General features: G+C 44.2%; 2 protein-coding genes across 3 annotated transcripts; both read right to left on the reverse strand.

Annotated features, from left to right (window-relative positions):
• Positions 1-452: 452 nt before the first annotated feature.
• C2CD2 (C2 calcium dependent domain containing 2) lies at positions 453-33,094 on the reverse strand. 2 transcript variants are annotated; one of them, XM_083855084.1, is made up of 14 exons: positions 32,716-33,094; positions 30,729-30,827; positions 22,184-22,303; positions 21,752-21,853; positions 18,609-18,731; positions 17,899-17,989; positions 14,173-14,281; positions 12,137-12,198; positions 10,387-10,520; positions 9,957-10,128; positions 9,039-9,152; positions 6,763-6,890; positions 5,683-5,995; positions 453-1,196 (listed from the first exon to the last, which is right to left on the reverse strand). In XM_083855084.1, the coding sequence occupies exons 1-14, from the start codon at positions 33,004-33,006 to the stop codon at positions 970-972; spliced, it is 2,085 nt and encodes a 694-aa protein (XP_083711210.1). In that variant the 5' UTR covers positions 33,007-33,094; the 3' UTR covers positions 453-969. The 2 variants fall into 2 exon arrangements, with proteins under 2 accessions (XP_083711210.1, XP_083711209.1); XM_083855083.1 differs by having other exon boundaries at positions 454-1,196; positions 17,899-18,019; positions 32,716-33,093.
• A 10,715-nt stretch (positions 33,095-43,809) lies between these two features.
• On the reverse strand, positions 43,810-51,988 carry ZBTB21 (zinc finger and BTB domain containing 21). The gene has a single exon (XM_083883543.1). It carries the CDS (start codon positions 51,978-51,980, stop codon positions 48,804-48,806), a length of 3,177 nt encoding a protein of 1,058 aa, XP_083739669.1. The 5' UTR covers positions 51,981-51,988; the 3' UTR covers positions 43,810-48,803.
• Positions 51,989-71,651: the final 19,663 nt, after the last annotated feature.

Below are 71,651 nucleotides of genomic sequence, written 5' to 3' on the forward strand. Positions count from 1 at the left end.
AAGAGGTTCAGTCACATAAACTGGGTGTGATGTTTCAGTTCTGAGCTCCCCATTCGTGTAAATCGGGTGGTCACGTTTGGGTTCTTCCTACAGGATCAGGCTGGAAGTCACAGTGGGGTCATCTGGTGTCAGCTCCCTGCTCCAGCAGGGTCATCCCAGAGCACAGGGCACTGGATTGTGTCCAAACAGTTCTGCAATATCCCCAGAGAGGAGATTTCACAGCTTCTCTGGGCAGTCTGTCCCAGTGTGTGGTCACTGCCCAGGGCACAAGTTGTGCCTCCTGTGCAGGGGAATTGCTGGGCTCAGTCCCTGCCTGTGGCTCTGGGACCATTGCTGGGCCTGGAGCAGAGCCTGGGGCTGCTCTGCCCTCCCTGACACAGGGACAGACAGGGACACCCAGGGACAGACAGGACAGACAGAGACACCCAGGGACAGACATGGACACCCAGGGACACTGATGTCCCTCTCCCTGGGGCTCCTCTCCAGGCTGAGCAGCCCCAGCTCCCTCAGCCTTTCCTGGGCACGGAGATGCTCCAGGCCCTTCCTCAGCTCCAGGAGCTCCTGTCCCTGCTGTGCTGAGGATCCAGAGCTGGACGCAGCACCAAGAGGTGCCTCCAGGGCTGGGCATAGGAGCATTACCTGCTGGAAATGCTCTTCCCAGGACATCAGGTGCCTTCCTGGTCTCCACCTGCACCATACTCCCCATCCTCCCTCCTCTGCCACAGGAAACCACCCACTCCTCCAAAAGCTCTCAGGACACATTGAGCACTGCTCGTATTTGGAGGAGTGACTTCCTCATCAGAGAGAAAAAGCATTTTGGGGAAAAAAAAATAAACCAGAAAGACCACTGTTAATAGTGAACACCCTTTTATGGAAAGTCATCAGCCGTATTTGTATTCTCTAGTGCTGCTCTGTAAACAAGTGCTCAGCTGGTGAGCAGGTCTCCATCCCACTGGAGAGGGTTTGGGTTTATAGGTAGGGCTCTCCTGAAGCACCGTTCAGTTTGGTCTTGCTCTTGTTCCTGGAAAGGAGCTTCTTGCTCAGAATCCTTGAGAGTGTCCCCCCCTTCTTGCGGCCCTCCTCTGCCAGGGGCTGCTGCAGGAACACCAGGTCGTTGTGGGACTGGCTCATGCCTGGGTCCTTCTGGTGATGCTGCCGGCGGAAAAACAGCTTCGCACTTTTCTTCAAAATCCCACCTGTGGGAGGAAGAAGGTGCAGGACACTTTAAGACAGAACAGGCTGCTGTCCTCTTGAAACTCAGCTTTAACTGCAGCACGGGTAAGAAAAGCTGATCCTCTGATTTGAGTCTCCTGCCTTACACTTAGTTCCAAAAGCTCTCCTGGAGGCCACACTAGTGGTCACACACACATGCACAGTGTGGGTTGTACCCTGGGCTCTCACATGTCAAAGAGGCACATCCAATCTTTCCAACCAGTAGAGAGGATTTTACAAAAAGAACGAAAGAGAGGAAATATTGTTACTCTTTGTTGTCTCAAAGGAGGTGAAGATCAGCCTGTGAGGCACCACAGTGAAGCAAATTTTAATTTGAGGTGCAGGACAACAGTACCTGGCAGTAACCGTGTGTGCAGTGGTTCTGTACAAGCCAGGCAGCAGGTGTTCTATACAAATTCAGCAGCACCACCCAGAGTAACACTCACAAAGCATTTGCTATTCTAAAACCCTTTGAGGAATAGCAATGCACTTCAAGCAGATTAAAAATAACATTACATCTGCTTCCAACAGGTTCAGAAGTCTGCCCAAATCCCTCCTGCGGTAAATTAAGTTGCTTTATTTTGCCGTGTTCCTTCCCTTGACCCCATGTCAAACCCAGCATGCAGCCAAGGCAATTGCAGCTGTCATCTCACCAGGGACTCATGCTGCCAACAGCAGCTCTCTATCTCTACTCCTCTTTTTGCAAGCTTGGGTTGTTTTTGCAGCCATTCTGCCAAATTCCACCCTCCCTCTCCATGAGTGCCCAGTGTGCAGCTGGCAGGGATACTGCTCCAGGCTACCAGCAACACTCAGCCTGCTTGGGACATCAGCTCTGTGTTAAAACAGCATCAGTTTTGTGTGGAATTGGCTGGGCTGTTGTCCCAAATGGCAGGAGCCTGTTTGAATGGAGGAGGACCCAGGGGACAAGCCAGCACAAGAGCTTCTGGCAGTCAGATTTGGATGTGGGGACAGTCAGTGGCAAAGCTTCCACAACTCCTCCCTGCACCACTATCAGGTTTCCTGATCCTTTCTCAGTTCAGCTATTAATTCCTGTCATGGGCATGGTCTTGATCCTGCCTTTCCTCCCACTGCAAATGGACACAAAAAAGCAATACCCAATGCAGTTCCTTCATGGGACACTGCCACAGCTAGAATTAAATGCTTGTCCTCTGAGGATCTGACAAGGCCTGTGTGTCACTCTGCACACAGTGACAGCTGCAGGACAGGTATTTCATGGCAGCCAGATGCTGCTTTGTACACACCAAAGCAGTCACAAACATGTACTTGGGTTTATTACTGTATATTTTAAGGGTTAAGCACTCAGCACCTTGGAGGATATTCAAGCATGTTTTTTCTGGCAGCTGCTGAGACTCTCCTCACAGGGCACAATGGGATGGGAAGCAGAAATCAGCCAGAAAGCAACCAGAACTCATGGATTTGAATCTTGACTGCTCTCCCATCAGCCTCTGACTGATCTTTTTGGCAAGGCAGCACCACTTCAAGCTGTTGTCAGAGCACAAAAGCAGCAGTGTTCCACCCCAGGACACTGACAGCTGTTGATGTGCAGAGACTGGGGGGATGCAGAGCAGCTCCTGTTTGAGCAGGCAGCTGTTCTGCCCAGCAGCACGAGGACACAAGACTTTATCCCTAAGCAGATTTTTACTCCCATCCATTCTGTCATTCAGACTGATTTTCTACACCAGGAAACAGCACCTCACTAAGAATTCTCCAAAAATTGTGCTGGTGGCCTGGGACAACTCCTTGCAGCTGAAAAAAACATGGGCAGAGCTTCCCTGAGAGCAGCACAAGCAGCAGCCCCCTGACATGAGAGCTCCCTGGTGTTCAGTCTGTGATGCCTGGAAGCTTGGACATGGCCAGCAGTCTGCAGCCAGCTTGGAACGTGCTGCCTGGCAGTGGCTGTGGCTGCTGTGGAGACATGCAGCCCTGGGAGGAGGCAGGGCAGGGCAGGGCAAAAGCCTGGCAGTGCTCATGCTGGTTTATGTGCTGGTTTATGTGCTGTTTGCATGCTTATGCCTCCAGTTCAACAGGATCCATATTCAACAGGATTCAACAGCCCTGCCCCCAGCAGCAGGAGAGGAGCAGAGAGCACTGTAGGATCTCACTGCACTAATTTAAGGTGTTCTGGAAATGCTTGTGGGGGTGGGATCACTTCTGAATCTCATTGGTGCTAATGGAGGAAGATTTCCTTCCACATCTACAGGGATACGAATAGAGATCACTTTCCATTCCTTCCCAACTTCCAAAACAGTTTTCATACAGGTGGTTCTGGAAAAAGCTGCTGATTTTGTAACTACCTGGTAGCTCTGGAAATTAGGCTAGAAAATCTTCATCAAAAAAAAAAATCTATAAAGCAGCAGGTTTTAAAAGGAGTTTTGTCTGTATGTATATCCAGTTATGGGGTCACACATGGTTTGCATGAGCAGGTTTTGATTGATTACCAGATCACTACAGCAAAGGGCATGATGGAGAGGGATTAGGGATGTCCTTCCTTGCTGCCCTCTCTGTGTGACCCTCCTGGACAGCACAACCACCAGAAGGATGATCTGTCACAGCAGACTGGTCTGCTAAGACACCTGAGCACAGGAAGGTAATTTTGGAAGGAGAAAAGGAATGGATGGGGCAAGAAGAAAATGGGTGTCAAACTAATTTTTGCTTCAGTTTTTACAATGAGTGTCTCATTGTAAAGCTATGTTTTCTAAGGGATTAAAAAAAAAAAGAGAGAGAAAAGCAACTTACTGTGTAGGTAATTAATTCTGGCTGGCATAGTAGTCATCTTAAGTTTATAAAAGGGAATGGGTAAGAAAGAGGAAGTCAGAGAGGTAAAAAAAACCAAACAAAAAATATGCAAGAGTAAAAAAAAGTGCTAACTTTAAGACATTAACACACACAAAAGGCTTTTCAAAGCAGAAGGGGTTTTGTTTGGGTTTTTTGCTGTGTTTGGGTTTTTTTGTTGTTGCATTTTCGGTTTCATTTGTGGTGGGTTTTTTTGTTGTTTGTTTTTTTTTTAAAGGGGAAGCATTTGACAAACAGAAGCCTTGAACTATTCACAGCTCACTGAAGGCAGGGGGGTTGAAATGTTTTCGATCTTACTCCATAAAAGCTACTCAGCTGTGACAAAGCAGAGATTCAAGACCTCCACAAAGACATCTGTGTATAATTAAAGGGATTTGAGCCAGTTTTTTCAAGTATTTTTTCAAGATGATACAACTCTCTCAGAGATACTTTGCAGTTTTTAGCAGCCTTGCACTGAATTGTGTGAAAATCTCTAGAAACCACATCTCTTTGCACAGAGAAACCCAAAACCTGACAACAACTCACATACAAACTTGCACTTGCTTGTTTCAGAACAAGTACAGAGTACAGAGGTTTTGCAACTTCTCACACAGCTTCCTAAACTCTTCCAGGCTCCAAAATGAGCCAAATCCCTTGACAATCACCCCAAACACACCCAAGGACTTTCCAGAGCCTGAGCATGTGTGTGACAGGGATTGTTGCTGCACCCTCCTGATCTCTCAAGTGGAGCAGCCCAGCTGTGGGAAGGGCAGAGAACTCTGTGCTCTAAGGGAGGGTCCTGACAAAGAGCTCCAGTGTCTGTCCTGGGAGAGGGGGGGACAATCCAGACAAATAGGGAGGATTTGTAGTGAGCCATTTCCCAGCATCTCTGGGCAAGGAAAGGACAGAAAATAATAAAGCAGAGAGGGATGGATATGAGTGAAAAGCACAGTGGTTTTTGCCACTTTAAGGTGCAACTTGTGTGCCTGCTGTAAGACTTCCTAACAGCCCCAGTGTTCACCACAAACCAGTGCTCAGAGGTTACTGGATTTACCAAGGAAACACAAAGACATTTTCAAACTGCAGCTATTTCAGGGTGTGGAACTACCTATGCAAAATGATCTGATGCCTTATTTACTTATGAAATTAACTTTTATTCTGGGTTTTTTTGTTTTTTTTTTTTTGTTTTTTTTTTTTTTTTTTTTTAGGAAATTATGCTGTAATAAAGGAGTGAAAAGGAGGAATGTGTTCAGCAGGCAGTTTCTGCTTCAGCTGTGGTGCTTCCCTGAACTTTAGTGAGGGGAGGAATGTATTGGAAAGCAACTGTGGATCCCTGCCAACTTCACCTTGGTAATGGGGCTGCCAATAAAGGGCAAGTCCTGGGGTTACAAGGACACAGATTTCCTTGAGGAATTGATAATGTGACTAGTGATTTCTCTCCCAAATAACTGAGTTGGGTGTAATGAGCTGCCAGTTTCTAAGGGTGAGCTGTTTCCTCGTGGAGGGGAGGGCAAGAAAGCCTGAGCTGGCTCAGAGAGAAGCAAATAAAACAGCTTCAACCACCACCACAATCACAAAGAGTTTGAAGGACAAAAAAAAATCAATAAGAAAGGATCAACTACTGCAGCCAATTACACAGTGAAAGAAGTTGCTGAAGTGGAAGTGAAGATCACATACCTTTAGATTTTTTCATGCTCCCAGTTTCTGAAACACTTAATGAGCTCCCAGATACTTCTTCAGAGGTCTGGTCTAAGAGAGTGCTGGTGTCCCACTGCTGGCTGCCATTCTCCAAACCCCAGGCCTTGTGGGTGTTCTGCTGTTGCTCTGTGCCAGGGACTCCTTCTGAAGCATCCAATGGCTCCTTTTTATCAGAGGTGATTTTTCCAGCAGCTTCTTCCACAGTGGGTGGATCTGCTTCCCTGCAGGAGCTGTCCATGGCTGCAGCATAGTCCATCATCAGTGAAGCTTCACTGTCCTGAGATAAAGAGGTCTGCCCAGTGGAAATAAGAGACAACACTGACACAAGTCATCCTGCTGGAGAAAAACAAACCTCCCTGCAAGAGTGATTATAAAACTCTTTCTACTTGTTACTTGTATTGCTCAGGACCATCAGCAAGCCACCTGAAGCTTCCTTAGCTCTACTAAAAGGAGAGGAGCATTTAGCAAAGCTTTTTATCACGTTGCAAAGGCCAAATGAGTGAAAAAATCAAGTAAATAAATGCCTTCTACCTACCCCTGGCCCCACTACAAATAACAAGACTCCCCTCCCTTTATGTGCTGCTGTAATGAAGTGTCAGCATACACAGAGAATCTTTTGGTCCTTCTAAGAAAATTAACATCAAATCATTTCATCTTGTCTCATTGTTTGCCCTCCCTCTGGAACAGAGACCAGTGAACCAGAGGTTTTTCAGAGGGTTTTAACAGCTTTGAAAAAAAGTTTTAAAATCTTCCATACTTTTCTCAGTGCATCTTCCTTACATGGGTGAAGGATTATCCTCTCTTCCCACCTACATTGATTTTCCCAACTCTCTAACACCACTCCTATCCAAGGACACCATGCATTTCAGTCAGGCTGTCAAACCTAACAATCAGAACCCAACACCCTGATTTGCCTTAACTTGAAACAGTCACAGAAAAACAACCTGACACACAAAACTGGACTCTGCAGAGACAGCAGAAGCCAAGTTAACATTGCAGTCTGTGCAGAAAAGGTTTACAGAACCAAGCAGTAACTCTGAGTGCTGTTTTCTGCTCTACCTTGGACACCCCTGATATGATAATGGTGCTTTTCTTTCGAGGAGACTTCAGCTTCTGCTTTGCAGACTCGCTCAGCTGCCGAATGGCAGCTTCTGCCACAGGGTCGGTGCCATTCAGTACCAGCAGCTCTGAAAAGAAAGGATCATTTCAGAAGGGAGAAGGAAAAAACAGGAGAAAACAGAGCTGAGACAGGCAGAGTTTGTCCTTAACTTAAAATTCACAGAAATGGCATAAACACCATAAACTTTGCAATTCACCACCCAGCAATCAGGTCCTGGCTTTCCCCTCTGTCACCCATTTTTGGAGAAAAGGTACCAAAAAGGCACTTACAAACCCTTTCATGAGAACAAAGGAGGTTCTGGAAGCCTGGACAAAACACTATTATTTCAAGGCATTGCTACCCTGTGGTGACAGTGGGGACATAATGAGTTATCACAGCCATGAAGAACCACAGTCCTAACATGGTATGAGGCTGGCACAGGATGCTGCTTCCTCAGGTAGATTTTTTTGTTGTTTTGCTCCTTTTCCAGACCTCTCTGCTCAGCATTTCCTCTGATAGGGTGGGGAAGGCAAAGTACCTGCCTCCAAGTCCTCCAAATCCTGTAAAGTCACTCCCCTTTTCTCCTCCAGCTACTGCACAGGAATATAAAATCTTCTGTATGAAATGCTCTTTAGTGACAAACACAAGCTCATTTTTAAGCATGGCCCTTTCTGGCATCTAGGACACAAATACCCATTAATCAAATTCACCAAGCTGAGGAAAAAACAAGGCTAAGGAAGTCAACAAGACAAAAATCCCCACGTTTAATTGCCTGAGGTGGACTTTTCTGGCAAGAGTTTTAACAAAAATAAAAAGAACAGAGGCAGGAACAGCACCAGTGTTAACTGAACTGAGCAGTGCTTTTGGTTACTGTGACAGTAATGTAATAAAAGATGAGGCCCAGAATTAAGACATGTCTGCACACTCATCCCAAACCCTGACTTTTTCCATCTCCCCAGCCCCTGCATTAATTCTTATTTTTGTCATCACTCAGAACTGTGGCACAGACACAGAATCTTTTCCACACTGTTATTTTGCCATGATGTTTGTAATAACTTTTACCTCAGTTACTGCCAAAGGCTTCTTTGTATTTCTTTCATTTGGCTTTTGTTCTAATGAGTAATTCTTCCTGCAATCCTCTGTAATCACTTCACAGAAATCCCCCTGCACTCCCAAGAAAAACATTGTCCACAACAATATGGAGTAAGCTGTCTCCAGGTGAATTTCCCAGTAAGTGTTTTGTGTCTTTAGTATCATAAACACTTCAGAGAATCAACTCAGAAGTCTTGCACTACCTGAACATTTCCCAAATTGATGCAGTAATGCCACACTGCTTTGTGGTATCAGAGTATTTCTTACCCTAGAGATAGGAAAAGATCCAAGTGCTGTTACAGCTATTCATGGTCACTGCTTCTTCTTGCCCTTCCCCATATTTATAGGTCAAAACAATTTCTGTCTCTCAGAAACTTGTGCCAGGAGCAGCCCAAATCATCTCCAGATTGTCCATTCCCCACCCAAACCTGTACAAAACTAACACCAGGTGCAGCCACACTGGGTCACATCTGTCACTGCTCTTGCCCACAGAGCCACCGAAAGAGTCAGTGGTGATCACACACAGGACTGAAAAATGTGCTGAAGGTTTAGAGCTGCAACTTGAGAAGGAAAAGCCCCCAGAGACAAAATCAGGTTCATACACAATTCAAAGTGAATTTGTAATTATTGTCAATGTCACTCTGAAGGAACTTCAGCTGTATCCAGGTGACTTAGGAAGGTGGACAAATGGGCACAGCAAGCCCAAAAATTGGGCTAGGAAGAGATTTGAGTCTTCCTTACATCAGACCAGCCTCTGCCTTCTCTTCAGACACAGGGGACTTACAGGTACATGTCACAGGGTTTTAATTTAGAGCAGCATCCCTCATGACTTTATGAAAGGAGGAATCTTTCATTCAAAAGTAAGAGAAAAGCCTCACTTTTGGCTTTTCTGCAGTCTCCTCCCCTCTCCAAACCACAGCACATTGTTATTTATTCAAATCCAGTAATTGAAATTGCCAATTAAAACCAGACTTTTGCTGCAAGGCTGCCATAGCCCAAACCACAGTGCTTTGTAACATAAACACCCCAGTGGTGCTGACAGGCAGCAGCCACATGGCTTGGCTGTCATTTGAACAGGATCACGTTAATCCCACATGCAGAACAGAGAAATGCTCTCCTCAGCAGCTACAAACATTTTTATTACCTGTATCTGAAGATGAAAAAGTTTTGCTGACTGGAGCACCATGAGAATGGAGGGCTTCAACAGTGAAATCCTTTTCAGTCACTTTTACTTTAACTGGAGTTTTCACAGGAGAGTCTGAGGACCAAGTTTTTTGGTTATTTGAACTGGTCAAAACACTTTTTATTAAGTTAATAAGAATTAATTCTACCAGATATGCCTGTTCAAATCCCTCCTAAGTGTTTGAGAAAATTGTTTAACAGAAATTCTCAACACATGTTCTGTGGTAAACTTGACCTCAAAAGGCCAGTGAAGTGTGAGAATTTTTTAAAATATTTTTAAACGTTTAAAACACTAAAGAATGTTTTTAAACATTCTACTGTAATACGTTACACAACACCCAGTTAAATAAGAGATGCCCTTAAAAGATTTGCTTTAACAATTTAGAAGAACACAGATCTTTGTGATGCCTCACACCAAGACTGTTCACAGGTTTTACTTCTATAATTTTCCCAAGAAAAGTTGGAAAATCTGCTCCTGGAGGACATGCTGAAAAGTATTTTGTCACCAGGTAACACCATCCTCCATCAGAGATGATAACACAGATCAGGGTCAGAGGGCACAGGATGGTTTGTTATCAGCAAAACCTCTGAGAGTCTGATGCATTTGTCATGTGAAAAACCATTCACCAAAACCCAGCTCTTCTACATTATCACAGCATGGTGAAAATTTACAGCATGAATTAAAAGAAACATGAACTGTTCCTCTTGCAAGAAAACAAATTTTCATGAAAATTAAAACCCTCATTCTGGAGAATACGAACAACAACCCAAATCCAACACATCAGAGAGGTCTGGAAAATGACACTTTCCTGACATCCCATTCCTCAGTGCCTCTCCTGGTGCCCGTGGAGGGAGCACAGGGAGATGTGGAGGTGCTGACCTGAGCTCAGGGGGGATGCTCTCCCTTCCAGGCGAGGTTTGGTTCTCACAGCAGTGACAGTGGTGACCACAGTCCCACAGGGCATCACAGTGCGATCCTTCTCGATCTTGGTGGCCAGCACTGGAGAGGAGACCTGCCTTGCCTTCAGCTCACTGGGCTCTATAAAGGAGAACTAAGGAGAAAGACACAAAAACACCACCTCAGAGGCACAGTCAGGCAAGGAGGACACTATTTCTAGCTGTTTTTTGCTGAGCCAAACTCAAAGAGTTAATTCTTTCAATAAGACACAAATTCCCCGCAATCAGAACAAGCCTCTCTGACTCAGCCACAAGCCCAAGCATGAGATGAGCCCTCCCAAGCATGAGATGAGCACTTCCAAGCATTTCCTGAAGGCAAAGCTCCAGCCCAAAGGCCCCAAGGGCAGTAATACCTCTGCAGTGATGGATCCCAGCCCTGGCTCTGAGCTGCTCTCCCTGGTCCCGCTGCTCAGTGCAAAGCTGTGCTGGCCAGAGGGTTGTTTCCTGAACAGGTCCAGAGGTACAGTCACCTTCCCAGATAAAGGACCTGGAAGAATAAAATCAGCAAGGTCAGCCCAGATCTAAGCTGCAGGATGTGTAAGGGAGAGAATATGGGGAGGGAGGAGAAAAATACAAGCAAAAAGCTGCAATAGTTCTACACCACAGGACAGAGAACTGGCATTTTACAGCTTTTTCTTCCCCATTTTATGACTATTCCTCAACCTGGCCTAATACTGTGCAACAGGAAAGAATGGAACCATGAAATATTACTTATTTACTGTTGTTTCTGGCCATTATTTTTCCCTTTATATGCAGAATGTCTAGGGAAAAAGAGAAACAACTATGAGGTTCTTGGACAATCTCCATAACCAGTTTCTGCATCTTTCATTTCAGAGGACAATCAGGAATCCTGGTTAACTGGTGTATCACAACAAAAATGTATTTTAATCTGAACTTCAGTAAAACTTCAGCATTTCTCTTGTTCCTCCATTGACTTTATCAGCTCCACTAGACCAGAACAAATTATTAGCAAAGGTACTGCATGATTTCAGAGATGGAATTCTAGTTTTCTGTGCAAAGCAAAATGTTTAAAAACAATAAATTCCTACACTTCACTGCCCTTTTGGAGTCAGGTTAGCACAGAACACGTGCTGAGAATTTGTATTAAATTATTTTCTAAAACACTTACAATTTGAACAGGCATGACAGGTATATTAAACTCTTGTCTACACCTGTGTTATACAAGCAGGGATCTACAATATATTCACATAGCTCTCTGCTCATTAATATGATTCTACTTTGAGTCTTCTATTGAAGCTTTTTGGAGAAGGACAGCTCAGCAGGTATGGAGGGGCAGAGGGGGAGGAAGACAATTGTCAGTGCAATCCAGTGGGACCTTTTTCTTCAGGAAACCAGGCTGAAAGTTAAGATGTAGAACATTCCTGGTGTTATCTGAAAGACTGAAGATGCTTAGGTACAGTCAAGACTACATTTTGTCCAAGAAAAACGTAATTTTGCTGACTCTATATAAATATTTAAAAAAGAAATATAGCATCCATATCAGAGAAATATTTTAAAGCTTTTGACTTTCCAATCCCTCCAATAATCATGTTTCATAAGTAAGGTATTGCATAACTTTGTATATCTAGACTATTAAAAAGAATTTTGAAACAACAGAATTGAGCTGTAAAAATGTTTGGGGCCCAATGTTTTACATTTAATCCAATATAATCAGGATTGGAGTGTTTTACACCTGATGGTGATTTTCATACCTGAATTGTCAGGCAATCTCTGGGGCTTGAAAAGGAAGGATTTACAATTAACCCCCAAAACTCCCCTTCAGCCACAGAAAGAACTCAAAAGCTTAACTTGAAAGCAAAAAGGTTGACAGTGGATCTGTTAAGAGTTTAAAAGATGGAAAAATATAGGATAACAACACCTGGAAGACTCAGTATGTTGATAATCTAGAAACTCAAAGATTCTCTGTAGCCTTAACCCAGACCACAAGAGAGGCACCTGGTCAGTGTATTCTCCTTCCACCCAGTGTTACTGATGGATCTCACAATTTCTGTGGCTATCCAGAAATAAAAGGGGACTTCTGTCAACACTCAGCAAAGCTCACACAAAGCTGATCATGCAAAATAACTCCGTCCCAATACTTACTGTCCAACTTTCCATCTTCTGCTATTTGCAGTTGCAATGCTTTTGATTTGGCACTTAGTTCACTGGGAAGGAAACAAAACGACGTTAGGTCTTTGCAGGCCAAGCAGATTTTCCTTCCCATGAAGGTTTTCCCTTTTCCCCAGCTTTTCTCAGCCCTGTCCAAGGCAAACACTGCACCTTGCAGGTGGGTGAGAGTGACTCAAGGGATCACAGTCAGAAAACCATGGCCTGGGTCCCTCCCCTACTTTTGCACAGGTTCGATTTGTTGAATTTCAGAGGCTTTTTTTTCTTCTCCCCAGGAGCTGACAATGCTGCCCTCCAAGCTGAAGATGGTTTTTAGTCTGACTGCTGCACCACAACACCAAAAAGCTTTGTTTCTCCTGGCAGGATCAAATCTGTAAGTCAAGATGCTGGGACAGGCTCAATAAACATCCTCAAAGCAGGAAAGTGTCCTGCAAGAACAGGACAGATGCAAGAAAACAAAAGTAGTTACAGCTTTAAATGAGGAGAGTCAGTATCACTTTTCCAAAACAACCCTCAAGGATGCTGCAAGCCAACAAGAATTAGTTTCTGTGTGACAAAACCCAGGTGAGTTATTCTCAGAATTACATGTGGTACTTCCTAAGATAGACTGGACAATAGATACAAAACCTTTCCTCTGACTGAGACACTGAAGCAAACTGAGCACGTACAGAAGGAACCCTTCAGTAAAACTTGTATTTTATAACCTTCTCAGCAGCCCTTCTACCCAAAAACCTTGAGGGCATGCAAACATGTATTTTATTTTGCTATGTTTCTGTTTCAGCATGGTGTGATCCTGGCTGCAGACACCCCACCTCCACTAGATGCTGTGACATATCATCTATGCAGCAGATTTTAAATTTTCTCCTGCCACTCCCACCCTTCCTGCACCCCAAAACTTGGAAAGGAGCACCTTGATGGCACTGCTGCTGCTTTGCCATGAAGCTAAAGCAGAGCTTGACACAGTGGTCAGTGCAGTGATGTTCAGAGTGGAGGATATTTTTGGCTCAGAAGAAATAAAAGAGCAGAAGTTTGTGTGTGGGAACTTGAAATAAGTTCAAAAACCCCTGCCAAAATCCTCCTCATTTATCTGTAAAAGCCCCCAGGCTTACCTCATGCACTTCTGAAAAGCAGTGTGGAAACCCCAGCACTATTCCTAGTGTCAAGGCCAAATTCCAGTCAAGTTAATCACATCCTGCCTGCCCTCTCTCAGCCTTTTCAGTTGGAAAAGGACATTATTCTTACAAACTTCCTGTCCCAAACTGCTGGGAACTTGCCTGCTCTGCCACACTGAGCACTGTTCCACCAACAGATGGCTGAGGTGAAGCACAGACCCACTGGCTGAAGCACTTGGTGATACTTCAGAAAACAAAGTTCATCAGTGACTCCCCTCTTTGCTAAACTCATGCACCTCAGAAGCCATTTCTGCTCTGCTCTTAGAAAGTGAAAATAAAAGCAGTTTTAGAACTGCTCATTTTTGACCTTATTTACAGCAGATGTGTGAACCACAGAATACTGTGTAGGCTGCCTGAAAGTACCTTTTTTTATCCTACAGGAGAAAGAAAATTTAGTTAAGTTTTACACTCCCTCTTTAATCATGGCCACCATTATTTTAGATGGTCAATTGTTTCTCCACATTTGCTTTTCCCACTTAGAGGAGAGAATGGAGAGATATTAGATTCCCTCAAATGCAGTTTTCACATTAAAGTGACTTCAAAACCTTGCTAATATTTCTTTTCTGGCACTGTAGGAAAGCATGAGGTGATTTATTATGCCTGTGACTGCTGTCATCTACCAGATTCGTGTATCTACCAAGGAACACCTAGAGACCTGTGTCTCATATCCATGTAATTAGATATCCTGAAGTTCCAACCAGCTCCAGATTTCTCTGAGGCCACATAGAGAAAGGCTAAGAAAGGATCTATTTTAAAATGCCATTCTTCTCTCACACAGTTCAGGGAAAAAAATTGTTTTTAAAATGGTGCTTCTAGTGTAAAAGTAGGTAAGTTACTTACAAGATAAACTCTTCCTTCCAAAAGGGATGTGCAGCATTTTTGGCTACAGAGCTGGAAAACTTCTGCATAGGGTCATTCAACTGAACTATACACACAAGGTCTGTGCTGCCTGTAAGGGCAAGAAAAATCAACAGCCAGTTATTAATGCTTGCTGTCACCAAGAGCCCACTGACTGAAAAGAAACCCCCACTCCTTGCACACTGCACTCCTGAACAGACTTCTCCAGACACTTTCTCACCCTCCCACAGAATAAATGCCTTCCCTTGGCACATTCATGGCAAAGGTCAATGTTGCATCACTGCTGTCTTATGAGCCACCCTACACACTGTGAAACATGACAGCCCAATTTAAATCCTGCCATGAAGCAACAGAGTGCAGGCATAAAACCAGCCAAGAAGATGGAGAGATAATAAAAAAAAAAAAAAAAAAAAAAAAAAAAAAAAAAAAATAGAGTGAGCAGGTGATGATGTGTGTGAAGCAGGGAGGGAGTAAAGTTGCTTTTAGCTGTTTTTAAAAAAACCCAGAAGTTTCTAAAGTTCCTCCTGGCCACAGTCACAGTGGTTTATTTGGACATGAAAATAAACTTTTTTTCTGCTGGCAAGTGACTGATGACAGCAGTGCTAATTCACAATGCTTTGTGCACTGTGGTTTTTAACAAGTTTTAAAGCACTGCTGCAGACTTATCTCTGCCTTGATCTCGGAATCTGATAGTGCTGCAAATTGGCATATTAAGAGTAGTTATACTGCTGCTCCAAGGGGAAGTAGTTTGCCAGATTTGTTCCTCTTAAAACAGTTTCTTTACTATGGCTTTCACAGCATCAGAAATAATGTAATCCCAGACTTCCAACACATCAAGGAAAGCAACAAAAAGCTCAGCACTGACTGTGTGCAAAGCAAACAGAAGATGCTGCCCCCAGTTCTCCAGAAGAATCTGGGTCTGTGTTTGCCATGAGCAGCTCTCAGTTGTTCTCTGGGGATGATTTGGATCAGCCCCATCTCAGGCACAGAGGCAGCCTGGGCCTGGCAAGGTGATTAGAGGAGACAAAGCACTGTGTACACACAGCTTATTTGGGATCCAAGCTGACCCCAGAGTAAGTAGCTGAGCTGCTTTCCCAGGGGCTGAGCCTGAGTTGATGGTTTCTGCTCACCCAGCCGTGTGTCCCTGCAGCCTGGTCCTGCTGCCATGTCCCCAGCACAGGGCAGGGACCAGCAAGCCCTGCCTGGAACTGCACCTGAGCCACAAAACAACTGGGTACTGCAGCTTTTCTGCCCTGGACACCCTGCTGTCAACAATTCACTACTTCTGCCTTAGCAGCAGAAAACACTTTTGCCCTAAATGATGCCCTGCAGAGCATGTAGTACAAAATCTACTGATCTTTGTTTACACACACAAACTAAGGAGATAAAAACAGGCACAGCCCATAAGCAGAGACCAGTTCTGCTACTGGCTATTCACCAGCTGAACTAAAATATCTGCAGGAGAGGCAGAGCTCCTATAAACCCTGTCAGTATCCATCAATCATCCATGGTTTCATCAGCACAGCCAAGCTGCTCCTCCCTAGCCCCCTGTGCAGGTTAGCCTGAAATACTGCACAGTTCCATGCAGCCCGAGTTCCAACAGTATCATTCATTATTACAAGGCAAGGCCAGGAAAAGGGAAGGGAATATTAATTAAAAGTCAACAAGCTATGTCCAGAAGCCAGCAGCTTCCCAGCTGTGCAGGATTCCCACTGGATTTCAAGTGTACCAGTTAAACCCCATTATGAAGCTTTACTTCTCATACTCAGTTCCAAATATTTACACTCTGGGAGCTGCTGGGGAACCAGCAAAATTCCCTCCATCTCCTGTTAGAATAGAAAATGGGGATTTTGCCTCCCAACATCTGTGTTCCCAGAGCAGAGCACATGAATTGTCTCTTTTTCCTCTCATTCTTAGGGAAGGTACAGTGATTCTCAGAGGGTGAATCTTCTGTTCTATGCACACAAAAGTATCTCATCTCATGAGCAAGGCAAAGTGACCCAATCTTTTGGAAAAGTTCAGTTTGCACAATGAAATTGTAGAGTAATAACAAATCACAGAATGGTTTGAGTTGGAAGGGACCTTAAATATCATTTAATTCCAAACCCCCTGCCATGGGCTGGGACACTTTGCACTAGACTGGGTTGCAGTTGCCAGCATAATTTTATTGCAATAGGACATTTCCCAGCCAAGAGTTCCAGAATTGCTTTAAAAATAATTTGTTGGTTTGTTGGGTTGTTTTTTGTTGGTTTGTTTTTTTTTTTTAAGAAGCTCTGCAGATATTTTTAGGGAGATCATTTCCAACCAGAATGAGTGAAGCAGCATTATGCAAGACTCAAGGGCAGAAACCCTATTATATCTAACTGAAAAAAAAAAAAAAAAAAAAAAAAAAGGAGAGAGAGAACAGCAAATAGGATATATTTATCTAAAACTACTGCCTTGCCCAATTTAGCAGCCACAAGCTTCCATTAAAAATGCTGTTACAGAATTGTTCAGTGGCCATAAATAACGGAGCCTCCAAATCTGTATTTCCTCTGACAGAATCTGAGCTGTGCCTGCACATGCCTCCATCAGTGACAGAGATGTGCCTGCACCTGAAGAAGTTTGAGTACTTGCAAGAGAGGCCTGATGCTGCTTTCCAAACCCAACACTAACTTCACTAAGCAGTGACCTCTTTTTTGGCTTCATTCTCCACTTGCAAAAAAGGCACCTTCTTCCTCTACCTGCAGAGGTACTTCATCAGAGGAAAATGTCCTTGACAACAAAAAACTCCATCTTTCAGGAGTTTCTAATACAGGAGGAGAGTTGGGTACATCTGCAAATCACTCAGAAGTAAAGAAAAAAAAAAAAGTAACATTGAATCAAGCCAAATGTCATTGCCAGCAGCTAATGGAGAGTTGGATTTGAGCCCCTCATCTTGGCTACAGCCAAAGTGAGAACTTTTAGAAATTAAAACTGAAAGCCAGAAAATAATCATCCAGCTTTACACACGTGGTCATTTCAATCTGTTTTCAGCCATGATGGATTTCAGTACAGGAAGAACAAGATGTTTAAATACTCAAATAAACTAAAATATACATTAAGTCAGCACTGGTACAGGTTGTCCAGAGAAGCTGTGGCTGCCCCATCCATGGGAATGCTCAAGGCCAGGCTAGATGGGGCTTTGAGCAACCTGGGATGATGGAAGGTGTCCCTGTGTTGCTAGAGGACACAAAAGAACTACATTCACCCATCAAGCTGAGAAGTGAGAAGAGAAAGTTTATTATGATTTGGGGTTTTTATAGGGTTTGGAATTTGTTCAGCGATTGGGGGATGAGAGTAAACACCTCTCTGACCCCAGTGGTCAACTTAGAAGTCTATCAATTTGTCCTTCCCCCTGGAAAAAATGTGTTGTTTACAAAATATCAGTCTTTGTTTTTGTTACAAGCCTGAAAAAACTCCAGTAAAAATGTGAAACAATCAGAAGGCTGAAAAATCAAAACAACATCCCTGCCCATGGCAGGGGTGGGTGGAATGAGATGAGCTTTAAGGTCCCTTCCAACCCAAACTGCTCTGGGATTATACAAAGTCAATTTCTCAGAATAACAACAATTTGTTAAACGTCCTTTTGAGAGCAGGCTGTAACCCAGAAGTTCCACATCCTCACACCTGAAAAGAGAGTAAAAAAACCCCAACCCCAGGGGAGCAGCAGCCTCTGGGCTGTGTTACCTGCAGCACGGAGATCGCTCAGCTCCGCCGCGATGTTCCTCACCAGCAGCTTCAGATCGTGAGCCCGGGGAGGTTTGGGAGGACTCGTGCCCTGAGGGAGAAGGCTCGTGTTCTGTACATTCTGCAAAAGGCAACCAGGACAAGGGGCACTGTGCCCATGCCAGCACCAAACCCTCGTGTCACACAGGGCTGGGCCACCAACACTGTCGCGATTTACGACATGAAAGAGCTACGCTCAATTGTCAGGTTGAAGTGAGGGAAAAATAGGGAAGTTTATTATGATTTGGGGTTTAAATAGGATTTGGAATTTGATCAAGGACTGGGAGATGAGAGGAACACCTCTGTGACTCTAGTGGTCAAACCAGCAGTTCATCACAAGGAGGAATGAAAACAATCTACTTTGTCCTTCTCTTTAGAAAGAATGTTGTTTACAAAAATGTCAGTATTTGTTTATGTTTAAATTGTGAGAAAGCTCCAATAGGACTAGGAACAATCAGAAGGTTAAAAATCAGGGTGACACAACACAGCCACAGGGGAGGTGTGACCACAGAGCCTCCACTGCCACGGGCTCTGCTGCTCTAAACGTGTGTCCCAGCTGGTTCTTGTCACTGAACACTGTTAAATTTACTCATTTGTGAGCCATGAATGTGTAACAAAAGCACTAAGCAGAAGGACACTTCTCAAAAGATTTTGGAAGGAATGAGGCTTACCTGAACCTCCTTTGCATCTGCAGGCCTCACACTCAACACTACAGATGGAGAAGCTGAGCTGAAGAGGTTCTTCAAGACATCTCTGAGTGTTTCAGATATTGCACATGTCCCTGCTGTCTGTCCCTATGAGGAAACAAACAATCAGCCTTCTCCAAACTCAGAAAGAAGTTCAGGCAAAAATGAATTTGGTATACACCTAAACCACCAAAGCCATCAAACATTAGCTTTGTCAGAGAGAGACACGTGGTTTCTGCTGCCAACAACAATTTAACAACAGACCATGCAAAGAATTACTTTTAAATTTCTCCACTATGCATTGAAGGAAAGCTAGAATTAAACACTGAAAAATTCATGCTGTTCTGAGAGTTAGGAAGGCACAGCTGTTATCCACAAAACCAGGAGTTTCTTCACACAGTTTTTATCCTGTGATGGTGTTTTAAAGTCTCTGCACTGCTCTGTACTCCCCTGAGAGAGCAGATCAGGTCATCAGATAAGCAGATCGTTCCACTGAGTTAATGGGAGTTATGCCAGCTTGCAACAGCTGAGAAGTAGCTAATCCTGTGCTGCACTGAAAACAAACATTACAGCATCTCCTGGAGGTCTTCTACCTTGCTGGAAAGTGCAGTGTATGGACAGAGTCGTGCTGCTCTGGGGCACTGAGCTGTAGTTTGCCCATAAAAAAAAAAATCTCATGGACATCTGTGCTCAGCACCACAACCCCTGAGGAGTCAGAACACAGCACAGATTTTGTGTACACACATGTAGGTTCACAGGATTAATTCTAAGGTGTATGAAGAGGGTGAACTGCCCTCCCTGTGCTCCTGGAGAATGCCTGCTTCTCACCGCATGCTCCTTAGGAATTTTCTTCTGCTCAGTTACCTACAGGACATGGGTTTTTAAATCAAGCTGTCCCAGAAAGGACAGTCTCAAACCCAACAGCTCTGAAATCTAAGTGAGGTTTCTAAAGGAAAGACTGAAGCAGGAGACAAAGATCTGACCTAAAAAGAGGACCCATCCATCTTTTCTCACCTGATATCACACTGAGAGACTTCACTGATGTGCACCTTGCTCAACAGGTCAAACAAACAGAGTGGGAGGAACAGCCCTTTCCCACCTCCACAGGTGTTACAGAAACATTTAGGGGGGTTCACAAAAAATCCCAGGAATGCTGTGTACAGAAATCCTGTTTTACTGCCTTCTTACCTAACTGGGCTTTGATGACATGTTCAAAACATACAACAGCATTGGCCAGTCCCACAAAAATGTGCTGTATTTACACCATGTGCCCTCAAATAAACATCAAGGAAGCACATAATACTCATTCACTTTAATAAAGATCATAGTAAATTATGCTTTTTAAAGCCTCAGTAACAGCAATTTCATTACTTAAGTTACTTAAAGAGGTAGATAAATTGTGGTTAGTCTTCATTGTTTTGGAGGTAATTTCCCTCCCCTGCTCTTACCTAAATTGTAAAATCCCAGTTGCCTCTTGTGCTTTGCCATCAGCCTAATGTGACATCTGTTATTTCACAGTAACAACAGCAATCTCAGTCATTGGACTTCTGTTCATAGGTATTTGCTGTTGTTTCCATAGTTATTTGGAAAGAAGATTGATTAAAGAGCCTCCTGTCAGCTCTGCCTCATTTTTAGCCAGCCTTTTTTTGGAAAGTAACTCTCCACCACAACTCCCTCCACAAGACAAGCCATAATGGCTTAACTGCCACCCCAAAATGATCAAGACAACAGAGTTTCACTTTGGGGTGAACACCACAGCCAGCCTGGGGCACATCAGCACATTAAATCACCTTGTTTAAATCCAAACCCTACCAGCAGCCAGGTTGCCAAACACAAGTCAGGTCCACCCAGCCATTACCAAGAGAAAATGGGTTATTATACCCAGTGTGATGTCAAAACCACTGTGGAGATAACCACAAGTAATTAAAGGTGTTTATTTGTACACACAGTGTTGCTTCTGAAAGAGAAAGAAAACAAGACACAAAAGCTGACATTGAAGTTTAGGTGCTGCAGCAATTTCTGAGGTGTAGCTTGCTCACAGGTTTTAGCCCTTTGTTTATTGCCTCTCCTCTTCCCTAAGTGCTAACACAAACTTCAAAGTGAAAATAAAGTCCTCTAACGACTGAAGAACTTAACAGGCTCATTCTGAAGATGCAGGCAAAGCAGAACAGGTGCAACTCGGCAAAGCTGGACTTGGGCACCTCTCAAAAAGCTGATTGTGAAGTCCAGTGACTGCAGCAGAGTCATCTGTGTTTGTCAGGAAGGATTTAATACTTAATGACTGTTCAAATGTGGATAGTCAACATGCCACCCCAGCATATGAAGGTAATTTCCATGCTATGTGTGCATAGTAAAACTAACATTAAAACACACTTCAAAAGGCTTGTCTCTCTTTAGTTATGAGTTTCACATTTTTATAGACAAAAGCTGTGGTAATAAATCATTACAATCATAGCTTTCTCAGTACAAGTCTTTAGAAGCAACTCTACAATAAACTTATTTTTTAATGAGGCCTTCAGTCAAGAAAACAACTTCACAAAACACAAACAAGTCCTCCCCCACACTTTTAAGAAGCACTTAAATCACCACGTTTGTGCCAAAAATAAAAAAACTGTGAAGAGCCAAAGGCAGAAGAGAATCCCAGACAAGATGAAACTCTTGCAGGGGATGTCCCAATGAATCAGTGCTCATACACAAAGACCAGGTGCAATTCCAAAAGCATCAAAATATTTTTAGATCATCCATCATTGCCTTAAATAACTGTATTTTTCACAGCTGTTTCTGATCTATTGTTGCCAGATTTCAAAACTGATTTAAATTAGGGAAGGAGCAATGTTTTAACTGCTTTGATGGAAATACCATTATAACTGGGGGTTTTTTTTATTATTTTTGAAGTGTTCTGAGAGAAGATACTTAGGAACAGACATTTTTCACACGTTGAATTTGGATGAAAGATGTTTGAAAAGTCATTTGTCTGCCAAATACAGACTCGTTTCAGTAATCCTGAGAGGTGCTGCTGGATTTCAGAGATGTAGGGGCTTGACAGATGATCCATGGCAGATGCTTTTGGACACCACATTTTGGACCATCTGCTCTACCATTACAACAAATAAAATGTATTGACTGACCTCCTGCACTGCTGGCTGGATTTCAAAGTTGATTTCATCGGTGTTAATGAGCAACCACTCAACTTTGACATCATCTCCTTTGTCTTTCACATAGAGCTGAAGCTGTGGAGAGGAAAAGAGTTATTGTAGAAGTGTTGTGGTGTCCTGTAAGGAAATTGTAGGTCAACCTCCATGCTAAGATTCAGCACAGGACGAATGACAGCAGTTTCTGAATAAGTAGCTTCAAAGTGACACTCTAAGGAGGCAGAAGTTGCTTAAGTTTTGAGAGTGCATGCCAGTTAAAAAAGGGAATTGCTCTAGACATCCAGGTAGTCTACCCAACATGCTATTTATCCCCAGTCTCCTGAAGAGGCAGCCTAATTTCTGTATTTACCACCTGCCCCAGAGGGCAAACAAAAGGAAGGGAAGAGAGAACAACACTTCAGACTTTACCTGCAGGTGGACTGGGGACAGCTTCACAAAATATGACTGAGCTTCGGCAGCTGCGGGTGGAGAGGCTGAGACAGCAACGAGGAATTTAACAGAATCTCCCACAACATTGCAAGAAACCACCTGGAAAAAGAGGAGGGGAAACGAAGGGGAAAACTAATTAATCTTCAGAAGGTCTGGTGGAGGCAAGAAAGAAAATAAAAGAAAGGCATTTAAGCCAGCAGAATTATGCTAAGTTGCACAGGTGGGAAATTTCTAAGCAATGTCATTCATGTTCCCACCTCCTTCTGCACATTCTTCTAAAATCACATAGTTCAAGTGCTCAAATCTGTACATGAGATTTAATACCTGCAAATTATGGCATTTCCCTAAATTGCTTTTGCATTGTTACCTAATTGAAGAACTCCTTGCCTGACAAGGGCTCCTTTCCATTTCACAGATCTATGTATCAAAAGCTCCAAGAAGGCAAAGATGTTTGTTCTTCTGCTCTAAGTAGCCTACAACAGGACAGCTGATTTACCACACAATCTTTGCTTTACTGGCATCCTACAAATGTGAAACTTCGGTATAAACCTGCTGCTACAGCAGAGGATTCTGTCTGAGTAATTGCAGCTCTCAGTGGGATAAGAAGGAGCAGGAGGCTTTAAGAATTTATTCAAGCCTTTGACCAAACTAAGAATGGCCCTGAAATGTGGTAACAAAGCCAAACGTCTGGGAAAAGTCTGAGTGCCACTTGACTGCAATACACTTTTATGAGCAGTAATTTAACTTGTTATCACGCTGAGTTTGTAAACAGTGGACAATTTTTGCTCCCTCCCCTCTGCAAACTGCCTGAGCTGCCATGCAAAATTCCTGGAGTGTGCACAAATTCCTGGAGGGCTCCTGGCAGGCACAGAAAAGCCCATGGGGTGGAAGTCAGGAATTATTCATCACACCACAGAGGCATGTTTGTTTTGCAAACAGCTGTGCTGGTGGAGGAGAGCTGCTTGTCACCATCCCCTCTGTGGTTACTGTCCCCACAGCTCCTCACCCTGACTCAGGCACAGGGAACCAGGTCAATGCGATGCACAGACAAAGAATTCCCTGCAAGGTTTGGCTGACGAAAACTCTGCGTGGTGCTATTAAATTGTGTTTGTGCACTTACTGCTCCACTTAGGGGCACTGGAATTGAAGCTGAAAGCTTTGAAAGGAATCATGAACATCCTGGAAGATCCTTATCAGTCTCTCCTTAAATACATTTCATCTCCCTGGGCTCTCTGGGTACATTTTAAGAATGGCCAGGGCTTTATCAAGGGCTTGAGTACATCCATTAAGGTAGAGACTTAATTACAAAGGAGCAGGGGGTGGGGAGGTGGATATGACAAATAAAAATCCCAACCCCACCCACAAGCAGTAAGATTTGCCTTTCCAGGTTATGTCATTGCAAATCATAATTTAGAAGTGGACAAATGAGTTTTCCTCATCTCACCCTCTTCCCAAGGTCCAGATTCTTCCAGAAGTGATTTCTGACCTTAATCCCACACAAACAAGACCAACACGGTAAAATATAAATGATTTTTAATAGCTGACAAGAACAAAGAATCCAGCTGCTTGTTTTACTTGTAGCTGAGACAAAACACAGAATCACTCCTTTCATTCAAAGGAATGGATTGATACAGTGACTATTTAAAGACTTTGAAAAGGAAAAGGTTCTTCCCTCTTTTTTGAGGGGAGGAAAAAAGAATAGGTCTGATGCAAAAACTGCTGACACTTCCATATCCTAAATGCAGTTTTATCATCCATACATGGGGTTTTTTCCACACATCCATAGGAAGTTCAATGCATTCAGAACAAGTTGGACTTGCTGTACATGCAATGCAGAGCCATTCATCTGGAATTTCTGGATGTCCAAGAGGAAAGGTTGCCAGGTACATGGTTGATTAATGTTTTTAAAAGAAATAAAAGCGTGGCCAGGGAGTTGGTAGGTGAGTTTCGTGTGCCACTTGTTTCTTAATCATGTTTAATTCCAAGTAAAGGACGGAAACAGACACTGCAGGTGGTGGAACTTTCAGTTTTCTTTCTGCATTGTGTCAAGAGATGATAAATCAGTTTTATATATATATATTTTTACCTTTCATTTCAAAGCCCAGACCAGTGGAGTTTGGAGTTTTAATCTCCTTGATTAATTTATTTTCTGCCAATGCCATCTACTAAGCTCTACTCCCCCTCTGCCTCACCTTTACAAAAAAAAATAAACTGTGGCATTCATGTACAGCCACCTGTCAATTTTTAATCCAATCATCAAAAGGAGTGGTTCCATGTGTGTAAATGGAAAATAATATGTCTTTCTGTCAGGTGAATCCCTTTGTTCTGGGAGCAGGGTGGATGATGGAGTCAGAACACTGAGAGAAGCAGAACTCTGGGCTGGAATTTGAAGAGAAAGCAGCTTTGTTTTCATCCACGATGCTGCCACAAGTGGTGAAAAGGTGATTAAAGAGACTGCAACTGCTGCTTCCCTTGCTGAGTGACATTCCTTTAGAAGTGTGGCAGGTGATTTTGACAGACCCGAGCAGAAATATGTAGGCCACTTCCCCCATGGCAGGCACACAAAGAAAAACACTGAAATTTCCCGTGCTCTGCTCCTTTTCCCCTGCCTCATTCCAACCTGCTTCCTCAGATTCATTTTCTCTGCACAGATGAAGAGCTGGAGAAGGGAGGGCCAGGCAAAGCACCCCTCTCTGCTTGGCAGGGAGAGAAAGAGGAAGGATAGGTGTCCACAAGACAACAGAGGAACCTGGACTGACAGGAAGAGAATCCTCCTTCAATTTCATTTCTATTCCCTGTTCTCTCTCCACTCCCCTTACCAGAGACATCCCCAGTTATCAATCCTTTGTGTTTTAGAGTCTAGAAAACCTGACCACTTTTATAACAAACTGCTCTTTAAATATCAAGCCCAAAATCATCTGGGACCAGCTGATTCTGAACTCCCAGAGGGGTCACCCCCAGCTCCCTCTTGTGATGCTGCATCTGCACAAGACACATCTCCTAAATTAGCAGAAACTAATTAGGGTGAGGTGAAGTAGCAGCACAAAGAAACCAGGACCAAGGTATTTTCTCCCTCCAGCCCCTCCCTTGGCACCAACACCCTTCTCTCCATGTGCTTTGGGGATCTCCCATGGAAGGAGTTCCCAGCCCTTCCTCAGGTACCTTTGTGTCTCTGCTCCTCCTCAGTGCTCTGCCATCCCTCCCCACACACAGATTTTACTTAATCACCCCACTGCCAGGGTTATTCCTGCTGCTTCCAGCCTTTCCTCTTCATCCCTGACCTGATATCCTCAGGATGGGATGAGTTGCAGTGGCCAGAACTCCCAGACCTGGCTGGGCTCAGTTCTCCAAGTGCAAAACGCTGGCACCCAGCTCCACTGAGCTGCAGATGCTGCGACACAACTTGCTCACACATATTTAAAACTCTGAGTGAAATTATCCTAAAAACAATTCTCTTCCAGAGAAACAACCACAGGAACAAAGGAGACTGAAAAAGCTCCGTGGTTTGAGCAAGACTATTCTTCTGAGAAAGTCAAGTGTCCAAACTTGTGTACTCACAGCTATCAAAACCCTTCCCCTGCTTTGCCATCCCCCTCTGTATCCAGACTTTTTCCCTTTGTAGTTCCTCTGGACAGGTTTCAAAATCTGTTTTTCCTTGCTGAAGTAGCAGCAGAAGCTGCTTCATCTCAAGAAGCACCATGGTGCTCCTCACACATGGTGTCCTCTTGCCTTGAAGGTTTCAGTTTTGGCACTGGCACCCCATTAATTTGTGCATTACACATTCCCCCTTTCTTTACTCTTCCCTCCCCTCCTCAAGTGCAGCAGCAAGTTCCCTCCCTGAGCTTCCCTTCCCATTTTAGAAGGAAGTTCTGACAGCCCTGATGGGGAACATTTCCCTCACCTTCCCCAGGCCCTGACCACACCACATGTGTTTGTAAAACCCCCAGCAGGAAGGGCCTTGATTGCCTCTTTTGTTTGTTTTCTAGAAGGAAATTAGTTTTACTGCACTTGGTATTTACTTCCAGAAAGAGCAGGTTACTTGAGGTTACTCAGTAATATGTAAGTAATACAAATATTTAACATTTTCACAAGAAAATCAGAATTAACCATGAGGCAGCTACACAGTGAAAGTTGTCCTGATCTCAAAGTAAGATTTAGGACCCTGAAAATTTCCCCTGTGTCTCACAGGGTACTACTGTGAGAAGGCTCTTATTTTTGGCAGGGAAAACTCATCTTGTCAATGGCCACACAGACAGTTTGTGTGCTCAGCTTAAAACCTCACCACAAGAAAATTTTTCAAGTGAAAAACTTCTGCCTTTTGAGTCATTTGCACTCAGCTGTTCAGAAGGATGACATGATCTTGGTTACCAGAGCCAATCCCTTCATTTCTGGAGGGGGTTTCTCCAGCTTCTCCCCTGCTACTTCTTTACCCAAACAATTGACCAAGTGACCAGAGCAAATGAAGGGGAGATGACAAATGCAATGTCTAACCCAGGCACAGGCAGCTGTGGACTTTTAGGAGCCAGTATCAAATTGAATTTGCTTGTAAACACAGTGAAAACCTCAGACCAGTTTTCCCAATGGTAGTAAACACCACAGTGAAGGCAGGGAGAGGGATGCACTCAGTGCAGGAGAGAGAGTTTCCATGTCAGCAACAGAAACAAAGCAGAAGTTGATGGAACATGTGAATTTATCCACTCCTTTGAGACCAACACATTCAAATTCAAATAGGTGGAAAAAATGGGGAGTGAGGGAATAAAATAAACAAGCAGGGAGTACAAGGAGACAGGACAGGAAGAATTTTCAATCCACCTAATAAAGATCAAATGAACATCAAACAGTTTATATTTCAAAAAGGGGAATACAAATCAATACCAGCAATAGAATTGCTAGTTTGGCCTCACTATCATACAAGCCTTTCCAAACCATCTGAGACACAGCACAGCTGAAGACACAGAGACCAAGAGGAGACAGAAAACCCTGGGAGGGGTTTGCCAGTTTGTGCTGTGGTAGCTTGGAGAGTAATTCACTTGCAGAGACAGCTCAGCACCTCAGGGTGCTGAGGCTTCCCTGATCCTGGTGCCAAGCTGGCAGACGTGGCACAAGCCTGTAGGAGGCCCACACACATCTGCAGCAGCAGCTGGAAGCCAGGCAGTGCCAAAGCCAGGATCACCTCCAGTGAAGCAAACAAACCCCACCCTGAAGTCTTCCCTTGATAAAGCACTCAGTTCTGAAGAAGGTTAAATCATAACCTTGTCTTGTTTACTTCTGTAGGCTGGCCCCACTAACAATTAAGCGTCTACTCCATCATTCTCCCATTAGGGTGGACTGGGATGTTTGAAAGGGAGAGGACAGTACAGCCCAGCAGGGAGGTGAAAGCTGGAAACAGGACAACAAAGATTCTTTCAGGCACCAAACCTGTCACACAGGTAAAATCCAAAACACCTCAGGAGAAACCTGAGAGAAAAGGTGATGCTCAGGAAAGCAAGCTGGGAAGCAGCAACACAAAGGAGATCACACAGGAAAGCTGAAAGACCTTGAAAGGTAGGAGAGGAATGCAATACAAAATACTTAGAAGAATTAAATACTCAGTGTGTGTAAGAATTAACAACTACTGCTCACACAAAGGACAGCACCACAGGGAGAGAGACCTTGATGCAACAAGGCACTCACAGCATGAAGCAGCCACAGGAGATGCAGATTGCAGCCCAAAACCCCTCAGGAAAACACTTCCAGAGACAAAAAGAAGCTGCCTCTGTGAGACCTCACCTTTAGGGCTGTGTGGCCCTTCAGCCACCAAGTTCAAAAATATGGATTTAATTGGAGCTGCTGCTGAGAATGGGGGTATAGGAGAGATTTAGGAGCCAGGACAGCATTGTAAAAGGAGATTTAAGGAGCAACTTATGTAGGCAAGCTAAACAAAAGCTGGAAGGAAATATAATCCCTTCATAATACATTTACTGACAGCAAGCACCGTAGAAGAAGAGTAAACACTTTAGGAAGAAGGGATTATATTAGTGCAAAAACTAAAAAAAAAAAAAAAAAAAAAAAAAAAAAAAAAAAAAAAGCCAAGGAAAAAATCTCCACAGGCCATAATTCCACCTAGGCTTGTAAAAAAAAAAAAACAAAAAACCAGTCACTAAAGCAGCAAAGATCTGGGGTGGCTTTTGAATCAAAATGGGGAGTTAAAAGACAACAGGAACTGTACATCACGGTCAGGGTAGCTCACCCCACCAAAAATAATCAGAAATAAACACATGTACATAACTAGGAATGGTCCCAGTTAGGAGTGCAGCAGTGACACTAAAGGAATGGCACTCTGAAGGAATTTTACCCCTTTCCATTTAAGCATGAAGCAGAAAAAGAAGGGAGACTTCTGTCACAGCCTGCTCCATCCAATCCCTCTGTGCCAAGTCCACAGCAAGAGAATCCTCCTTCTCGTTGCCTTTTTTGTTGCTGTTTCTGTTGTGAAGTTCAAGTCCTCTGGAAATAGCCTGCACTAATGGAAAGGCTGGCAGAAAAAAAGCTAATACCAAGAATATTTCTAATGCTTACTTAATTAAAACAAAACAACCAACACCACACAATGAAAACGGGCCACTTCATTCTATATATTTAGGCTCTGGCCCAGAATTGGAGTGAAGGCAACACACAAATAGGGGCTTTATCAAGGGGCAGTGTGGTGTAACCTTCAGCCACAGAGCAGCTCTGTTCCTGTCACCACAGCCTGAGAAGCGGCAGCATTCCAACCAGCACTGCACTGAGCAGCACACACCAATGTCTGCCAGAACTTTTGAGTTTGGGCAAGCTGCAGAGAGAGATTTCAATTTCACATGCAAACATTAAGAGTTTGAAGAGGATGGGGAAAAAAGAAAACACTTTAAAAAAAAAAAAACAAAACAAAAAAAAAACAACATCAAAAACCAAACACCCTTGGTATTACCTCAGGAAATATAAGACACAGTTATCATATAAGAGAACTCCTGAGGTGTTTTGAGAAAAGTATGCATTTAAAGGAGAAGGAAAAGTAGCTACCAGACTGCCACTCTAAGGTTATTATACCCTATAATTCAAATAAATATTCAGCTTGTACCTTAACTGAAGGAGTAAGAATGACTCAGAGAACTTTTCCCAGCAGCTGTGCACAAGACTATTGAAATTGAGTTTTGACACAGTTCAGAAGAACTCAGTGTTTGAAAGCAAACCTGTTTTATTCCAATGAATTTTAAAACGTGCTTCTGTTGGTCTAAGCTGTTTTGAAAGCACTTCAGATTTCTGTCTGCACTCTAACACCTCCATTAAGATGCTGGAATGGCTCAACCCAGCCCTGCCTGTCCCTTCCAGCAACATTTCAGACACTGCACTGCAAGACACCAGTTTGTTTTTTTTTGTGCTGTTATTTGCCAGCTTTTATTTGCAGCAGCTCTCCCTCGGGTCCTGGCTTCACACATGACACAGCACATCACTTTCAGACCTGGCAGTGCCCTCTCCTCACAATTTCCCATCGTGGCATCTTCCAGTGGCACAGAATAACACTTGTGCCAACCCCACAGCCCTACCAAGTCCAGTCTCTCCAGCCCCACCGGCCATGGGACCGAAATAATTTTTTAAAAAAAGGGAGAAAACAAGTACACAAACAGCCTTTACATGTTAATAACAATCCCCAGCTGCCACCAGCCAGGGTGTGCCTCTCAGTTGTGTATCAGGCAGATAAGCATGCATAGTTTTCAAAGGAATCATAGTAGAGCTGTTTAGCATCTAAATCAGACTGAGCAAAAGCAAAATAACAAAGCAAAACTAAAAGCAAAGCATTAGGCTAATTCGATGCAGGTGCCTAATGTAACCAGTACTTACAGTCACTAGGACAAAAATGCAGGAGCTATCATTGCTAGCAAACATATATAGATTTTTTTTCCCTTTTAATGCATTTTTATTGTTCCAAGAGCCACGTTCTGCCTTATTTTCATTTCACAGGCACTGAACCACCTTTCCTCTATTTGCAGTGGGAGAGGAGGAAGGAAATCACTTGCTCCTCACTGAATACAGGGTCCAGCAGAGTCAGGACTTCACCCTCAGGACTCTGCACCTGTCCCACGGATCCTTACTCAGCTCCCACTTAGGAAACAAACCTGTCATCAGCCACACAAACAGCAAGAGGCAGACAAAGAGGTTTGCCTGTCCCAGGAGAGAAATTTCTTCCTTCTCAATGAAGTTCCCACAGCTCACTTCAGCAACAGGATGGGGAACCATCATCAGGACTGTGGAGGTGGGGGAGAGAGCTGCTCCATGACTAAAAACTTGGCATAACCCTGGTTATTGTGGATTTGGGGGAAGCCCTGGAGCACATCCTGCTCACAAGGTGCAAAAGCAGTGAATCAGTGCAGAGAGTCTGCACAGGTTCTTTAGAGAGGCAGCCTCTTACCTGCCTCGACAAACACAGGTCAAGGGTACAGATCTGTTGACAAATAAAACGTCCACTGATACTAACAAGGATTTCCTGACCCAAAGTACACTGAAAGTTTACCTTTTCTCCAGCTGACTTTACAATACTGGTAACTTCTTTAACTGCTAGCTCCAGTGGTTCTTCTGGGTCATCTTCCTCAAATGTGAGCAACTGAGAATCCTAAGAAACAAGAAAAAAAAGAAGCATTTTTAGGTGACGAACCCATCATCTGAAAACACGTGATATAAATGCACTGCTAGTCAAGTTCTTGGAATTGCAAATGCACGACAAAACTTCCATGTATTAATTGTGTGACACCTCATTACATAATACAGGGTAGAGCCTGAAAACATATACTTAGGACATAACTATGGGCCTAATCATAACTCATCTTTCCCTGTAGTAGAATATCAAGGTACACAGTGCAGAGCCAAGTCCATGAGCAGCAACAGGGCTCGGTGAAACTGCTGTTCTTCAGCAAAGATTTATCAGTGCTGTAGTTTGAAAAGGCATGTTTGGTTTGGCCCACTAATACAGCTGCAGTAGGCTCTGCCAAAACTAAGAAAACCCAAATATCATCTTGCAGAGGTGAGGAAAGAAGCCTTCCCCTGCCCAGCCCTCCTCATCAGGGAAGGCAGACAGTGATGACAGCCACTCCATCCTCACAGAGACAGCAAGGCAAAGGCAGCCTTTGGGCACTGAGGTCATACCTTCAGAAGCACCAGCACTGCATTCTTCACCTGCTACACACACTGAGCACTCAGCCCTGCTTCCCTCATCACCCCAGGTTGTTTTGCAGGCAGGAATTTCATCAGGTTGGGGCTGCTGACATTGTTTTGGGAGGCTGACAGCAGGAGTGATGCCACGCTGTGGTGCCAGGTGCTGAATCCTGGCTCCAGCTGCTCACCTGGGCAGGGAAGGGTGAGCATGTCCCTGTCCAAGGGGCTTTCTTTCCCTCTGCTCAGGCACGGGAAGCTGCCACTTGTGTCTGGTTACTTTCAGTTCCCAGCACCTGTGCTCGAGCTGTCTGGACCCTTCTCTTACAAGTGCAGGGCAAACCAACCCTCATTTCTTAGCACAACCCACTCTTTTCCCAACCAGACTGTGCGATTTGAAAGGGCAGATAAAATATTTTCTTTCTGCTGCCCAACTTACAATCGTATTTGGAAAGTGTTAATTTTTATTCCTTATCTTTCACACACACATGTTGCCCCACTCTTCCTTCTCCCCCAGCCCGCTCCCTGACATGTAAGAAGGAACCTCTTACGTCTAAGACACACGCAAATTCAGAGACCTGGGGACACGCCACTTCCTATTGCTTATCCCCAGCATTTCACACCGACGCGACAAGAGTTCAGTCCTCGGGATAAGGAAATCAGCTTGCCACAGCCTCAGCTCACCTCCTCACCTCGGCGGGCATTCCATCACAGCCCAGCGCGCAGGATGCCACACTGCGCCTTTTCCAGGATTGACAGGTCGGGATGGGAAGAAACAGCACCACGATTTGTGCATCAACCCTGAGCCGGGTTACAGGCACTGACCAAACCCTGAGCATCCCATCCAAAGGGCTGGGAAACCACCAGCCCTCGGAGTTCCAGCACACACACACAGGGCCTCAGGCAGACGGGGGAAGCCCAGCTCTGGGAATTATTTGCCGAAGGACGGGCCGCAGGCCCAGGCCAGGAAGTTTCCATTGTTTCCTCCTCCCCACGCCCGAAACAATGTTATCGGCGGAGAGAACCCCTGCCAGGGGCTGCGGGGTCGGGGCTTTCCTTCCTCCCCATCCTTCCCCGGCTCCCCGTGTGCCCCCTCCGGGCTCCCTGCCGCAATCCCTGCCGGGCAGACACACGTGGAAATAAATACACACACACACGGAGGGACATCAACACACCCCGCACATCCCTGCGGCAAGTCCCGGCGTTCCTACAGCCACGTCCCGGCGCGATGTCTCACGGCCGGGAAAAGCGCCGGCCCCATCCCTGCGGGCACGGCGGAGCCTCTGATGGGGCATCCCCCATCCCTTCCCTCCTTCCCACCCATCCATCCCCACCTGCATCCCGGCACTCACCGCCTGCGCTCGGAGCGCCGCCACCCAGGCCCGGCGCCACTGCCGCCTCCAGCTGCCCCGCGACAGCGCCCAGGCCAGCGCCGAGCCGCCCTCCTCGAGCAGCTCGTCCCGCTGCACCGGGGGGGCGGCAGCGACAGCGGCCACCGGCGGAGGAGGAGACGGGCGGCCCCTCCTCAGCGCCAGCAGCGCGTACTGCACCAGGTACACGGCCAGCGTGGCCAGCGCCGCCACGAAGAGGGCGACCAGCGCGCCCCAGCGCAGCTCGGCCAGCCCGCCCGGCAGCCACGCCATGGTTGACCATAATGGGGCCGCGGGTCCCGAGCGCTGCAAGGCGCGGCCGGCGGGCAGCGGCCCCAGCCCCGCGCTGCGCTCGCTCGGGCGCTCGCTGGACCCGCGGGCGCCGGCGCAAGGCACCGGCTCTGCCCGCCCGCGCCGGGACGCGCGGCGCTGCCCCGCCCGCACACGGCGCAGTCCCCGCCCCGGGGCGGTGGAGAAGGGGCCTGGCCCCGGCCGCAGGCACGGACACGGCTCGCCCTGGTGGCTCCCGGCCAGCGCTGCCCGAGCGGGGGCGGTGACCGGGGGTGGAGGGGTTTGCGAGGCCACCATCATAGTGGGGATGGATGGCCCGGGGGAAGAAGGGGGTAGACGGGCTTAGGGTGGTGCCCCCGAGGGTAGGAGGGGTTTGGGATGAGCATCTGGTGCCCCTGGGCATGCGACAAGCTCGTGATGTGCTCCTGGTACCCTGGAGGAAAGGGGATGGAGAGGCTGGAGATGGGCACCTGGTACCCTGGATAAAGGGGCCCAGGGTGAGCTCATTGTGCCCCTGAAGGTAGAGGAGTGCCCAGTGCCCTCGCGGTAAAAGGGCTTGGAGTGTCTGTCCGGTTTAACCTCGAATTCACCTCTGTCTCTGAATTAACCTCGGAGGACAGGGGGGACACGGAGGGGACACCCAGTTTCCCGGGGGTACAGGGGCTCGATGTGGGTATGGGGCAGGTGCCTGCTCTGTATCTCTCCTAGTCTCTCCCTTGGCAACTCTCAGCCAAAAACCCTCGCCTGATTTTTTCCCCCAATCCACATGCTAAAACAACCCTTGACTGAGGTATGAAAGCTGATCATGCAATGGCATTGTAAGATCTTGCTCCACTTGTGGTTTGGCCCTTTCAGAGCTTTGATTTAAAGGGCAGGAACATCTTTTCCTTGCTGGAACCTGGAATTCCAGAGCATTGCAGTGTGTGCCATGGATACAGAGGGGAATTCCCGAGGCTCTCGGGGTGCTGGTTCTGCCTCTCGAGGGAGCTGTGACAGGATCCTGAGGCCGTGTGGGCTCCCAGAGCTGACAGCAAAGGCTTCTTTGCTGGACATTTTCCAGCACATTCCCAGCTGGAAGCCGAGGCAAGAAGGGAAGGGAAGGAGGAGCTGAGAGAATCCCGGAATGTTTTGTCTGGAAGGGACCCTGTGCAGGTGTTATGAGTTATGAGGGAGAGATGACTCTGCCTGAATGAAGGTGCAAAGGAGACCATGTGAGGACAACATACGGATTTTATTTAACATGGATTTCATTTACCAAGAAAAGGGAGGTAGAGCTGTAGAAAGAGATAGGAAAGATGTCTCAGAGAGAGCAGAAGACAATTAGTTGGAACTAGAGGACCTTAAGGTTCTTCCCTTCATTCTGTGGTTCTAGATGCTATGTGAATGTTTGTTTTAATTTGGTAGCATTATTTACTTCTACAACTGTTTCATCTTCTTCCTATTATTATTGTTATTTACTACTATTTACTACTATTTATTTTTCCTATTCTTGTTCTTACTATTATAATTTTTAATATTATTACTACCACTACTACTATTTCTACATCGTCTCCTAATTCTTATTCAACTAACTCTTCTTAATTCCTTTTCTTATTCTTATTTACTACTATTATTTCTTCAGCATCTTCTTATTCTTACTCTTATTATTATTCTTCCTATTCTTATTATTTTTTGTTTTGTTTTTTGGTTGGTTTTTTTTTTTTTTTTTTTTGGTTTTTTGGTTTTTTTGTGAGTGGGAGGTTGTGGTCTTTTTGTGTTACTAGTACTGTTTCTTAAATTCAACCTTCACTGCTTTGGAAGAATCATTTGTCTCACAGTCCTGCAGAGATGTCCCTGGAGAAACACCTCCCGTGGGTGCCCATTCCTCATGGGCACAATCCCAAAGGAGCAGCATTTCATCCTTTCAGGATGACAGAAAATGGCCTTCCATTCCACCAGGGGAAGTTCAGATTAAATATTAGAACAAATTTTCCCTGATACACTGGTCGGGTATTGGAAGAAGCTGCCCAGGGAGGTGGTGGAGTCGCTGTCTCTGGAAGTGTTGAAGAGTCATCCAGAAGTGGCACCTGGGGATGTGATTTTGGGGTGATGATGGCAGTGCTGGTGGGACTCCATGACCCTCAGGGTCTCTTTCCACCTTGATGATTCTCTGGGATTCACCCCTGAACCACCCACAACCAACTGTCCCCCACAGGCACTGCTTTGGGGCTGGTAACTTTTGGCCTTGGGTAGATGACACAGGTTAGTGTGGTCACAATGTGATGAACCGTGTGTAAATGTATCAATCTCTGAGGGTCCAGCCCTTGCAGAGAAGTGGCTAAAATTATTTTCAGCAAGACTGCTCTTCAGGGGTGTTTTGTAAAGCAAAAGGTTTAATAAAGAAAAACAACAAAATAACAAACGTTACAGAAAACAAAAGAAAAGTTGAGCACAGGTGTCTGGGAAACCTCTGACACCCTGCTAGAAGCACTCCAAAAATCCTCTTCCTTCCTAAATACTGAATGTTTTAGGAGGGACAACCTGGCCTGCTGCCAATAGGGAGAAAGATACAGGATTTAAAGAACAGTGACAAGGTCCAATAGGTGCTTATCTCTTGGCCCTGAGCCAATTACTTCCAGGAGGTATGGAGAAAAAAAAATCTAGGTAAACTTCCTAAAATGTCTAAAAGGTAAACTGAAACTCTTTCCTTATTTGGGAACACCTGCTGGAGGTGTGGGAAATGCATTCCTACAGGGAGATGCCCTTGGGAGGATGCAAAGCAGCCGGGGATTGCCATAGATGGACACATCCAGGCAAAGGTTGGATTTACAGGAGCGTGTCTGGCTGCTGAGCCATGTCAGGGAGCTGCTTGAATCGCATGACAAGGCACCTGCACTTTGTTCACACAGCAGAATATTTACCTAATTGCTTGATCAACGGGAGGTGTTGGTTCTTGAATCTTGATTATATGACTAATGGACATTGAGTTATAAATCGAGGGAGAACTGGATTGTAATTGAGGCAGGACTAGATTATATGAAATACTTCCGTCAGTGTAAAAGGAAATATTTAGAAGAGGTCAAATCTGGACTGTTTCTTTTAGTGGCCTTCAGGAGTATGACCCTGACCCTTTTTGTCAGAAGGACTAATTCTTAGGTGCTCAAGAGCACACCTAGTTTTAAAAAAATACCGAGTGAATGACTGATATTTCCTCATTATTTTAAAAAAATGGAAGAAATGGTTATTTTTAAGCTCTCTTGAAGTTGTTACTATAAGCTTAGGAGTGGATCTTTATTACTGGAAACCAAGTGTGGATATTGGTATAGTTTGTAGATGAGCTAACAAATTTTCTTTAGGGTTAGAGAATCCCTCAGGACACCGGGCAGTGTTGCTGTGTGTAATTTTGTGTTTTAATATCATATGGTTTGTGATATTATTGACACCTCACCTCCCTGGGGTGGTGGTTTAGCCTGGGTTGTGTCCATCCATTGTGTTGTCTGTTTTCCCTGATACCTTTCCCTATTCCCAAATGTTCCCTGTCAATTCTCCCTGATACCAGCCCCTGTCTGGACTGCCCACTGACAGAGCTGTCAGTGAGGAGTGTGCAGTGCTGCCACCACAGGCTGAGGCTAGAAAATCTCAATAAAGACATGGTTAGAGCTGCCTCACAGGTAAAGATAGAATATTTAATCCTGCAATGCTGCAAAAAGCTCTGCTGGCCAAAGTGTAATTTTGACAAACCCAGTATATTTGACACTGTTACACTCTCCTGACAACGCACTTGTTTCAAACCTCATGTTAGACTGCATGTGGGGCCTCTCATGAACCTTCTCTTCCTTTCATGTGTAGAAAATACCCTCCCCATTGGTTTGTGTTCTGTAAATTTCACCTTGTGTCCCTCCTTGTGGGCCCCTTGACCCCAAACTCCACCCTGATTCTGCCCCTGAAAACCCACAGTCCAGCCTTTGCTCCTGGTCTTCACCTCTGCACTGTGTTCAAGTTACATTGTGATTTATGTTGCTTTAAAAAACGATCCTCGGGCTGATGTGAAGCCCACTTTGTTCCTGTATATACCAACCCTATAGCGACTGCTTGGGACTCTCAGGAGCCCAGGGGTTGTGTCATTCCCCTGACAAGTGCCACAGAATGACAGGGCAGGTTCAGGACCATCTGCCCTCTGGCCTGGCTCTGGCAGTGGGCCCCAATCATCCGGCCGTGGCCTCAGGCAGGAGCTCCCTGTTGTCGTCGTCTTCGTCGTCGTCATCTTCTTCTTCTTCTTCTTCTTCTCCTTTGTCTTCGTCTTCCTCTTCTTCTTCCTCTTCTTCTTCCTCTTCTTCCTCTTCTTCCTCCTCCTCTTCCTCCTCTTCTTTACTCAGCTCAAAGAAGCTCAGTTTGTCCCACGTCCTTCTCCTGCAGCAAGGGCTTGACCCGGATGCTGTGAATGCTCATCTGTTCTCAATTGTCCTGAGCAAGCTCTTTGTCACCATCATCTTCCTGACTGGACTGGACGGAGGGTCTGCTACCATTGCCTTGGGACAATTCTTGGCCAATGGAATCTTCCTCTTCAGAAAGCTCTTGGCCAACAGAGTCCTCCCAGTCAGATGGTTCTGGGGAGTTACCGACTTTTCCCTGGCACAGCCCTTGCTCCACGCATTCTTCCCAGCTGGAAAAGTCTTGGTAGGAAAGGGCTTCTCCCTGGGACAGCTTCTGCTCTCCTCATCCCAGACAGAGAGTTCTCCAAGCTCCACAGAGCCTTGGGAGAGCTCTTGGTCAAGAGATTCTTCCCACTCGGAGACCTCTTGGTACCTCCTAACATTTCCCTGCTGGGAAAGCTCGTGATCCACATCAGATTCCCACTCTTCCTCCTCTGTCTCTGATATGCCCATTGCCCCCACCAAGTGCTCACTGAGGGCCTGGCCTTTTGAAGAGCTGGGCAAGGGGCTGGGGATGAGGGTGTCCCTCTCAGGGCTCTGCCTTGGCCCCAGGGCTCTCCATGGCCTCCCCAATGACACAGACAGTGGGTCCAGCTCACCCCCAGCACGTTTCAGGGGACTGGAAGCTGAGCAGGGCAGGGGCACCACAGGAAAGAGCCGTGCACAGGGACCTGGACAAGCTGGACAAATGGGACCACAAGAGCCTCACAAGGTTGAACAAGGCCAAGGCCCAGGTGCTGCACCTGGCCCGGGACAATCCCAGAGTCCTGGATTCATCAAGGTCAGAAGGAGACCTTCAAACTCCTCAGATTAGCACTGCCACCCCAGCTGCTCCCACCACTGGAAAGTGTTGGATCTGAGATTACCCCAAATCCCATGTGTATAAAAATAAGCATCATAGCTTATAGTTATTCATAGTTAATAAATTTAACCATAATTATTGAATAAATTTAATTTTTAAAGCTGGGAACACAATTTACCAAAAAAAAAAAAAAAGTAAGAAAGAGTATGTTCAGTCACTGCAACTAAAATAACTACAAAAATAAATACATCACCAAGAGATAAAATCAATACAAACTTTTCCCACTGATTCCCTGCCTCTGTGCTCCAGAGTCTATTTTTTACACATGAAAGGAAGAGAAGGTTCATGAGAGGCCACACATGCAGTCTAACATGAGGTTTGAAACAAGTGCTTTGTCAGGAGAGTGTAACAGTGTCAAATATGCTGAGTTTGTCAAAACTACACTTTGGCCAGCAGAGCTTTTTGCAGCATTGCAGGATTAAAGATTCTATGTTTACCTGTGAGGCAGCTCTAACCATGTCTTTATTGAGATTTTCTAGCCTCAGCCTGTGGTGGCAGCACTGCACACTCCTCACTGACAGCTTTGCTGGCAGAAACAGATCTGGAAATCTTCATTCCTGAAACGTGATTTTTCAGCCTGTTACTCCTCATGGAAGAGGGGACCACTTCAACTTTCACACGTGGCATTTCAACCATTCTCCCAGAGACAGGGAACAGCCCTGTTCTGCCTGCTGACTGTGGCAGGTTTGCTCAGGAGTTGTGGGGCTGGGAGAGGCACAAAGCCACAGCCAGAACATTGTTCCCCCATGTTGTCCTGCCCTGGTGTGCACTCTCCAGTCTGTTTTCTGTAGCCCCTTTCTAGGTGGGACTCAGCACGTGTGACACGTCCCATCCCATCTGCGCCAACACTTGGGAGTCTCTGTGGTAGCTGTCTGAGGAGCAGGGTGTGCAAAGATGTGGAGCAAGGGCCAGGTGGGATGCCCAGAAGCCTCCTTGGAAGGTGGCTGGCACCAGGGATGTGCCACCATAATTTGTAGCTGGCTTGGGGACAAGGAGGCTGGCTCTTGGTCTGGAATAACCCTCCAAACTTGTGTCTTCCAGAGAACATCCTCTTCTTAATGAAGGAGTCTTGCTCCATACAAAAAAGCTCAGAGGTGATGACATCATTAGACCTCCACCTAACTGCTCTTTTTTTTCAGTTCATTTGCAAAATCAGGAGACATCTGATCTATCCAAACACCAATCTCTGCAGGAGAAAAAGTAACGTGTCCACCATGAGCTCATAGTGGAGAAACTGCAATTCATTTAAGGTCATTTAGTTCTTCTTTGCCCAAATGCCTACATCTCTTAATTGCTTAAGAAGACACACTGCCAGGAGCTGAGTGTTTCATTAGATCAGAAATTTGATTTGTTATTAAAATATAGGTCTGGTCCTAAAAATGTCTTGAAAAAACAACCATGCCTTATGAATATAATTGCTGACAAATTGGCTAAGTTTCATAGCAGATGGGTCACAGTGTTTTATTTTGACCAATCATAATTTTGAATTATGTCTTTGGGTATAAAGCAAAGCTGCAGAGCTGTGTTTCAATTCTATTTGAATTGACCCAAGTTGGTTCACCCTGGGTATTTGTACTCACTTTTGAAGCGCTTCATGCACCAATAATGCAGCCTATCATGGGGTGGTGGTTTAACCCCAAAACCAGAACACAAGGAAGAAGAACAAGTTATGAAAACAGACAAATAATGGCACCACGGTGTTTGTATTAACCATAGCCCACCTGTATACCAATTGCTAATTTTATGTGTCCTAATTTATAAGTATCATTATAACAATTTTGCTTTTCCCTATAGAATCACACATTTCCCTTTCCTCTGAAAGGCTTCAAACTGACAGAGAGCAGGTTTAGATTGGGTATTAGGAAGAAATTCTTCCCTGTGAGGGTGGGCAGGTCCTGGAATAGAATTCCCAGATTTGCTGTGGCTGCCCCTGGATCCCTGGCAGTGCCCAAGGCCAGGTTGGACATTGGGGCTTGGAGCAGCCTGGGACAGTGGGAGGTGTCCCTGCCCATGGCAGGGGTGGAACTGGATGGTTTTTAAGGTCCCTTCCAACCCAAACCATTCTGTGATTCCAGACCTGGTAATTAATTAATCTAGTCCTGAGTGGTCACAATTTTGCAAAAGGGACAAAGCCTAACAATAGACAATTTGCTTGGAATGTACCTGGCACTGCAGTGAAAAAAAGGAAAATTATTTTTGGGACTATTATTTTTTCCTATGATGATGACTCTTCGGATATATATTGACCAAAACTTCAGTGAAATATCCTGAGTTTTTAGAAACTAGAACACGCCAAGCTGCCTTTATTTATTTTTTTTTTATTTTTCCTTTAATTTCACTGCTGGAGCCAGCTCTTTTCTCTCCACCAGAGAGCGCCAGGATCCCCTGAGGTGCCGATGCTGGGACTTCCCAGGGATGTGCGTTTCCCCCGGGCACCACAAACACCGTGTGCTCCTCAGAGAAACGCTTGAGGACGCTCAGACCGGCTGGCTTTGCAAAACGTCAGAAAGAAGAAACGACTTGCTAAGTGGCAAAAGACACCTTCACGTTTTAGACAGAAAGCAGCAGCACTTCAAGGAATTTTGCAGGAAACCAACAGGCTTTGAAAAATGCCTTCCTCCAGAGGGAAAGTGAAAATGCTGCACAGAAGAGAAAATCCAAGGACCTGTGCATATTATAGAGAGAGGGCTGCACCTTCAGTGTGATGCTTTTCGAGTGTGATGGTGCAGTCTTTTGTTTCTGTCTCCTCCTTGATGCTTGGACACAGCATTAGAGGCACACAATAGATTACTGGATCATCTCCATAAAACAAAGATTCTGTGTGATTCTCCCTCTCTTGAGCCTTGCAGTAAATACTTGGTAAAAACCACCCCAATTTCAAATCTCACTTTGGAATCTGTGAATCTCCTCCAGACTTAGAATTTGGTATTTTTACAGGTTGATGCTTTTAAAAAATGCATTTACATGCCTTTACAGACCTCTGTCAAATTTCTCCTGAAACAAATAATCTGAATGTGAGCTAAGAAAGCAAAGTTTTCTTCTTGTGGCATTTGGCTGCTCAGGTGATCGATGAGTAAAGAAGCAGCAGCAGCAAATATTGCACAACTGTAGTTGTCACACCTGGGGAAGCCCTCAGGATGTGCAGTCTTCAAAGCCTGTTCCAAAAGCACTAAAAGTGCAAGACTGTAGAGGAAATACATTAAATATCTTTTGGGTAGGTTTTTTTTTTTGTTTGTTTTTTGTTTTTTTTGTTTTTTGTTTTTGTTTTTTTTTGGTTTTTTTTTTTGTTTTTTTTTTTTTTTTTTTTGTCAGACTGTTTCATAAACTTTATAACATTTATTAATGGATGACAAGAGCAATGGATGCAGTTTCTGTCAGCCAAAAAGGGTCAGAGGTGTCACACCCCAGGAACACCTCATTCATTAGGGAAGAAAGGAATACATGGGAACCAAAAAGAGCCAAATTAATCACAAATGACACCTTAAAACAGAGGCTGGATTTTTTTTTCTTGCTGTTGTTTTTGGCAGGGTCACAGCATGATGTCTTCTGTATCTCACATTCTTCTGCTGTTGTCATCGTTCTTTCTCTGACCTCTTCTTCTGGCTCGTTGCCCTTTGTTCCTTCAGCCACCTGCCTGCAGAGCCTGCAAACCCCGGCAGGGTCTCTTCGTTCCAGCAGAAGCATCCCTGGATGTCAGCAATCCCAGCAGGTTTTTAACATCAGTGGACTTCACTGGAGAGATGCATATGGCTGGGTGAGAGCCTGAGCCCCAACTATCAGCTCAAGCTGATGACTACAACCAGGGCTCCATGACACTGAAGAGCTGAATCCATCTCAGATCCTGGACTGACAAGACATTAATAAATTGTTAAGGGTTTATCAAAACTGCAGAGGCAATTTAAAGAAAATTCTTTGTCAGCAGAAACTGACTTCCAATGTACTCTTTCAACATAAGGGAAATAAAAGTTGTGTATGCTGCTTCCTTTTGCACCTTGAAAATTTTTATTGCCAGAGTATTTCAGGACTGGAAACAGAAATATTATCCCTAATAGTTGGCTCTAATAGTAAGAATGCTCCTGTGTTTCTGTATTGAATGATAGATGGAAATATCCTATGGATGGAAAAGTAAACATTGCTGGATTTGTTTGCAGACCAACTGTCTTAGGAGGGGACAGCTGGAATTAGAACAAAAATAACCACAAAAACAGGTGCAATGCTCATAGCAATATCAGTAACTTTTAGTAATCTTGATTCGTTCCTGGAGTTTTATATCAAACACAGACTTTTTGTTCTCTGGAGCATTTTCTGTGAACCATTCTAGCAGAGGTCAGTCTGTGCTGAAACAGTCCAGGAGAGAGGACTGTGTCAATATAACCTGGATGCAGAAGAGCTGGAGGAGTTCCTGTCTGAGAGGAGGAGGAGAGAGCCAAATCTTTGGGGATTTGTGACTGTGAATGGGTCAGAGAGCAGCTCTCCACCCTCTTTTTGCCTTTTCCACAGCAATCCTAACCTGTGAGGGGCAGGGATACCCCACAAAGGGACAGGCCACGAGCCCTTTATCCCCATTTTTGAGGAGAGGCCCAAATCCTCCAAGCTCAAAGTGCCCTTTTAACCCCTGATCCAACCATTTGGCAGAGCTGGTCCTTGAGCTCTGCCCTGTGTTCCACGTGAACCATCTGAGAGGTCAGTGCACACACACAGTGACAAGTGCTGGGGTAAAAAGTGCACATCCTCTGTGCAAATCTTATCCTTCCCACTGGGTATGGGGTGTCCCACTGACACCCTTCCTTGACACCCAGGCAGGGATTTCCATGAAACCTGTGGGACATTAACTCTTGAGAGCTTTGTCTCCTCTGTTAAATGTGGGTGAAACTGCTCAGCGGGTTCAACCCACTGGTTTTTGCACAAGGCAAAAATGGTAAAAGACAGCAAATGTGAGTCCAAGAAGTTGATAAAACTGGCCTGAGTGTTCCCAAAGACAGGTGACACCCAGTGTGAAGAAACTGAGTAAACCCCATTCCCAAAAGAGAAAAAGATCATTCTCTGCTTTATGGGAATCCACACACTACATTCCCACACTGGGGGTTTGAAGAGGGAAATTCATGCAGCAAAATTGCTTTGGATGAGAGTGCTGCAAAACACCAGAAACATTGCTGTGCCTTTTCAAACATCTGCCTCAGTCCAGCCTCAGATGGAGACACTTCCTTCCACAAATCACTGATTGCAGGATTTGGGCGGTGCTCAAGTTTTTAAGAGATTGTCTGGAGCAGTTGGTTTTCCTGTATTTTCCAGTAAAAGGCTCAGTGAGGCATTTACTAAAACAAACAAACCTCCGTTATTTTAGTAACGTACAAGTAGTGGCACTTCCATCCAGCAAACGGAACAAAAGATGCTCTTTTTTACAAACTCACTTCCTACCCTGCAGACACAATAGTCTGTACAATAACACCACCCTGTGCCAAGAGATTCCAGTAGAAGACACAGCAGACTCAAAAGAAACAAAGTGTAAGTTTATTGGACGTCAACATCTCTTAGTCAAGATCTAAGTAAAGAAAACACACAGTAGAAAAAGTTGTACAAAGCAGCAATGGATTTACATTACATTAAAGAAAAAGTTGCCTTAAGCTATTAAGTCTCAGTCCTAAAAAAAGTAAAAACCCATCCTGGTGTATTGAACAGATACAGAATGTATAAGGTATACAGGATTATAAATCCAGAGTTGCTTGTCTTACCTCTATAATCCTTTAAAATGACAAGTGATTTGGTGTAACTAACCAGAAAACTCTCTAGAAAATATATTGGATAATTCCAATTTCTAGTAGGAAACTATTCCCCTGTACCCAAGCACTTAAAGTGATCCCATTTTCCTGCTTTTTAAAAAGGGACACTGTCAAGAATAAGCCTTAAAAGATGCACTTTATGTTTATTTTGTATTTAACTTTGCAAAGAGGGTTTGTTCTGGTTTTCTGTACATATTTGAATTAAAGCTGCTGCTGCAATAGTGGGAAGCTTGTGTCTTTAAAAGGTCATCTGTACCACTGAGAGACTGGAAAAGGAAATAGAGGATCGAGTCCTTTATTCTGGAATAGTGAGAGGAAAAACAACATGAAAAATCAGCTCAACCCACAGAATTCAGTTACATTTTTCAGACATCCTCACAACAACTGAGGCTGCCTATAATAGGATTTTCATGCCCAAGCAGCTCAAGTGTTACGACTCAATTTGGTTTTAAATTCTTCAATATTATTTATTACTATAAAGTATTTCTAATATAGATATGTCTGTTTTCTGTATCCAGCCTTTCTCTTGATAGTGTCCCTTTTCATAGAGCAGTTACAGTACAGTTTTTCACAAGTCATTTTAAATAAACAACAATCGATAACATTAAAAATACTATCAGGCTGTGTTCAGCAACAACAGAAAAAAAAATAAAATCTTAACACTGATTCAATAACAGCAACACTTAAAAAACCCCAACCAAAACAAACAAAAAAATACTCCAACAAAAAACAACCCCCTAAGCTTGTTTTGATTTTATCTAAATCTTCTGGTAGGAAAATGTAAACAATTTTATCAAACAGTATAGGCACATGCCAGATTACAGGCCCATGCCAGATATTTGCACCCTCACTGTTAGAGCCAAGAAATTAGGCATAGTCTGTCCTTATCCCATGGGAGCAACTCATCTTAACACTGGAAGCTTGGAAAAGCAACAAGAGAACACGCAGAGCTTTGGAGCAAACCCACATGTCCCACTTGGGAGAAAACAAACAACATCAGGCAAAAAAAAAAACCTCCTGGATGTTCCTGCCTAAACAGGAAACACAGGCCAAGCCTCTTACAGCTGTTTGGGGTTACAAATAACACAACATCTCATTTTTGAAACAGCCCAGACAAGCTCTGGGGTCACCAGGTTATCTCCTCCATCACCTGCCCACAAGGTCTTTCACTCTCCCTTTACAAAAACCTCAAAACTAGAGACAGTTTCATTACTGGTTTGTGTTTTCTGCTGCCATTGCTCACTTTCAAGGCTGGTCATGGTCCCAATTCAGCAAAGAACTTGCACAGAACAATTTAAAAAAATATTAAGACTGATCTTAATGGACTTAAGATAGGCTTAGAGGCTTTGCCAACACAGTGCCTGAAAGGAAAAGAAGTCCCAAACCAAAATACATTTCATGGCTCAACACTGCTCCCCTGAAATGCAACACTAGTTTCCACTCCCACTGAAGCAGGATAGTTCTCTGAGATTTATCTGAAAGGTTATAAAAATAGCAAAAAAAGGACAGAATTATAGATTCTAATCTATATATTAAAACATCTGCACATTCCTGTCACAAATTTTAGAAAAAAAAGCAAAACACTTTCTTATATTTATCAAGACCTCTAACTTTGTGTCACTTCAATACACAGCTATAAAATTAAACAAAATATGATGAAGACAGGCTTTTTGTATCAATAAATTTGCCTTTTATTTTGGCTGTGGCCAAACTAGACACTCTTCAAAAGACCTTTATTTATAAACAAGCAACTAACATTTTTTCCCCATAATTTAAATTTTAAGACATATATTAAAGTTATATAAGTGGAAGCATATTTATTCCGTATCCTCCAAAATAAACACTTCTATCAAGGGCTTTTTAAGATACTGTATAAAAGCTAATAGAAAACCAGAACTGCTATATAAACATCTCATATTTAAATTTTAGAGATCCTGAATTCATTTACTAAACAACAGGAACCAAATGTAAAAAAAAAAAAAAATATAAAAAAATAATCACACAGAACACGCTCAAAGTGGAAAACAAAACTTTAAAAAAAAACCAACCCAAAACCAAAGCAACTGAAGAAAAACTTAGGAGGCTACTCAGACCAAAAATATTTTATGGATTCTTCAGAATACCTAGTACGCTAGGAAAAAGGTCAGGGTTTCTTCAAAGATGTTGCACAAGGTTTTGATTTAAAGTGTGTAGAATTTATCACCATAGCACAGAGCAGAATCCCAGCTGGAAGTGAGATGGCTGTGACCCAGCTGAGCTGGTTGCCACCTTCCTTCAGAAAGCACATTGAATTTTAAAAGGCTTTAGCTCAACTTTCAGGCTGTTGTGCAGAGGAATCACTGGGAAAAACTTAGGAACCATTCTACAAAAAACACGTTCATATCTTATACACACAGTTTTCTTAAATATATATATAAAGGGTACTTAGCAAGGCTTTATGTTTCTCTGATTTTTAAAACTAGGTTTAAGTGCAATAACCATTTTATTCTGAAATTGTTTCCGGTAAGAAAGAAATTTTTAGTCTTCTTAGGTGGAATAAAAAAAAGTCAGTAACTGGAAATGCCACTATTAAGCAAGTACCTTGTTTAAACTGCAATGCCACTGGAAGAGTTTTAACTGATACTCAAGCAAATTAGCCTAATCATACTCAGCCACAGTTTGCCTGAAAGGGGACAGAAAAGAACAACATGTTACTTTCAGAGGTGTCTAGTAGCAATTTTAGATTGTAGTAAAAAGGAAGCAGAAGAGGCTTGAAATGAACATTGCAATTTTTTTACGCAGCTGAAAAAAAAATCAGGGGTCCATCCTGAGTTAATTCTTTCAAACTTCACTTACAGGAAAACTAATTAAAATCTGTTGGGAAAAAGAAAGCGTTGGCACACTTGGCTTTCATTGAGAAAAATCTGGTGTGTGCCCAAGGGTGCCCATCCTCAGATTCTTAGGAGTTACACTTGTGCTTGATTTTGCTGAATCTCAGCTTGCAATTCTAACTTTTGAACTTGGGATACTGAAAAAACAGTGACACACATGGTTACACAGGGAATTCAAGCCTCACTCCTGCCCCCCCTGAAATTGGTGACCAAACTCGTGCTGGTTTCAGTGGACACAGACTGGGCTCTGACTCAGCAGTGTGGAATTTCATCCCCCTTCTCCCAACCCTGCAGGGGGGGAAGTTGGTCAGGATCATAAACACTGTTTGCATCATTTATGTTCACTCTAACCCACCACCCCTCCACTAAGTTTAAATTCTAGCAGAAGAATTTCTCACTGTTGGTTCACCTCCTACATCTGGGTAAATATTTCCTTGACTTAGAGAAAAAAATTGGACCCTTACTATAGCTCCCGGTAAATATGTGTGATCCTACTTACACTGAATGCTCCAGTTGCCATTTGAGGTAAAATAATGGAACCACACAGAATATCTGCAGCCCATTATTACCACAATTTTCAACAAATTGGAAAATTGCAACACAGTCACATATGAAAGCGGCAGAAAGAACTACTCTATATGCATTGTATCCATAAAATGCAGTGATTGTAGTGTGATTTTCTCCTCTGCTTTGAGCTGGATATGTACGCTTAATACAAATTTCAAATACATACTTCTTCATTTATACAGGTGTCTATATAAATATTTACATTTTTTAGGTTTTGTTAAAACATCTCTTTGTACTCATGGCCGAGCTCATTACTCGTGTTTAGAAACACAACTCATCTTCTGTCCCTTAAAGAGCTCTCTCTTGTTGATTTAATAGTTATACATTCCTTTGTAGTTAAAATTACAAACAGTTGTACAAATAGTGGAAACAAAACTATGAAACTTGTCTGACATCCATTCAACCTCAGTTCATGTTATAAACAGTACCATTTGCATTATGATGGCTGTTACACAATGACTTCAGCTACCCAAGTATCCATAGGAAATTAGTCTTTGGGACATTATATAAAGCAAAGTACCCCCTCTCTCAATTTTCCTTAGAAAGTTATAATTAAATGGCTGAAAGCAGGCTTGCTGCTACTTCTTATATAAAATCTTAGTAATAATATTGCTGACTTTAGATTCTATTTTAATTTGCACAAGTTCCATACAACAACAAAACAATTCTATGTTCCCTTAAAATAGCAAACATTCGTATCCAATAACATCAGGATTACTCAAACTTGAGGTTTATTTGTTATTGCTAAAGGTTTCTAAGACCTAAGTCAATACAGCAAGACACTCCATCCACTTCCTCCCAAACTGCCAGTGCATGGCAACCACTTACATGGAGCTTGTGTGTGTTGGTTTCTTTTTGAAAAACAAATTATGACGTTGGTTACAGTATTTCACTACTATAAGCTCACAGTTAGAATCCAAATTGTTGTTTCTCTTTCATTGAATATATAACTTTATATATAATACACACACACACACACCAACATCACGGGATGAAGATCCATGCATACAATCCAGATGCAATTGTATTTCAGTGTCAAATGAAATAAAATAAAATTTATTCTGTTACTAGTAGATCCCAGACCACAGTATTTTAAATTACTCTGCTTTCTACCTACTAACCGAGTTACAGTTTTCCCTAATCTCCAAACTCAAGCAGCATCACAAATTCCAGATTTTCCTTCATCATCGTTTTGATCCTCTTAAACTCGTAGTCTGTGTGGCAGGCCTCTGAGACCCCGAACACAGACCCCCTCATCAACACCAGCTCTACAAGGGTTCTGTTAAAGCTAATTGTGTGTCTGTTCGTGACTCCAGAGACTGAAAGCTGTCTTGAAAGTCCTGTGGCAGAGTTTGCACATGTACTGTCTCTTGAAGGTGATTGCCGAGAGCGGCGGGGCGTGGTAGAAGAGTGTGTCCGACTCCTGCGGCACAAAAAGCTTCTCAGTAGTACCGGAGCTCTCCGGCAGCCCCGTGGGGCTGTCGGGCTCCAAAGGCTGGATTTTGGGGAGTGGAGGGGGTGGGGGTAAGGGTGGGGGCGATGGGGAATTAGCTGGTGGACATATCTCAGGCTCTTTATTTGTGGACTCCTCTGCAGCCTGGGACATGTGAGACTGGAAGTGGCTCCAGAGGCGGAAATTCGTTCGGAAGGCCTTGTTGCACACGTGGCAAATGAACGGCTTCACGGAGCACAGCAGCTCCTGGTGACGCTCCAGCTGTTTGCGCAAGGTGAAAATCTTCCCACACTTCTCACAGGGCCACAAGCTGGGATCTTTCTTGGAGACCACGTCCTTGGGTTCCCTGCTCGTTTCGGTGACCTCGTCCTCCATATCGTCTGCAGGCTCTTCTTTGATCTGGATTTTAAACTGCTTGGAAACACTCAAGTCTTCAGGCAGGCACGAAGAGTCTTCAGAATCAAAATTGATTTGTTCTGACGAATCACTGAACACACCATCCTCCTTTGCAGCGACAAAATTGTTCATTTTATTGGATTCCGACTGCGGAGGCAGCCGTGACGAATTGGTGATTTCCCCATTGTGATCCATGAGAGGCAAGGAAAAGTTCTCTGATGGAGCCATTGTGTTCTGATTGTGAACCTCAACCTGATGACGCCAGATGCTGAAGGAGGATTTGAAGGTGCGCATACACTCCAGGCAAGTCAGCTTCTTGTACTCACACTTGCTTTCGTGCTCGTGCTTCAGCTCTGGAGAAGAAAACCTAAGGCTGCAGTAAGGACAGACGGTGGCATTTCTACAGAGTCGCTCGTGGTTTCCCTGTTCGATAAGTGAGGAGAGCTTGGCATTGCAGAGACGGCACTGAAAAACCTCCTTGTTTTCCACTGGGTTTTCAATATGAATGTGATCTTTCTGCTTAGGAGCCTTGTTCCCTCCAATGGGTTTCTCCCCAGGGTGCATTTTTATGTGCTGTTTGAACTGAGAGAGGAAACGATACGCTTTCCCACAGTAGGTACAAATATAGGCTCCTTTGGTTCTTGACCTTAAATTCCTTTTGATGACTTGTTGTGCTTGTGAAGCAGACTGGCCCTGAAAGCTCTGCTTGCCACGTCTCAGTTTCACGATCAGAGCTTTTTTGATTTCTCTCTCCCTCACTATATCGATCAGTTTTCTTTGGAATTTTTCATCCAAAAGGGCGTGTGAACTGGAAGCTGGTGAGGGGTTCTTCACGATTCCGTGTTGTGTCTGGCAGTGCGTCCACACTTTGAAATTGGTGTGGAATCTCTTGTGGCATATGTCACAAGCATAGGGCTTCTCTGGATTGTGATACATGTTAACATGGCGATGAAGACCTGCTGTTGATCTGAAAATTTTAAGGCAGTGTTTACATTTAAATTTTTTATTTGGTCTTGCTTCTTCCATCTCGCTGTACTCATCTTTACTGACATCAGAATCAGGGAAATCGGCATCGAGGTGCGTGGGGCTCGAGCCTTCCTCAAAGTTCTCCTCTGAGCCAGGAGAACCCTGCTCATCCACCTTCAGCTTCTTGAACGGTAGCCTCCTATCATCCTGGAACCTCCTTTTCACTGGAAGTCTGCTTGGTTCCTTACGGTCATCCTCAGCTTTAAAAGTAAAGTCTTTGTTTGCCGAAGCTGAAGCGTCACCCACCGTAACTCGGATGATCTCGGCAGGATCCGAGAGGGGACTGCTGGGCTCGGTTTTGATCCGCACCTCCGAGAGAGGGGAAGCCACCTCCCGATCCGTCGACTGAGAGGCACTGAAAGACCTAAGGCGATGTGGGTGTATGACCTGTGGCTTCTCATCCAAGGATGACTTCTCTGATGACTCCTTCAAGGAGGACTTTTGGGATGTGACGTTAAATGTCTTCTGGGAATCGTTAGTTCCCGGTGAGGAGCACGAGGATACCTGTGCAGGTTTTAGGTCAACAGAAGGTGAGTAAATAGGAACCTGGCTGTCCATGGACAGTGACCTTCGAAGGAGACTTTTTACAAGGGGCCCACTTCTGTCAATACTTTGGTTTTCTGGGGCAGACCCACTAGACGGGATTACCAGCCCTAACTTGGAGTAGTAGAGCAAATTCCTGTCTTCCCCTTGACCATTTCCTTTTCCTCCCTCTCGCAACATGAAGGTGGATTCTGCTGCCCCACGCAGAGACAAGACTGGTGGACGTGGTCTTTTCAACGACATCTCTGCAACTTTTCCTCTCAGAAGCTGAGCGCTGCTCCCTGGCTCACCACTTGCCATTTCCTTCTCTGCTAAAGACATCTGAGGCAGCACCATGCTCCTCTTCACTAAAGCAGCTCTGCTCTGATCCTCCACAGTTCCAGAAGCTTCATGAACCTTTGTGTAGCTCACAGGGCCTTCTTTCAGCCACCTCCTTTCAGTCAGTGATAAGTTGTGAAGGGTTTCAGTTGGTTTTGTTACCTGTGGTCTGCTGCTGGCTTTGACAGCCACAGAGGGTGAAGGTTTAGGAGTATGGCTTAAGTCATGTTGTGTTTGATTTACACTTTTCGTTTGTGCTTCAATTCTGTTCTGACAGACAATTACACTTCTCTTCTGAGAACTACTTTCATCTTCATCCTGATAGAGTATTTTTTTAACAGGACAAGAAGGAAAAGGAGCTTGAGGACTCTTGGAAACAATGTTTGTAAGAAAAGATATTCCAAGACTGTAGCCCAGTTCTTGCACAGCTGCGAGGCTGCCTTTCTCAATGAACAAGGATGAAGAATAAATGTAGTTCAACACATTATCAAAAGCATCTGGCTCACAGAAGTCAAGCTGGAACACTGACTGAGACTCATTCTCCTTATTTGTGAACAGGGTCTGGAAGTATTCACTGCTGGCAGCCAGAACATTCTTATGGGCTCGGAATTTCTGGTCTCCTACGATGAGCACAACGTCACACAGCTGTCCCTTGAGACGCTCCTCGTTCAGGGTGCTCAGGAGGGAAATGGCATGTGCGGGGTTTATGTAATGCAAGAGCCCCTCCATGATTCTGCTGTCCCTGAAAAAGAAAAACAAAGCTGTAGGTTGCCTTGTATTAGAACTATTAGAGACAAAATAAACACACCTCCTGTACTTTTTAAACTGGCTAAACCACCATCAAACAGTGATTAAAGAAACAGCTTCTGTGGAGGAAAGGTTTGGGAATGAAAACACCACTGGTAGCTCCAAAAAAACAAAGACATGGGAAGAACCAGCTCATCTGCCCACTTTCAAATATCCTTTTAATTGCTAATCTTACACCAAGAATTTTACACCTAACTAACTGGGGGATGGATGGATGGATGGATGGATGGATGGATGGATGGGCGGGCTGTGCTCCATAACACACTTGTATTACTCCTATAATACACTTCTCCACAGGGAGGAACACTTCAATCATTTCACTCTTGATCATCTCTTTTTCTGCTTCAGCTTTATGAAGATCTATCTTGACAACAGGATTGATAAACTCTTGGATCAGGTATCTAAAGCTTAGTTATAGCAACTCACCTTTCTGAGGCTAAGCAACTCTGACAGTCCCCTGCTGACTAGACAAATTAAGGGGGTTTTGTTGTCACTTTTAATAGGCTGATGGAAAGGGCATTAATACTGGGAAGGGAAGAGGAAACAGGACTATTGTCTGTAATCTAAATTTATCATGTTTACTTATGCTTAGTAAGTGCTGTTAATATCTACATCTAACTGTACGTGTCACTTAAAACAGCACTGGCAGGATCTGGTTTCTGAGAAATGTCAGTTTTCACTGAAGTATCCCTGCATTGCTGTGGTCAGGATAGAAAGCAATCAGAGAGCTGAAATCCCCGTTTCATTCATTAGCATTGGAGCACTTTATGCCCACAGCCCATATACCTGAGGGACAGTTACCATTGGCTGCATCCAAGGGTACAATAAGCACAAATTAAGCTGCAGTGCAGAAATCTCCATGATCCATATGCTTCAAAACACAGCCCACTCCATACTGCAGGATGTCCTAATAACTCAATATAAAGCTCCCGATGAGAGCTTAACAAAAGAAGATAACCAGGTTTTAAGTCAAACAAAGAACTTCTACGGCAGCAGTTGCAATTTATATATCTGTGCACAAGAACACACAGAGAGAGATCAACAATACTAGATTATTTTTTTCACAGACACTCTCTACACTATCTCCATGGTGGCTGTAAACAAATCAATGAGGTGTCTATTAAAAGCAATTCTCTTATTTTTACAGCTGATTTGAGACACTACTTTTTCATTTCATTTGTATATGACGTATGCAATTACAACAAAAAGGTTCCACTGTTCATCAGCTTACAACCAAAACTGTAAAGTTTATCAAAATAAAAAAACCAATACTGAGAAGCTATAACCCCATGGTTAATAAACGAGGATGATAAATCTTAAAACTAATGGGTGTAAATAAATTATTAAAGTCTAAATTGGTATTACTGAGAAATGACTTGAAGGATGCTGCATGCAGTGTCTCAGGACACTGATCGTATCAAGGACTGAGCTGCCTCTTCTACACCTGAAAATACCCAGAGTTCATAGTGACATGGCAACAGCAAAACCAGAATGCTGTGTCCTCACCAGATCAGTCTTTACTGAGTATTTTAGCGCCTTGCAGTGTCATTTCATAAACACTAATTTATCCTTAATTCACCTTGGATAGCTATAATGCATAATTCCCCCACACCTCCATCTATAAAAAGCAGTGCAGTCAATTTTAATTTGAGAAAGCAATCTGATTTGCTTTGCTTTCTGTGTTTTACTTCAGAATACTGGGAGGATGGAGGTGAGGGTGTGAGGATGGTGGTTCATTACCCTCCTCCTTTGTGGATACCACTGCAATTTAAAGTGCAGAATGTGACTGGCCCTAATCCAGTTTTCATGGTCTGAGCACTCATTAACACTTACAGAGTTAAAAGTGCTCCAGGAGGGCCACTTTTCATTTCCCTTCACCTGGAACAAAGTGAGTTTGCAAACTCAAGTGATTCCTCTGGGGTGCAAGTTGCAGAAGGTAAATGGAGGTAGCAGATCAACAGAGCTTAGGAAACTTTAACTGTGGTGTAGAGATACCAAACAGAAGCTGCTGCATCACCCACACTTCAAGGACACAGTGGAAATAGAGTGTATTAGTCAAACGTTCTGAAATATTTTAAGATCTTTCATTTAAAGCTGCTTTGCCCTTGTGTTTTTAAAACCGGCAGAATAAACACCATGTAATTACTGTGTCCCTCTGCCCACCTAACAGCAGTGCAGAGAGTGGTGTAAAATCTGCAGGACTAAAGCAGAATCCAACAGGCACCCATCCTTCTGGCCACAGTTTCCTTCTTCATTCCTACAACAACTTCAGTTCATCCCATTAAACACAGCAAACATAAACATCCCTCCTTTCACGCCCAGAGCACAGTAAAGGAGGCTCCAGTGCAATGTAACTCTGTCACTTTAACAGTGACCAAGGCTGCAACCTACACAAATGGCAAAGGACCAAATCAATCCTCCAAAGGCAGCTTTAATCCTGGTATTTCCTAATTCAAGCGCTTGACTTTCAGCTTAATAGCCTTTAGACACGACAGGCAGAAATTAAACAAACAATAGCAAGAAACACACCAGAACTGTTTTTTAGGACTATTTCAAGACATTTACCCAGATCATGTGAAAGCCTGAAATACTCAGAAGTAGAAAAAAAAAATCAACCCAAAAACCCAAAGAATACTTGAGTCAGAGTACAGTGTACAGTTCAAATTTCACTACATGAACACTTTTCGGTACCAAAGTTGATCCAAGTCATCCCTGCTCTCTGCTGTTCATCTTACCTGCACACTGCAGGTCACTCCACCTTCAGCTGTGCCAGTATAAATATTTGCAGGCCTGTATGATGTAGCAAAACAGACAATAAATAAACCCCCAACATTATTTCTTTCCAAATGCTGGTCAGTTTTTACAGTCAGCTATTGCATTGGCCTAACTGAGGAGGCAGCAGTAGGAACAGCCACACAGGACAAGAACTGGCTCCCCAAAGCCAGTGCTTGGCTGTCTGTGCTTGGCCCCACACAAAACCTTCCCTGGCACCGTGGGTAGATGCACAACTCTGCCAGTCTCCTGTAACACCAGATTTGGTTCCAGGTGTTTGGGTACTCCTACTTCTTAGCTGGAGATTGTTTTGTGATTAGCTACCTAAGATCTTTCCTCCAGATAATCTGCTTTTATTCTCTCTAACCGTTTTTTCCCAGCCACCTTCACTACTGAACTGGAAACAAAGTTTTCTTCCATGATGTTCAGGTGACATCATGGAAACAGCAGGAGCACATCAGAAAATCTGCCGCTGTCTGTATACAGGTGCCTCATGCCACAGGTCCTCAGGAGGAACAGAGACCAGATTTAGACTCCAGACCCAGGAAGAGCCAGCGCAGCAGGAACATTTGGGAGGCCAAGAAGAGATTTTAGTGTCAGACTTCACAAAATCACAGGATGATGAGACTGAAAAGGACCACAGTGGGTCAGCTGCTCCAACCTCCCTGCTCAGGCAGGGTCACCCCAGGGCACACAGCACAGGACTGTGTCCAGATGGATCTGGAATATCTCCAGTGAGGGAGATTCCACAGCCTCTCTGGACAATCTGTCCCAGTTCTCATCACTGAACAGGGAAGAAGTTCTTCCTCATGTTCAGGTGGAACTTCCTGGGCATCATTTCTGCCCATCATCTCTTATCCCATTTCTGGGCACCACTGAGCAGAGCCTGGTCCATCCCCTTGACACCCCCCTTTAGATGTTTACACACATTAATACGGTCCCCTCTCAGTCATCCCTGCTCCAGGCTGAACAGGCCCAGCTCCCTGAGCTTTCTCTCATAAGAGAGATGTTCTAGTCTGTGATGGTTCTGGTTCTCTAATCCCCTCCTTCAACAGCCCTCCACTGATCTCAGAAAACTAGATTTCAAAAGCCTCAGTACCATATTTGGTATAAAATTGTTTTTATTTTGTATTTTGAACAAGGAGAGAAAAAGATGCCTCTACTATTTCAAAACAACTTCTGTAAAATTAAAGAAATCCCATGAAAGCTCTTCACAAGGGAAGGGTGAAAAAGCTTAATCTTAGGCCCAACCATTTCTTGATCTTCAACAGCAAACTCCCTTTGAAGTGGTTGTTCCCCTTCCTTTCCTGTTCCTTACTCTCACATCTCCTCCTCACAGCCCTGTGCTACTCTCCCCTTCCTTTCACCAGCTCTGCTGTTCATCTGATCTTCCAGTGAGTTGATTCAACTCCCTTAAATTAAGCAGGAAACAAACAAATAAACAAAATCATTCCAGATTTTTGGATGCTTGCTGTTTTCTAGGATAGGGAGCTTAATCAGCTCACTGAGAGGTCAAATGAGCATCAGGGCTCCAGCAAGAGAAGCCATGCACCTGCCCATTCTCTGTCAGGAAGTTGTTCCATCAGCTTCCTCCATCTGAAATTTCACCTTTAGAAACAACAGAGCCACCGACTTTACCGCTGAAACTTTACAGACAGAATCAGGCAGATATTTATGCGTGGTTTCAGTGTAACAGCTACACCCTCAAATACATGAGCAACTAAAAGATGTTGATGTTGTCTTCTCACTTCCATAAGGAAATCACTGTCAGCTAAAGCTCCATTAACAGTTTGCTGGGGGGACAGTGGGAGAGATGATGTCCTGAAACACACAAAAAGCATGGCAGGGACAAACCACTAAAGAATGCAAAGAAACGTGGATTATAAGACTCAGCCAAAAAATAAAAAATACAAGTGACTTCCTGAGGCCTCCCCTAGAAAATGCAGGAACGTTGCATTCACTTGAGTGCTTTCCTGGGGATCTGATGGCTGTGACAATTCTGGTGCTGTTTCAGAGTAGAAAGTTCCCTTACTCATCACAAATCCAGATGAAAAAGAACCTACATTGCTTAAGCTTCTACTTAAGGACCCTATGCTGCATTTTATGATTTGATCTTGACAATGGTTTATAAAATGTCTCTTCTCCCATCAAAAGCCTTTGCAGCACAGACACTCTCCCATAGCATGTGCAGATTTATACATCTCCCTATATACCCCCAAAACCTGTAGGTAAAAGCTGCAAACCCACATAGGAATATTGTTTGCATTTCTATAATCTTCCTATCTAAATACTTAAATAATCTCTTGCTGCAAGTTTGGGGATGTTGTCTTCCTGGATTTAATGAAATGATCTTTCAGTGCTATTGCTGTTTCCCACTGCAGACAGCACTGTGAGCTTTCTCCATGAACACAAACATTTCTCATTTCCAATAGGTCAGCAGCACAGAGAGACTCACTGGTATGAAGCCAGGCATAAAATCAGATAAATAACATGCTTGCTGGTGTGTGAAATTGATGGACTAATTTCTACCTATTTATCCTCCACACACATAAAAGAAGAAATTCAGGGAGAGAGAAAAGAAGACATTTTATAATCATAGAATCACAGAATGGTTTGGGAAGGGACCTTAAGGATTATCCAGTTTCAACCCCCTTGCCATGGGCAGGGACACCTCTCCCTAGACCAGATTGCTCAGAGCTCCCAATCTGGCCTTGAACACTTCCAAAGATGGGGCAACCTGTGCCAGTGCCTCACCACCCTCACAGTAAAGAATTTATTTCTAATATCTAATCTAAACCTACTCTCAGTTTGAATATTCTGCAGTCATATTTTGCCCTACGCTCTAGACAAATAATTAGCAGTTACCCTGACACAGACATGAAATTCACTAAGAAATTAGAGGCTACTTTTCACATTCAGATCATACCCTCAGTTTCATGTTCTGACACTTAAAATAGCTCCCCCTGACGTGCAGCAAACTACGGAATGTCAGAGTACAAAGCTCCTCTTGTCATTCCCATTCTTGTTCACAGCCCAGCAGCAGCAGCTCAGGGTGCAATTTCATCTTACTCTCAGAGCAGTCCAAGGAGGGATTGCTCCTGCAGGAGCCCGCGTCTCCTCCCCCTCTGCCTTGTGTCAGGGCAGGAGCAGATCCAGCTACAGGATGGAAAGGACAGGACAGGGAAATGGGCAGGGAAATGCTGGCTGAGAGCTCTGAGAGCTCTTCCTGAAACATTCAGTGAAGATTAAATCATATCAAACACAGTTTGGTAAGTTATTTGTCCCGGCCTCCATGCCTCGACTAAAAGGTGTGTAACTCAGCCTCCAAATTGCTGTAAATTAAATCAAAATATTCAAAAGTTTATAAACAACTTTCCCTATGAGTTCTTCATCTTTCATTCCCATGAAATGTTTGTTTTGTAATGCAAAATGCAAAGCAACATTTGCTTTGTAATGTTGCAAATAAACTCTCTGATGGGACAAATCTGAAAGGCTTGACAGCCATCAAATCTAAACACCTACAGAAATCTCATCCCCAGAAATATTTCTTGTCATTTTTTTGGTAAGAGATGCATGAAATTTGAAGAATTGTAGACCAAATGTGTACACTTGTACTATTTCTACAGGTTGACTTTATTGTTTTATTGGCAATGCTGAGATATTCTTATCAGAAGGAATAGTATTCAGTCATCTGCTTTACTAGGTGAGACACATTAACTGCCTAATTCACAATAAAAACTTATCTATACACAGCTTTTAATTTTGCTGGTGTAGCAAAAATCACAAACCCTAATTGGGCTGTATTTCTATTACTATGATGGTTTCTATTTCTATTATTCTATATAATTATTTTCTATTTCTATTATTCTATATCATATATATTTATACTATTTCTATTATTCTATATGAATATTTCTATTTCTGTTATTCTATTTCGATTACTTTTTATGGGCACAGTGCATTTTGGATGGGAAGAGAAGCCATGTGTCCATGTGAGGCACTTTTCTATCACCAGAAGAATGTTTACACTAAAGTTTATTTAAGAAAATGAGATATGAGGGGGAAAGGTCATACATTTAATCTGAAAAAGGCAGAATATAAAAGCTGAACCTAAAAAACTACCAAGTGAGAAAGTTATGGTTCAGGAAATGCAGGTATCTTCCTCCCACTGAAGGGATCCAAAAAAATGTCATTCAGCCATCACTGATTCTGGCCAAGATCCTGGGAAGATGATACAGGAAGAGGAAAGACAACAGCAATTTAACCTTTTACCTTAAGAGATTTACAAGCTCATGTAGAGCATAGGAAAGATTTTCAGTTTATTCCAAGTCCACAAGCAGTTGAATGTAGGCTATGTCTTACATAGTTAAAAAAAATAATTTAAAAATCCAGCTCCATGAGCAGGAGGACTGTATTTCCTTTAATCATCCAAAGTATTTATGAGAATGGAGATGGTTATATTTTTACTGGAAATCTGGCCCTTAGCCTCAACAGCTGAAGGACTGTACTCAGAGTTATATCTTGGTAAAAAATAAAAAAGTTCCTTTTGGTTATGACAGACTGAGTCTGGCAGTGATTAGAAATCATTGTAATTCTGCTGCTTTTCCTTCCATGGCTCTTAATTTACACTAAAAGGGGCTTTGTGGGGCATATTTACTGTCCCAAGTAGACTGTTTTTTAGAAGTGCTCTGAAGATACTCACAAATGTGAGGGGGTGGAGGGGACACTCACTGCGCCCTGTGCAGTAACCACAACTTGTCAGAGGTTGATGAGAATGAATTGCAACCTAAATGTTACTCACACTGTTCAGTACTGAGATAGGAGAAACCTTGGATAAGGAGATTAATGCTCCCAGACAAAAAAAAAAAGAATAATATTTCTTCCTTCCCCAATGGATGCAATTTAATTATATATAAATTACTATCAAAAGAAAAGTTTTGCAGCATATATATAAATATATGGCCAAAGGATTTTTCATGTCTTTTCATTACAGAGTGCATGGAAAGAATTTGGACAAGAAAAATGTGGTGTTTCACTACAACTCAGAGGGAAAACCCCTCAACAACCAGGACCAGGGGATTTTAAAACTTGTATTTGTGATGGACAGCAAATATTTGTGACAACCTCTATTTGTGATGAACTGATGGAGGTGGAGATGGAAACAGCTTAGGAAGACTGAAGACCTGCTCAACACTTTCCTTGTTCATAAAATATGCTTGAACTGTAGCAGGACAGCAAAATACATAAAGTAGTCAATAAGAAAAGACAACAAATTTATTTTTATTTCACTGCTGATTGAAAGAAAATATAAGAGAACTGATGTCTTTGATATTATCAGTAGAGGAAAAAAATTGGAAACACTACAGTACGAAGACTAGTATTAAATATTTGGGAAGGAAGCCCCCCCTGCACAGAACACCTATTTTAATACAGGCCACATTGCAGTTTCTCCACTTGCAGCAAAAGACTTTGCTGCTTCTAAAAACTTTTGTTGTTTTCTGTGCATCTCCGATCATGACAGGAGACAGATTTCAAAATGAAGGCGCTGGGTTGCTCAAAAGTTTAATGAGATCTGAAATTGTTGCAACTGCAGCATGTGACTCAGAGCACAGCCCCTCCCAGTGCAGAGCAAGCCTTGTGCTGATTACAGCCCAACTTCCTCTCCCCTCTGAGTCCACACTTGGTCACACACTGAAGTTTATCACCATTTTGCAGATAAAGCAAATTTCAAAACCCTGAAAGCGACAGAGGGTTGGTTTTTAACAGTAAGTGATTCACAGATCCTGAAGTCCCAAACAGAACAACTTCAATACAGTAAGAAAACCCAAGGCTTTCTACTAAGTTCTACTTTTAAATCCAAATGTTGACCTGCACCTAACTAATTTGGAGGAAAGTGTCATCAGCCAACACGACAAAGATGATCAGAGCACTTAATTCTCTGTGTGCAAGTATTCTCTAGCATCACACACATTAAAAAAAAAAAACCCATGAGCACAGAAAACCCAATTTCTTAGTGATACTCAGCTTTTAGTGATCCAGGGGGTTCTCAGTGTGAGATGGATGTGGCAGAGCATCACCCTGCCACTTGGAACCTCCACAGCAGAAACAGGAGGCACAAAAGTTGACATTTATCACTGAATATACAGCACAAAAAGCACTGCAGGAACTGAAAAACTGCTGCCTGTTTTATATTTAATAAGAATGCTAATATGTGCTAAAGGCTAAGTTACCTTGAACATTAAAGCAGAATCAGGGGAGCTCACAAGTGATGAAATCCCCAAGGAATCCTGGTCAGGCTCTGCAGCTGAGAACTCCAGAGGTTCTAATCTGTGACATCTCCCTGCAAACCCCCACTGAGAACATGGAAATGACAGTTCTTGGAATGTTCACGACCCAGTCAGGATGGGTGGACTTTCCACAGGTAAACAAAACATTCTTAAGAAATTACAACTCTGCAGCAGATGGGTGAAACACACATCTGAGAGAAAGGGGTGTTGGATCCCTTTTCACCCAGGAGATGGCCCCATAATTTGGGGGTTTTTGCTAACAGGTTTTATAAAAACAGTTGCTTAAATTTGCTCCAAACTTCCCCTCAAGAGGATCAGCATAACGCTGGTGGAAAATTTTAGTCAGAGCACTTTGTCAGTTTGAGCAAAGTCAGAACAGAACACTAAACCTACACATAAAACAGTGTAAAAACTAGATTTACCTGCAGTGTGTATTTACTGCTCCTGATTTAATATCAAAAGAATTCCTGCACAAAAATAAATTTTAAAAAAATCTAGCTTAACATTAATTTATCGAAGGATAAAATATTAATTTTAATTTAACTACAAGATATTCAGTGTATTCACAAAAAGCTCTGTGACTGTGTAATTCATCATCACAACCTCTTCTTGTATGCACAGCCTACCTGCCTCTTACTTCCACTGGGAGTCCAACTACAAAAAAAAGGAAGAGCTACCAAAGCAATTGCTATTTAATTATTAAGATGAGCTTACTCAGCACACACACATTCCACAATTATTTCCTGTCTAATAACAACTCCTTTAAGTTTTTCTTCTGTTTATTTACACGAGCTTCATCCAGGCTGAACACAACATCAGCTTGGACTTTACGGAGGATTATAATAAAGTTCTCTCTGACAGCTGTGACCAGGTAAAACATCGTTCACAACTTTCAGCAGAGGCACTGCCCAGCACTGAGGATTTCCCCACCTGTCTGTGTAATGTGCTACATCCTGCTGATGAATAATCCAGCCCAAGAGTGCTCGAACCAGCAAAGCCAGGCTTTGTTTACAGAACCACAGGATGGGTCAGGCTGGAAGGGATCAGAGTGGGTCCTCCGTCCCTGCTCAAGGAGAGAGCAACACAAGCACAGGATTGTATCCAGATAGTTCTGGAATATCTCCAGTGAGGGAGACTCCAGATCCACTCTGGACAACCCGTCCAATGCTCGGTCACTGCACAGGAAAGTTCTTATGTCCAGGTGGGATTTCTGTGCCCACTGCCGTGCACAGGCGAGCAGAGCCCGCTCCATCCTCCGACACATCCCCTCTCTACACTGACAGACACTGATGGGGTTCGGTACCTGCCTGCACTTACACGCGGGGACCTCGCTGGGTGGGGGGGAGATGAAACGCGCTGTCCCTTCCAGACACAGCGGGGAGCGGCCGTGTCACCGAGCCACGGCCCTCCCGGCGCCTCTCTCGTGTTTTACGGCTCGGGAAGAGCCTGGAGCCGCCGGGCGGAGGGGAAAGCGCCGGGCCGCCGCTCCCTCACACCCCTCGGGTGTGCCGGGTATCCCTCACACCACCGCTGCCAGTGTCCCTCACACCACCGGTCCCTCACGCCCCGGGGCGGCCGGACCCTCGCGGGCCTCACGCCCGTTGCAGCGGGTAACGGGCTCCTGAGGCGCCGCACCCCAGGGGAAGCCGCAGCTCTGCGCGCCGCTTCCCGTTCTCCCCACACCCCGACCCGCTTTTCCCCGCCTTCCATCCATCCTTCCACAGCCATCCATCCATCCATCCATGGCTGCCGGCCGCGCTCATGCGCCCTGAGCGCTTCCCCCGCGCCTCCCCCTCGGGGCCCGGGCCCAGGCGGGGCGGGCGATGTGGCGGCGGCGGCCGCGGGCACCTCCCGCCCGCTCCGGGCGCCTGCGCCGCGCCCCGCCAAGGACAGGGGGGGAAGAGTTTCGTAACCGGCGCATGCGCGGGGGAGCCGCATCCCCGCTCTGTGGAGGAAGAGAAGGGGGGGGGGAAGGAGGAAAGAGAAAAAAAAAAAAAAAAAAAGGAGAGAAAAAAAAAAAAAAACCACCTCAGAGTTACGTCAGGAAAAGACGGATTTGTGCGCGGGGAGACCCGCGCGGCGCGGGCAGCCCCCGGGACGGGCGCGACACGCGGGCGCTGCTACTCACCCTGTCGGCCGCCCCCCCCTGCTCGCCCCCCTCGGCGCCTCCGCTCAGGGCTCAGCCCGCGCTGCCGCCGCCGCCGCCGTGATTCCATCCATCTTGAATTTGACGTCATCCCACAACCGAGGGATGAGGTCATCGCGGGGAGCGCTCGTCACGTGCGCGGCGCCGCGATTGGCCGGGCCGGGGGGAGCGGGGGGCGAGGGGGCGGCGCGGCGGGGGGGGGGGGGGGGGGGGAGAACGGCAGGGAGTGGGGAGAACCGGGGAAACGGAACCGGGGAAAGGGGAACGGGGATCCCCCCCTAGAGCGACTGACAGAGCGACCGAGCGCCTTTACACCGCGGGCAGCGCCGCCCGCACAGCGCCCCGGCCGCCGCCCTCAGCCCGCCGCGCTGTGGGGAAACTGAGGCAGCAGTCGCGCCTCAGTGTTGTGGGGGGGTGGCCTGGCAAAGGGGGCGACACACAGACAGACACACAGGGACAGGTCCTTGTCGTGTGTCCCCGCCGGAGGTTTGGGAGGTGCCGCTGGAGTAATCCGTGCCCACCCCCCTGTCCTTTCCCCGGGCCTGTGTGCTGTGGGTATGGGGGGGAACCCGCCTGCAGCGTTAGCGTGCGATTCACCCAAATCTCTTAATTGTTTCGTCGTGAGTTTTTATTGCGGTGATTATTATTATTATTTTTGTGTTGTGGTGGGTTTTTTTTTAAAGTGTGGGCGTAAGGCCCAGTGTGGTGTGTGAAGAAGCACCATGCCTAGTGTCACCCAGTGTGTCCCTCACAAGCCACCCACCCCAACCCCTCACATTTCTGTCCGCCTCAAAAGCCACCAGTGTCCCTATGAAAAATCACCGAGCCAAGCCACCCACTGTCACCCTCAAAAATCACCCGCTGTCCCTCAAAAGTCCCCCATTCCCCTCAAAACCACCCACTGTCCCTCACGAGTCACCCCTCCAACCACTCAAAAGCCACCCCTTGTTCCCCTCAAAAGCCCCCCTCGACCCTTTAAAAAACACCCATTGTCCCTCAAAAGTCCTCCATTCCCCTCAAAAGTCCCCCACTGTCCCTCAAAAGTCCCCCATTCCCCTCAAAAACCACCTGCTGTCCCTCAAAAGTCCCCCATTCCCCTCAAAAACTACCCACTGTCCCTCAAAAGTCCCCTATTGCCCTCACAAGCCACACCCCAACCACTCAAAAGCCACCCCTTGTCCCCCTCAAAAGAAAGATCCCCTGAATCTTTCAAAAACCACGCACTGTCCCATAAAAGTCCCCCATTCTCCTCAAAAAACACCTGCTGTCCCTCAAAAGCCACCCCAATTCCCTCAAAAGGAACCCCCACAACTGCTCAAAAGCCACCCCTGTCCCCCTCAAAAGCCACCCCCTGAGCCCTCAGAAGCCACCACTGTCCCTCACAAGCCCCCCACTGTCCCCCTCCCAGGCCACCCACTGTCCCCTTCCCAAGCCACCCACTGTCCCCTCCCAAGCCAGCCCACCACCCTCCATTGCCATCAGGGACACTCATGCCCAGGTCCTGGAGGATTTTGGCTCAGGCTCTTTGTAACTGCTCTACACACTCGTCTCGATGTGATCTGAAAATAAAAAATTACAATGGCCATTATCATTGCTTTAGGCTGGCTCCTCGTCGTGGTTATCCACTTTGAATTAAATACCTGAATAGGGCTTTTATGTGTCAAAATGCAAGTATTACAATAGAAATTAAGAATTACAAGATTCCTCTTGTTTTTTGTCAAAAGCTAATCTGGCGCATTATCTTTTCATTAAGGACAGCTCTAGAGATTAGCATCTAATCCCATAGATGTTTTCAGTGTGCTCTTAGATATCCCACCTAAGTCACAAATACTTCGAAGCAACCGTAGAATCCCTGGAATGTGTTTAGGGATGCGTTTAAACCTTTTTTTTTTGCCAGGGTTTTGTTGCAAATGAGCTAAAACCCACATAAGGGAAGTGATGTACCTTACTGGATCTGGCTCCTTTTTTCTCTCTCCAGATCTTGGGTGTTTTTTGGGTGTTTTCCCCCAGTCGTTGCTGGCTCTTTTGGTAGCTTTGGAAACTTGGGAAGCTGCTTGTGAAAGGAATGGGGTTTTTTTCACTCAGGGACTCATGCCCTGATGCAAGTGTGGCTTTGTGAGCCAGCACAAACCCCAGCAAGCTCTCTGGTGTTGTCTGGAAGAGTTCCCTGGTCTGGTTTGCTGTGCGGGTGTGCAGACAACTGCTCTGGCACAAGGGCTGCTGTAGTGATGGGAACAAATAACTGGGAAAGCAGTTACATCTGTTCTCATAAACCAGTTTGTGCAGTGACGCTGGCTATGGTGCCAGAGAAGGATTTGGAGAACTAACCTGAGCTTGGAAATCAAGGCCTTGACAACTTTTTGTTTCTTCTTCTTTTTTTTTTTTTTTTTTCTCATGTGTATTCGGTTACTTCTCAGCCAAGCAGAAACTGATCTTGCATTAATTTCCCATCTGTGCTTCTCCAAAAGGGCCTGTGGCACAGATGGAGGATCTCTGTCCCAGAATTACTCTGCTGAAAGGTGTTCTTACACATGTGTCTTGCTGTGCAGCTACTTATTACCAGTATTTTTAATTTGTCAGGTTCCCTAGTGAAAGTGCAGCCAGTAGAACAGAGCCCATGCAGTGGCTTGTAGAATTCTGTTGGAGTCAGTCCAGAAGAGGCCATGAAGTTGATAAGAGGACTGGGGCACCTCCCCTACAGAGATAGGCTGGGAAAGTTGGGGTGTTGAGCCTGGAGAAGAGAAGGTTGTGTGGAGACCTCAAAACACCTTTCAGAATCTGAGGAGACCTGCAAGGAAGCTGGAGAGAAGCTCTTCATCAGGAACTGGAGTGACAGGACAAGGGGGAATGGGTACAAACTGGAAACGGGGAAATTTAGGTTCGATATTAGGAAGAAATTTTTCACTTTGAGGGTGGCCAGGCTCTTGCACAGGGTGCCCAGAGCAGCTGTGGCTGCCCCTGGATCCCTGGCAGTGCCCAAGGCCAGGTTGGACACGGGCTTGGAGCAGCCTGGGACAGTGGATGGTGTCCCTGCCCATGGCAGGGGAGTGGGATGAGATGCTCCTCCAACCCTTAACATTCTATGATTCTGTAGTTTTGTCATTCTTACAAACAGATGATTTGAAAAAACTTTGAATGCAATCCTCCAAGATTCTGTGACTCAAAAAGACATAGTCTGGCTGTATTTCATGATCAACTCTGATTGACTTGACTTTATTAAAATTTATGGATTTCTTATATCCCTGAAAATCAGATTTATTTTTTTTTAATTCTAATGAAACCTAGGGAAGGAATTAATTCTGTAGAATTATTGGGGATTTAAATTGTCTCTAAGTTAAGGTTAATTTTTCAAATGTACCATTCCCAATTATTTGAATGTATTCTGGTTCTTCAAGATTAGCTTGTTTATGAATGCATTTTCCAACATTTCTAATTTTAGATGCTTTGATGGAGGGCTTAGTTTGATATATTTTTCATCTATGTGTGTGGTTGCAGCTGTTATTACCAGGTGCATGTTTGTTAAGTATAAGGTTTGTTCTCCATTTGGAGTATCCAATAACTGCTCAGATTAACTTTGGATCATACTTGCCAACAAGCTTTATCACTGGAATTTTGTTAAAAAACTGAGCCCCTGCAAAATGTAAAGAAGTTTTAAAGAAAATGAAGGATGATTATACATGGACATTGTGAACAAATTAACATGTAAAAGCTAAAGCAGTTGCATTGGTTGAAAGTATGAGGATTACTGGTTTTTTGTAGTGTAAATATTGCACTAAAGGGCAAAGTTGTGTACTCTGAATAGTTCATTGTCTTTAACACTAACATTTTCAATATAAGAATAGTTAGAATAAAGTCATATCCTGGAACTAATCTGTCTTTTTTTTTGATCTGTAGTTTCAGCTCTTTTACATATAGAGACCCTAAAATTTTCTTTAATGAAGATTTGGATCTTGTGTGATTAATTTAAATCTAATGACATCAGGTTCTTTTCCTGCAGAGAGCCTTAGAAGTAGCTCAGATACCCTGAGGCGCTCCTCTATTAGCAGCTGGAAAAGAGTTTTGCAGGGAGGAGTTTGATTTTGAGGAAGGAAAGAGGATGAGGACAGAAGAAGCTGCTTCATTACAGTGGGGGAACCTTGACTAGATGGAGGTGCTAACATTTTTCATCTGGGTAAATTTTCTTCAAGCCTTCTGTCCATGTAGAGAGATCTGTTCTGTGGTTTGGTGGCTTTGGGAGTGTATCCTGCTGGAGCAGCCTTTTTCTCCCTTGGCCATGGGGCTTTTCCAGCTCCAAGCTGCTCCTGTAACCCTGTCAAAGCAGAAATGCAACACCCCAGGTAGAGGGGTTTGCCTCTTTTTCCTCACCAAATCCTCTGGAACTGATTATTGCCAAGGCCATATTGCAGGGGGAGATAATTAATCTCTGAGAAACTGCCTTCTGTCTCTCTGGCCCTGAAAATCTTATCAGTGGAGCAAATGCTGTGGCTGTTGCCCCGTTCCTTCAGATCCCAGCTTCTATCCCAGAGCTTCTGGGATGTGAAGCACAGTTACTTGGCATCACAGAACACACTTGAATGAATGAACCCATTCCTTTGAATGCAGCAGATGTTCCTGGGAACTCCAGAGGTCTCTCTTTATTGATTCCAAATATTCTGCCAAAACTTAATGACTTGCCAAAATGCAAACACAGAATTTTTCAGCAGTTTCTCTCATTGCTGACAGCTGTGCATGGAAAAGCGTGTCTGGATTTTTTATTTATTTCTTCTCATGTGTCCAGATGACACTTCCTGTAACAAATACTAGCAGGTAAGTAAGGAGTCTTACTTTTTCTGGTTAAAACCTGTCACTTATCTTGTCCTGAAAGTAAAGACACTTCCCAGTATTCAGAAGGACAACCAGACAGAGAGATACATAACGTGAACATTAAAAAAATTGCAGTATTTCCATTACAATACAAGGCACACAGACAAGACCCTTCCTGAAGATGTAAATTTCTTACCAGGAAAATAACTATAATAAAGAATAATGTAAAACTGCCTTCATTCCTGGTATTGCTTCTAAGTGCCAAGTCTTGAGCTTTTTTAGCTGTCAGCCTCATTCTTCTGCAAATAGCACGATCTAGTTAATATTTTCCACTTGGAGCCCACATGCAGCAGCTCGGACAGGTTCAGATAAATGGTGCCAGACAGTGACAAGCTGGGTGGCAATATTAACCTAGAAAGCTGTTAAAATAGCAAGAAACACATTGCTATTTTAAAAAGGTGATTGTTCCACAGGTTGGACAACGATTCAGGGACAAATAAGCCACAGGTATTGGTGTGTGTTTTCTCTAAGTGGGCAGACAGTCATAGGTTACTACGCCTGAAGCACACAAAAGTTTTCATTTGCAGCTAGTAAGGGGTTGCAAATTTGTGGGTATTTCTTAAAAAAACATGTTGATGAAAAGCTGCAGGAGCAACTGAAATAGAAAATCTGTCACAGCACAGCAGATACGGTGCAATTTTGTGTTAGCAGCTCTCCCAGCTCTGCGTAACTTCAGCTGGAGTTTTGGTGTCTGAGCCTTCTAAAATTAAAATCCTGAGTATTCTGATTACAGTGGAAGTGTAAAATCCTGAGTATTCTGATTACAGTAAGAATATTAAAAAGTGGCTTTGGTTTCCTAGTTACAAGCACGTTCATCCCAGCTCATTGTGGATGTGAACAAATTCAGGAAAAACCAAATGGAGAGATGGATGACATGGCAAGCATTTTTCTGTCATTCTGTCCAGACAATAAGTTCAAGCAAGGAAAAGCAGGAAAAAAAATTCCTGGTGGTTATTATAAAAAACAAAAACAAAAACAAAAACAAAAACAAAAAAAAAACAAAAAAAAAAAAAAAAGGAAGGCTTATGTTTTAGTTCATGTTTTACAAATTTAATTTCCAGGAAGAACAAACAGAATGATAGGGCACAATTTTGCTTTAGTACAGTAATTCTGTTAATGTCCTGCTTTCCTGTAAATGTGGCTTTAGGGATCGAGTTTCTTGGCAGAAAGCAGCGTGGCTGTAGCCTCAGCTCTTGAGGAGGTTCATGTAAGTGAATCAGAGAGAGCACCAAAGAGCTATTAGGGCTATGGCACACTGGGAAAGTGAGCTTGATGCTCTCATTCCTCAGTCTCAGTCAGTTTGGCTTCAAATGGCAATCTTCTGGGTATAGAGATTCCACAGAGATGGACAGCAATTTCCAGAATTTCAGCGAGTCCATTTGTGTTTGTGCGTTGCTGAGATGCTGGGAAAGTGTGGTGTATGTTGAGTAGATTTTTTTGCTTTTCAGCAATTGTTTCCAAGTGTTAGAGGTGATTTGTGGTAAGTTCTTGTCAAGTAAAAAGTGCAAAAGTTAGGAAGTAAAGGTATTGGCTTGCTAAAAAAAATTGTTTAATTTCTTTGTTTCATCAGACCCTGCCAGGGTGCTGTTGTGTCACTAATTTAATTTCTGATGTTAACATGCTGGTTCTTAGGTGACAAAATGTGTATTTCACAGGGAATTTGCAATTTATAACAACTTCAGACTTATGCTTGTGCCTTTCTGTGCACTACAAAGATATGCCCATGATGTGAGATGAGGAAATTACACTTGCTTTCAGGTCATGAACAGAAGTTCTGCCCTGTGAGAGCTGAGGGTCAGCTCTGCATTTCTATGGCCCGAGCACCATGACTGATGTCATCTCCACATGGATTTATTCATTACTGAGGGGAAAGCTCAAGTGCCATAGCAAAAATAGCCCGAGATACAGAATTATTGATGTCCTTATATTCAGGCTACTGACTGAATTTATTGTCGATTCTGGACTGTAAAATTACATTCTATGCATGATGAATTCAGCCCCCATAACAGAATGGGGATTTATTTAGTCAGTGTTGCTTTACAGTTCTGAAGGACAGAAGCAGTGCACTGGAAGAGGCCTTTTTTGCCTGACCTGCTTTTCTGTCAATTTAACACTCTTTTCCCCAGTTCCCTGTGGCAGTTCATTACACAGGAGCCAGTGATATGTGGGCAAGAGAGAAGCTGATTTCCTCTGCAGAACCAGCATCCTGCTGGGGGCCAAACTGGCTGTAACATGTTGTATTCCAGGGATTTGGGAGCTACATGTGCTTGCACAGCCCTGTGTGTACATATAATTTTGAATGCTCAATGTGAAGAGGCAAAATTTGTCTGTGCCATTACACAGTTGGCTTCCCCTCTCTTAATTATACAAGTGAGATCTCTCCAATGTCTTTCTCTTAGTTATGTTCACAGAGGTCACAGCTCTGGGTCATGTGTGACCACTACAACAAAAATATATCCTGGAGAGCCACAGTGCAAGAGTTTCTGTTTGAAAACAACCCTGATGGCAAAATCCGACACATGAGCTGCACTGTTTTGTTTGACAGACCCTTGATGAATTCTTACAGCATCGTCCTTGGTGTTGTCATGGTCCTTCTTGGGGAGAAAAAAACCCCAAACTTTTTTAAAAAAAGCTTTTAATGGGCAGAACTATCCAGATCTACTGAGAGCTAATCAGAGCAATTGCACAAAGGATAAAGATATGCAGACAAATCTGGCTTTAAGCATTTTTATTTTTGTATTTTGTGAAGTTTGTGTGTCTGAAGCATTATTGTCTGTACTGCACATTTCACTGGCTGTGAGAGCTGATGATTCAGGACTAGGAAAAATTTATATTGACATTGGGCCTTGGGTTGAAATTGCCTTCAGGGTTATGCAGGTGTGTTTTGCTGCTGGGCTAAAAGATTATGGCACCTATCTGGCCAATTAATGTCTAATTAAAGGACAGAAAATACTGAGAGTGTCAAAGTGGCATAGAAGGACTCAGCTGTGACATTTCAGTGTGTGTGGCTGTTCTTTCTGCTCTTGAGATCTCCTCCTGTTTCCAGAGTTGCACGAAGTAGTAGTGAAGTTGTCTTTAAATACAAAAGAGAAGTTCCCTGTTGGAGAGGACAGGTCAAAATACAAATTTCCCTTTGTGTGTGGACAGTGAAGTGGGAAAAGGCAGAGGGTGTCATGCTGCAGGGATGGCTTGGAGAGAAATTGCAGCTGGAACCTGACACACTCACAGGAGAGATTAGCATTTTCCAGGCTAACCTAGAGTAGCTGAGGCATCTGACCCCTGCAGTCTTGTCAATGGACTCTCCAGTTACTGAAAGGGCATTTTTTTTCCCAGGAATCTGCAGAAATGTGTGATGTACCACAGAATTCTCTCCCCTGTCCTCTGACAGGCTCCTAAGCTGCCTGGATATGGGAGTTTCCTCCTTTAAGCAGGAGATTTTTTTTTTTCATTTAAATTAGGACTGTAAAAGTTCCGTGAATATGATTGGAAACTTTTTCCCCGTTGCTTCCCTACTGCTGCAGACCT

The sequence above is a fragment of the Zosterops lateralis genome, assembly GCF_965231275.1.
Source record: "Zosterops lateralis genome assembly, chromosome: 2".
NCBI lineage: Eukaryota > Metazoa > Chordata > Aves > Passeriformes > Zosteropidae > Zosterops > Zosterops lateralis.

Excerpts from the sequence above, each read along its gene's own strand:
- ZBTB21 (XM_083883543.1), bottom strand. The coding sequence starts at position 51,980 with ATGGAGGGGCTCTTGCATTACATAAACCCCGCACATGCCATTTCCCTC.
- C2CD2 (XM_083855083.1), bottom strand. The coding sequence starts at position 33,006 with ATGGCGTGGCTGCCGGGCGGGCTGGCCGAGCTGCGCTGGGGCGCGCTG. Across the intron at positions 21,854-22,183 it reads TGTCCCCAGTCCACCTGCAG|CTTCAGCTCTATGTGAAAGA; the intron begins GTAAAGTCTGAA and ends TCCTCTCCACAG. Across the intron at positions 18,732-21,751 it reads TCCAGCCAGCAGTGCAGGAG|GGACAGACAGCAGGGACATG; the intron begins GTCAGTCAATAC and ends GTTTCCTCATAG.